General features: G+C 47.8%; 3 protein-coding genes across 5 annotated transcripts in view; 1 reads left to right on the top strand and 2 right to left on the bottom strand.

The window, feature by feature from the left end:
• Window positions 1-7523, top strand: part of Slc6a18 (solute carrier family 6 member 18) — a 13968-nt gene extending 6445 nt beyond the window's left edge. The window contains exons 6-12 of the mRNA XM_051182724.1: window positions 354-466; window positions 2073-2201; window positions 3891-4047; window positions 4980-5184; window positions 5590-5749; window positions 5929-6091; window positions 7243-7523. Of these exons, the coding sequence (XP_051038681.1) occupies window positions 354-466; window positions 2073-2201; window positions 3891-4047; window positions 4980-5184; window positions 5590-5749; window positions 5929-6091; window positions 7243-7434 (1119 nt within the window). The 3' untranslated portion in view covers window positions 7435-7523. The remainder of the gene's footprint in view (window positions 1-353; window positions 467-2072; window positions 2202-3890; window positions 4048-4979; window positions 5185-5589; window positions 5750-5928; window positions 6092-7242) is intronic.
• A 12216-nt stretch (window positions 7524-19739) lies between these two features.
• Window positions 19740-41707, bottom strand: Tert (telomerase reverse transcriptase). Of its 2 annotated transcripts, XM_051182723.1 has the most exons (16): window positions 41387-41707; window positions 39953-41291; window positions 35592-35787; window positions 34403-34583; window positions 33678-33857; window positions 32846-33004; window positions 30433-30534; window positions 29616-29701; window positions 27960-28073; window positions 27573-27644; window positions 25228-25416; window positions 22517-22643; window positions 22001-22062; window positions 20864-20988; window positions 20538-20675; window positions 19740-20214 (listed from the first exon to the last, which is right to left on the bottom strand). In XM_051182723.1, exons 1-16 carry the CDS (start codon window positions 41603-41605, stop codon window positions 20111-20113), a joined length of 3393 nt encoding a protein of 1130 aa, XP_051038680.1. In that variant the 5' UTR covers window positions 41606-41707; the 3' UTR covers window positions 19740-20110. The 2 variants fall into 2 exon arrangements, 1 of the variants encoding a protein (XP_051038680.1); XR_007834406.1 differs by lacking the exon at window positions 20864-20988.
• Window positions 41708-50814: 9107 nt separating this feature from the next.
• On the bottom strand, window positions 50815-67821 carry Clptm1l (CLPTM1 like). Of its 2 annotated transcripts, none has more exons than XM_051182722.1 (17): window positions 67442-67821; window positions 66826-66926; window positions 65315-65504; window positions 63722-63867; window positions 62323-62401; window positions 59981-60098; window positions 59668-59762; window positions 58976-59060; window positions 57549-57652; window positions 56616-56681; window positions 56102-56152; window positions 55269-55351; window positions 54499-54533; window positions 53736-53791; window positions 53605-53649; window positions 52838-52953; window positions 50815-51376 (listed from the first exon to the last, which is right to left on the bottom strand). In XM_051182722.1, the coding sequence occupies exons 1-17, from the start codon at window positions 67601-67603 to the stop codon at window positions 51292-51294; spliced, it is 1617 nt and encodes a 538-aa protein (XP_051038679.1). In that variant the 5' UTR covers window positions 67604-67821; the 3' UTR covers window positions 50815-51291. The 2 variants fall into 2 exon arrangements, with proteins under 2 accessions (XP_051038679.1, XP_051038678.1); XM_051182721.1 differs by having other exon boundaries at window positions 63722-63870; window positions 67442-67820.
• Window positions 67822-70564: the final 2743 nt, after the last annotated feature.

Genomic DNA, 70564 nt, shown 5'->3' with positions numbered 1-70564 from the left:
CAGGTGGGCTACCTGTGCTGAGCGGATGTGTGTGAGTTATTCTAGGACACCCAGCATCAGAGAAAGCGTGTATATAGATAGCTCCTACCCTCTAGAGCACCTCAAGGTACCCTAATGCCAGGCCTAGGAGGATAGAGACTCTAAGCCCTGGGTGCGCAAGTTCTTGAGCTAGGGGCATGTGAGACTCATCTCAGAACTGGGTTTCATGCTACCCACAGGCCTGCTCACTTCTGAGATGTTAGAACAAGTCACACCCTCCTGCTCATAAGTGTGCCAAATGTTCTGGAATAGCCAGGTGGACAAGCTGGTATGGTCCGCCCATTGCATAATGAGGCCACCTCTGTTCGTTCCAGATGAAGATTCTTCAGAATCCACGGGTGTGGCTGGATGCAGCCACCCAGATTTTTTTCTCTCTGTCCCTGGCCTTTGGAGGACACATTGCTTTTGCAAGCTACAACCCGCCCAGGTATGCAGCCTATTTGGGGTATGGTGTAAGCCAGCAAACCTGAGACAGACACAGCAAATTGGAATCACACTGTTGGATAAGGGAAACCTCCTGTGAACTCCAAGTGGGAATTTCATTCTGGATAGGGCCTTTTAAAGACTTCCTGAATGACTACCACTGCATCAATGAAAGACAATACAGGATGTCCTCTAAAGCTTGCCTTAGTGTCAGAGTCAGGAGTCTACCAGAGTAGTAGGCTCACCCAAGGCTGAACAGGGATGTAAATGGTATATTACAAAAGCCACTGGAGATGCTTCAAGAACATTGGCATCCATTTGGAAATGGCAGAGCAAGGCATGTACCATGTGCCACAATGGATCATGATCAGTTCCAAAAGAATATGAGGAAACCACAAGTTATTTTGACACAGTGGTCAAAAAATAGTCTGAAGATGATCAGACAGGATTAACAGTTGTCCTTGCTGGGCAGGGTGCATGCCTTTAATCCCAGCACTTGGGAGGCAGAGGCAGGTGGATCTTTGTGAGTTTGAGGTCAACCTGGTCTATAGAGAGAGTTCCAGACAGCCTCCAGAGCTATGGAGAAATCCTGTCTTGACCCCACCCGTCCTTGCGGAAGTATTCCTTAGTGGACTTCGTGTGAGGTTGTAGTCCAGGAGCATTCCTGCAGTAGTGGCAATTAGACAATCGTGCATAAGCTCCTTCTGTCATAACCTCTGGTTTTGTTTTCTGTTATGGCTGACACAAGCGGTTTCATTTTCTTTGCGACTTATTTTAAGTTACTCTTTATTTTTATTAACTTATTTTTATGTGTGTGTGGATGTTTTGTCTACTTGTGCACATGTGTGCTTTGTCCCTGAGGAGGCCAGAAGAGGTCAGATTTACTGAAATTAGAATTACAGAGGTTTGTGGGTACTGAGAACTTACCTTCAGCCTTCTGCAAGAGCATTCCTAACTTCTGCAGGAGTATTCCTAACCAGCTATCTCTCCAGCCTCAGCAACTTCACTTTTGGTGACAGCATGCACGTCTTTCATACTGGGCAGGATGCAGACCAAAATGTGCAGGACATGCCCATGAACCATAAAAGCATATATGTACTGTCAAACTTGCTGGTCTGATGCTGACACACACAGATGCTGTTGCCAGATACCTATCCTGCACACAGCACTCAGGGTGCAGTGCCACTAATCTAAGCCACTGGGCACAGTATGACAGGCTCCAACAAATCAACTTTCTGTGGTCATTACTTCTCTGTAGGGTAGAGGAGGTTGCTGAATGTTTGTGATAGCTTGCTGGCCTGAATTCATTCAAAGCACACTTGCACGAATTCTTCTTGGAAGGCAGTCTCAAAAGCCTGCATCCATGCCCAACCCACCACCCCATTAATGCCCAGATCCTTGGTGTTTCTGAGCTGAGTTGTAGTGGAGGAGAGTGGAGAAAGGCTGAAGTCATCCTGGGAGTATGAGATCACCCTCCCATATCCTCCAGAATTGGAGTGAGCACACCTCAGGCTGTAAAGGTGCTAAGGAGGGAATCATTCCCATTTCCTTCCATAGGAAGCCTGGTTCTGACCCAGAAAATCCCATGATGGCCATGTGCTTGTGTCCAGGAACAATTGTGAGAAGGACGCCGTGATCATTGCCCTGGTCAACAGCATGACCTCCCTGTATGCATCCATCACCATCTTCTCCATCATGGGGTTCAAGGCAACCAATGACTATGGGAGGTGCCTGGACAGGTGAGAAAACTCTACTGGGATTTACAGGGCAAAGCCATGAGGCAGATGCCTATGCTGTAATCCACATATGCATAGAATGAGTGGGCATGTCCTATTTCCTCAGAGTCATAAGATGAACAGTGTCCTCTGAAAGTCCCTGTCCTCTGGCAACTTCAGAATGTGGCTTGATTAGAAGGGAATCATATTGATGGAAATAAGATAGGAATTGAGATGATGTAATCCTGGAGTAGGGTGGTGGTCTTAAAGCAACAATAGATGTCCTTATGAGCCAGAATTGGACACAGAAGAGACAGCTTTGAAGAAGAGGGCAGAGGTTACAATGGTACTGAGATAAGGCCACTGGATTCTAGAAGAGGCACACATTAGTTGCTTTTTCTCATCACTGTGACAAAATACATGACAGAAATAACTTACAAGAGGGATTAATTTTGCTCATGATTTTAGATTCTAAAATTTAGAAAGTGTAGCCCACGCTTGCTTGGTCTCATATGCTTGAGTTGGAAGAACGTCAGAACAGTAAGAGTGTGTGTGAAGATTCCTCAACTCGTTTTTATAGGCATCAAAGAAATAGAAAAGGGTCCAGTGATACGTTCTCTCTAGGACACACTTCTAGTGATGTACTTCCTTCTCAAGTTTCTAGAACCTTCAGACCAGCACTGTCTGTTGTGGGACTAGGCTTTCACATATGACCTATGGGGGATATTTTCTATTTCAACCATTACATCCCACCTCTGCCCCACAAAACCCATGGCTCTCTCACAGTGAAAAATGCATTTCAGTCTATCTCCAAGTGTCCTCAAAGTCTCAACAGTTGTAGCAATCCTTGAAAACCAAAGTTCAAAGTCTCCTATGAGATAGACAAAAAAAACTCCTAGCTGTAAGCAACTGCAACATCAGAAAGAAAGATATTTCCAAGATACAATGACACAGGAAACATTCTCATTCTGAAAGGGAGGATCAGGAGAGTAGCAACAAAGGATCAAGCCCAAGAAGACCAAAAACTAGAAGAGATAAAGATGGCACCTTGCATTTCTGCACCTGGAACCCAGCACACATGGTAGTGGTATGAGCTCCAGTAGACTTTGGTAGCCCTGCTTCCATGGCCTTGCCACTTGTAGCTCATATGACCTTTCTCTTGTACTAGTTCTACTTGTCTGCAGCTTTCCTTAGCAGAAACTCCATATTCTTGGTATCTCTAACATCTTGAGATATCCACAGCAACTTAAGCTTCACCTTCACACCTTCTCATACTGTCTAGCCCAGCAGCTGTTTGCGGGAACTATTACCTCATTTCATTGCCTGGATTCCCAAACTCTCCCAAAAATTCTGGGCAGAAGTCTTAACTTCCCTATGACACCTATATTTTACATCTCAGTAAAAGCAGCATCAAGTGGATGATGACAAGAGCTGCTATCTCCTTACTGCCTCATTGATGAGGTGGGAATCTGCCTCTTCATTAATGCCCACAGAAGAGGTGCCCCTATTCTTGGCCCACAGGTGGAAACAGCCTCCCTTTTTCCAGTGCTGGCCAAACACAGGTATCCATAGGACACCAAAGGGTCTAGAAAAGATGGAGTTTTCATCTGAGGGCTGCTATTTGTTCCAGAATCTCCCTGGAATACTGGAACATTTGCTGGCCACTTTAGAGCATCCAGTCCCATCCTCACCATCCTCTTTCTGCTCCTGCAGAAACATCTTGAGCCTCATCAATGAGTTCGACTTTCCAGAGCTTAGCATCTCCAGGGATGAATACCCAGAGGTTCTCATGTACCTGAATGCCACTCAGGCTGATAGACTGGCCCAACTCCCTCTGAAGACCTGCCATCTGGAGGACTTTCTGGATAAGGTACTCACAGGGACAGGGCAGGAGGGCTGTCCTTGGAAATCAGGCCACACAGGGAGAATTCTGAGATGCGAAAGGCTGAGGACACATCCAACAGGGAGCCACAGAAAATCACCTCAGTCCATCTGGCAGATGGGACAACTTTAGGGTGACAGCATTGCTGGGACACAGAACATACAGGAAGTAGCCATGGCCTTGTCATAGAGGCCAGTGGATGCTGGGGACCCAGAGGCACCAGGCTAGGGATGACCACTCGGGAGAAGATTCTAAGGGCAGTAGTTCCTGGCCCATGATCCCAAGGCCATAGATTCCCTGCTCAGATGTTCGGCTTCCTTATGCCTTCCTTCCCTCAGAGGCATTTCTGTGGTCTGTCTTGCCAGAAAGAAAGACAGGGTAGCACTTTTGCATCACAAGGCATGTATGTATATAGGTCAAGGTGTAGAGTTTGTACACATCACAGTATGGGGCACCCATATCATGGTGGGTATGGGGGGATGCACAAATGTGAGGCTGTGGGGCATGCACATGTCACAGTGCAGGATATATGTATATCATTGTGTGAGGCATGTGCATATCATAGTGTAGAGTACACACATGTCATAGGGAAGATAGACATGTGTCATGGTGTGGGTGCATATGTTTTATAGTAGGTACACATGTATCACAAGAGGGTGTGTATGTGTTACAGTGTGGAGCACAGACATGTCATTGTATAGGGCACATGTGTCATGCTGCGGGTTGCATATTATATGTTAAGATGAGTACACACATCAATGTATATGCACATATGTGTCACTGTGTGAGATGTGTACATGTTACAGTGGATCATATTCAGGTAAAGGTATGGATGCACATGTATAATGATGTGGGCTGTACATGTTATGATACACATGTGTTATGATACACATGACCATAGCATGGCCTTTGTGTTGCAGAGTGCCTCAGGTCCAGGTCTGGCCTTCATCGTTTTCACAGAAGCTGTCCTGCACATGCCAGGCGCTTCTGTGTGGTCGGTGCTCTTCTTTGGGATGCTATTCACCCTGGGTCTGTCCTCCATGTTTGGGAACATGGAGAGTATCATCACACCACTATTTGACATGGGGATCTTACCCAGAGGTATCCCCAAAGAAGCCATGACTGGTAAGTAGATGGGTGGAGGGCCTGTCTCCACTGTCTAGCCTAGCCTTTTGCCCATTCTGCCCACTGTTCAACAACCCGTTTGGAAGCGGAGCTCTGGGGCCCATGTTCCTGGGGAAGGTGGGGCCAGGCTGACCTCTAGAAGTTTGGAAACTCCAATGGCCCAGTTGGGGAATAGTGAGGGGGAAAGGATAGAGCTAAGGAAGATAGGTAGACGTGGGGAGAAGTTCTTTGCAGACTGAGCCCCATTCCTAGCAGGTCATCCCTGCTGTCTGGCAAAGTACTGGGAGAAATGGGGTAGAAAGCAACCAAGGGATGGAGTCAAGGAAACCTGAAAAGCCCCCTGATGCCCAGAGCCTCCTGATCCTCCACCACACTGTCTCTCACCCGGCTTACCTTTGTTCCCAGGGATCGTCTGCCTTGTCTGTTTCTTCTCAGCCATCTGCTTCACACTGCAGTCTGGAAGCTATTGGCTGGAGATCTTTGACAGTTTTGCAGCTTCTCTGAATTTGATCTTTTTTGCCTTCATGGAGGTGGTTGGGGTAATTTACGTTTATGGGATGAAGAGGTAAGCTGTATCTATGCCCCATCTCAGGGCAGAGCAGGGAATGGAGTTGGTGGTACAGTTGTACCCATAGCTGTCCGGATTTTGGGGAACACTGAGATGGTACCCTAAGATTCAGGGTGGGCTCAGGGTGCCCACTGTTCTTGATTGTAAATGATGGGCTGAGCCAGTGTGTTCTGCAGGTTCTGTGATGACATTGAGTGGATGACTGGGCGGCGGCCAAGCCTCTACTGGCAGGTGACGTGGAAGGTGGTGAGCCCTATGCTGCTGTTCAGCATCTTCCTGTCTTACATCATCCTTCTGACCCAGACATCGCCCAGCTACAAGGCTTGGAACCCCCAATATGTAGGTCCTTCCCAAAAGGTTGTTGGGATCCTCAGGCTTGACCTAGCATTTATGGTGTCACCCATGGCTTCGATGATATATGTGTGGTAGTGTAGTCTGAGCATTTCTGGTAACTGGGAAATCAGGTATGTATATAGATGGTTGTCTATAAGGCCTGAGGATGCTGGCATTCCAAGGCAGGGCCTTTGATATGTGCAGTGTGGATCTCAGTGGTTCTCAACCTGTAGGTCACAACCCTATTTGTGGTCAAGTGACCTTTCACAGGGGTCACCTAAGACCACTGGAAAACTCATATGTTTATATTACTATTTATCACAGTAGCAAAGTTGCAGTTATGAAATAGCAATGAAAATAATTTTATGGTTGGGGGTCACCACAATGAGAAAGTGAAAGGGTTGGAGCATTAGATTGAGAACCAGCGCTCTAGGTACATCATAGGTCCCACTGGCCTCTTAGGGGCATGGCCTCATTTCACTGTCTCTGCTTCAGGATGAGCAGCCAGAAAACTACTCAGTTGCTACCTATGTCAGGATGAATGGTGGACAGAGGGTGTCTATGGCTATCAGTATGGCGCCAGGATTTTCACAGTCTCCTAAGGTTGGCTAGTCCCTTCCAGCTGTGACTCCTGGCCTTTACCTAACTACCTGATCCTCAGAGGCACACATACACAGTTCTTCTCCTGCATCTGTGCCTCTCATTATCATAAGAGCAATCCTCCCAAAGTCCATCCTAAAGAGAGACCCCAGCAGAGCAGCAGGGACATGTAAAGGAGGCTGCATATTTAGGAGGTTTTTATAAGAACTGTCCGGTTAGATGTACCTTCTACTTGCCCATGCAAACACGCAAGAAGCATCTGCAAGTTTGGTGAGTGGCGTTGCCATGTCACAGAGGAGTAAGACAGGGACCCAGAGTGATAGTTGCACAAAGCTGGCCCTTTGAGGGTTCCCACCCTCAGGAGGGGCTGGAGTAGAGGAAGCTCTGGCCAAAGTTCTTTCATTTTCCCGAGAATCTGTGTGCTCACTGTTGTTTTAGGAAGTGGAGTTGCTACATTTGGGTTGGTGGTGGCCAAGGATCAGCCTGGCTCCACTTAGAGATGGGTGGTGTGATCTCTGCTAGGACACATATCTGAACATGCCCTTCTGCTCCCACAGGAACATTTCCCCTCAAGACAGGAGAAGCTGTACCCGGGCTGGGTGCAGGTCATCTGTGTGCTCCTGTCCTTCCTGCCCTCACTGTGGGTCCCGTCAATTGCTCTGGCTCATCTATTGTACCAGCACAGACGGAGGTGGAAGGAGACACATCTGGAAAGTGATCTGAAGCCACAGGAGAGCAGAAGCTGCTGAAGAGGAGAGCCAGGGTAGCCCAGGGTGGGGAGGTAGATCTGTGCCACCCAGCCCCAGTCTCATTACACTCTATCTATGACTGAGACCACGTGGTTACTGCTTTCCCAGCTTTCTGTATGGTGGAAGACTCATAGGTTCAGGGCAGCTGCATGTTGTCCAGTGGGCAACTGTGTGATGCCATTTCTCCAAATCCAAGCTCCACAGGGTGCAGTCTGTGCGGACAGGGCTTCCCTCTGGAATCCATGCTGAGTGGGGAAGCCCTGAGTGTACTCAGTTGGCACTGGCAGGCAGTGGAATCCCTTTTCTATGAATGACCTCCATATTACTAATTCCAGAAATCCAGCCCCAGTGCCGGTCTTCAAGGGAGAGCTGAGCTCGGTGGGAGGAACCTGACAGGCAGGAAACCTCTTCCTCCTCTCATATCACCCTGGGCGATATCACCACATCTATGAAGAAGCCCACAAGTGCAGATTAGAGACCATTAGAGAATCCAGTATCACACGTCTGCAACCAGTACCACAGGGGTAGAGTGGGGTGGCCAAAAGCCACGAGGTACCGAATGCACCACGGACTCACCATACATTGGCATTTTTGTCTTTCAAACATCTAGCTTTTGCTTGCCAAGGAAGTATCAAAAGGCCAGTGGCCAGTCAGTGTCTACTCTTTTGTGAGAGTGATAATCATTTATTCACTCACATCTGTTCACTCACAGTTCACTCACAGACTCTTTGTTGCCCAGTCCTCTGCCGCCTTTGGGCACAGCCATGACTTTAGAATCACAAAAGGGCTCCTTTCCTCAGTTCCTGGGTGCTCAGAGATCCCCCTTTCCCCTCCCTCTTGTCCTCTTGCATTATTATTGTGAAATCAGGGTCATCTCTGAAGCCTGTAGCCCTGGACAAGGATGTACACCTCTGACTAGTCCCCATAGAGCCATCTACACCAATCAGTGGCTTTGTGATGTTGGTGACTGCCCAGGCACAACAAACCCTCCCTGGTGTCTTGAAGGAGAGGGTGCCAGATATTGCTGTCCATGGTGCTGACATTTTAGGCAAAAAGGGCTTATGTGTGCAAATATGTCTCTTACTGGAAGCGGTTCTTGCCATGGCCAGCTCAGATCAAAGTAAACCCAGAGGTTTCTGGAGCTGTCCACCTGCAGATCCTCTGAGCACCACACATGGAATGAACCCCAATGGTGCCCAATCCAAAGAGTTCAAGCCTATGAAGGGTTAAATCCTGACCTTGGTCCAGCATCCTAGACTATGACAACTGTCCATGCCCACTTGTTCTATCTTCGACAAATGTTCTTGATAAGCAGGGATGTAAGAGGCACCATTTTTATACAAGGAGCATTTTATGTTCATATCATCTTTCAAAATTACATAGAGTGTTGCAGGGGCCTAAGGTTAGGGGAATTTTTTTGGTGCAGAACACCATAAAAACATCATGGATCTGCCAGCACCTTGGAAGAATATGCTTTCTGCTAGGGGCTGAAATGAAAGCATGTGTGCCCTGGATCCTGGAGCCAGAAACATGGAGTCCTGCTTAGCTACAGAGAACAAGGGCTTGGGTGCTCATCTCTTCGGGACAGTCCATTCTGTGTGCATTCTTGATGCAGCTATGAAAATATCTGCATAGGAAGAAAGATGGCAGCAGCCATGTCCAATAGGTGGCTGACAGGTGGACATACAGACAGATGAGCAGAGGCACACCAACCTCTACCAAACAGGCTCTGTTTTGAAGCCTCTGGTGAGTGCCTTGGAAGTTGGGAGGCTGCCAAAGCACTGTCCAGGAAGAGGGAAACAAGGGCCCAAACTGCAGAGCAAAGGTGAGTGGGTTGACCATGCCTACATGTAAGGCACCCTCAGGTTGACCCTGCCCCTGAGAAAGACATAGGCTAAGCCTGCCCAGCAAAGGCTGGACCACAAGACCTGCAGCCTTCAAGGAACACATCACTTCTCAGGGCAATGGTGTCAACTTGGAAATGAAGTTGCTGTGAATGGCCTGTCAACTCTGAGATGGACACAGTGTCCGTGTCTTCCATGGTCATGGGAGCCCTCCCTTCTCCCCTCAGCAATTATTCTCCGGCCTTGCTCCTACAACTAAGGTTGGGATTATTCTTGGAGAGGTGTTCCTCTACACTCTAGGGTGAAAGGTAATTTTGTAGCTCAGGTGATCCTGAGAACACATGCTCAGACCAGCCAACTTGCTGTATGAGAAGCAGCCCCTCCTACAAAAGGTGGAGCTGGAGCTCATTGTGAAAGGGACCCACCAATGTGGCTAGGGAGTAAGTCTACAGAGGGCACAGCCTGAAGCAGATGAGATGCTAGGCCACTGGGTCTTACCCCAGAGAGCAAGTTCCATTTGAGCCCTTTCTTTCTTTGTGTGTGAAGCAAAGACCTTGCCGTGCTGTGTTTCAACTGCAGGAGAACAGACCATGGAAGTCACCTTCCTTATGACATCATGGCAGGGGATATAGCTCAGCCATGAAGGGATACATAACATAAATTCTACCAACCCTGGATGTGCCTCCAGTGTCCTGCAGCCTTGGTAAATGGAGTTTAGCCTAAAGAGGGGTATCCCACCCCTCCCTCAATTTGAGAACCCCGCCCAGCAGCCCGGGCCACCTTGGAGTTTGTGAGCTGCAATGCCTCATCACCCTATCAGCACTTACATCTGCTGAGGTTAGGGAGGCCAGCTTTCAGGAAGTGTAAGAGGGCCTGTCCAACTTTGTGGGGCACCTGCTCTGGTCAGGTTACAGAAGTGGCTTTGTTGTCAGGGAAACTGGAATTCCCTTTGGCTTCTTAGTCTCATTAGTAAAATAATTAAAAATAAACTCAGAAGGCAGCTTGAAGATATATATATATATATATTATTTTTATATATCGATCCCAGTTCCCTCTCCCTCCCATGTCCCCCATCCTCCTCCCACCCCATTCCCCACCCATTCCTTCCAGGGTGGGTGGGGTGATGCCTTCCAGGAGGGATCATCAAAATCTGTCAAGTCATGTGGAGTACGGTCTAGGCCCTCCCTCCTGCCTCTAGGCTAAGGGAATATCCCTCCATGGGGAATGTACTACCAAAGTCCTTCCATGCACCAGGGATACATCCTGGTTCCACTGTCAGAGGTCCCTTACACTGCCCAGGCCTTCTAACTGAGACCCATGTTCGGGGGGGTCTGAGTTGGTCCAATGCTGATTTCCAAGCTATCAGCCTGGGTTTTTATTTTGTTTTTTTATTTTTTTTTAATTTTTTTTATTTTATTTATTTATTTATTTATTTATTTATTTATTTATTTATTTATTTTGAGACAGGGTTTCTCTGTGGCTTTGGAAGCTGTCCTGGAACTCACTCTAGAGACCAGGCTGGCCTGGAAATCACAGAGATCCGCCTGCCTCTGCCTCCCCAGTGCTGGGATTAAAGGTGAGTGCCACCATTGCCTGGCCCCTGGGGGGGTGTCTTTTTTTTTTTAATTAAAGTTTGAAAGAAAAACAATACAAGCAAGAAGAAAATTCTAGCAGCTACTAGAGGAGGGGGAGATTGAGAAGTTATGTCTTTTAAACTAGGTATGGATGTGGAGAAATATAAAAAGCCCAGAATACCAGGGAAAGCATGTTTAGAAATGCCAAGCTGCAGATATGAGTTCAGTGGGTATTTGATTCTAGGATTGTTTCAGGAATACAGAGCTAGAAATAGAAGCAGAGACAGCTTACTAAGAAGGGAAAGCACTCCCAAGAACATGACTACGCCAGTGAGCTTGGAAAAGAGCCCCAAAACAGAGGACTGGAGCAAGAGGTCCAGGACCCTCTATTGGACATTTCTGTAACACCCAGCTCTCCTAAGTTTGTGTATCACTAATGTCTGGAACATGATCCATTCCTTAGAAAAAGTTCAAGTGAAGGCCTCCAGTCTTCTTCTGCAAAATGGCTTCTTCATTGTGTTAATCTTGATGTTTCAACCCTGTCCCTGTCCCTTGCCACAGGACCCCAAGCCTAAGTTTGTCTCTTCACTTGTTGCCATAACAAATTCCTGAATATCAGAAGCTATTTCCCAAACACATCTACTCTTACTGCTGCAGAGGCTCAGAGTGTAAATCAGGTCTCACTGGGCCAGGATTGAGGCATGCCGAGCAGTACCTGTCTGTAGCTAGTCTGGCTGACAGTGCCTTCATTATTGGGTTTGACCCTTTCCTCCAGCTCAAAGACAACAGTGGCTGGTTTAGTCTTTCTACAACCCATTCTACTCAGTATTTCCTCTTACTGACCCCTGTGATAATCTCAGATCCACCCAGATAAACAGGATCATCCATATTTTCAGATCAATGGACCAGCTATCTTAACTTGATCTTAACACTTTAGCCACGCTCCATGATCAGATAGCATAGTCATTTTCCGGGAACCATCATTCTGCTCACCATAAGTGTGCTGGCTGATTTTATGTCAACTTGACATAAAATTTGAGAGGAGGGAACCTCAATTAAGGAAGTTCATCCAGTCAGCTGGTGGTGGTGCACACCTTTAATCCCGACTACTGGGATGCAGAGGCAGGTATATTTTCGTGAATCTAAGGCCAGCATGGTGTACAGAGAGTTCTAGGACAGCCAGGGCTACACAGAGAAACCCTGTCTTGAAAAATGGGGGCGGGGGGAGGAAAATCATCCATATGCCTGGGCTGTAGGCAAGCCTGTAGGGCATTTTCTTAATTAGTGATTGATATGGGAGGGCCCAGCACTTTGTGGGTGGAGACACTCCTGGGCTGGTGGTCTTGTTTCTATAAGAAAACAGACTGAGCAAACTAGTAAGCAGCACTCTCTTCATGGCCTCTGCATCAGCTCCTGTCTCCAGGCTCCTGTCCTGTTTGAGTTCCTATCCTGACTTCCTTCAATAATGAACAGTGATGAGTGTTGCTTTGGTCATGATGTTTCATCACAGCAATAGTAAACCTAAGACAGTAAGTTCTTGGAATGGGGGTGGTACCCTGACAAGTCCATTCAGTTTGGGAAACTCCCTTTAGTTCTATGGTATCCTTCACGGGTGAACATCTAAGTACCAAGTATTGAGCCCAGAGTGTGGGTGTCCAAATAAAGGCAGGAAGGAAATCTTACCCTGCAGAGAGCTCATGACTAGTTCCACTGATACTGCCTTCTCATGATCAAATCTTTCTCACTGCTGTTCTTCCCTGATTCTGCCTGCGTGTTTGTGGAGGTCAGAAAACAGCCTTGAGTGCCCCTCCTCAGGAGCCATCCCCATTTTAAAAATCACTTTTAATTTGATTTTTAGACAGGGTCCCTCACTGGCCTAGAACTCACCAAGCAGGCTAGGTATCCAGGGAGCCCCAAGGATTTGTCTATCTGTTCCTCAACAGTTCTGGGGTTACAAGCATGCCCTGCTACACCTGACTTCTCCACACGGGCTCTACATTTGCAAGGGCACACACACCATCACCACCACACCAATAAGCTTCAGCTCAGGTCAAGGAGAACCAAACTAGATTCCCCCTTGCCTTTTTAACTTTGCTTTTGTTTCACGCTGGGCAGATCTGGCAGTCTCCACAGTAAGTGAAGAAAGAACTCAGTCACTTTATGAGTTGGGGCCCACCAGGACATGAGCCTTTAGTGGGAGCATACCAATTTGACAGTGATACAAGTGGTCTTGAGGAGAGCTGGAATGAACATGGCTAGAGATAAGATGCTGGCACCTAGTGGATTGGGTGATGACATGATGTTTTACTGGCACACCAGAGGCCTGGTTATGCCTAGCCCAGGTGGAAGACTTCTAGTCTCCTGATCAGCTGTGACCTTGGCTCCTGGGATTTCCCAACCCTATTTTGATCACATTATTGAGTGTCCTCTGCCCTGGAACTGGATTGGTTCCAGCAGGCTGGCTGCCAAGAGCCCCAAACATACACCTTCCATATGGAAGTTCCAGGAACCTGGGTGCATTTATGATCCACACTCCCTGGACTTGGCTCTGCTGTAAATGCCTTGAGCTTAGTCACTTGGATGCACTAAAAGGCAGCAGGATGAACAAGGCCCTGTCATAAGGCCATCTGAGATGGATTAGGCTGCATCAGCGCTGGGACTGAGCCCTGCCCAAGGTACACTTTCTGTGGTCCCACCAGTGATGTTCCAGAATTGCTCAAAGCTAATTGGTTGTGACTGAGACCTCGGTGAATCCTCTGGAAATGGGAGCTGTTCTTTACACCTCCATGCCCTTTATGCTGGTCTTTCGGCTTCCCTATGTTATCTTCAGGCTGTCTGTGGAATGACATTTGTCTAGCTCTACTGAGAGCTGCCTTCTCTCCGGGGAGCTGCCGTGCTGGTCTTCTGGGACAGGTGGTACCTCAGCAGAGTAGACAGGAGGGTCCTGGCTGCCTGTCTGAGGACAAACCCATCCTAGATGTTCATACACTTTATTGTAGGGGCCCATGGCACAAAAGGAGGGGTGGGGCCCAGGCCAAAGGCCCCCAGAGATTGCTACCCTTCAGCACACCCCATGTCCTTGCTCATGTCTTGGGTTACACTCCTGTATTTTCTTTACCACTTGCACATTCTAACTTGACTCTGAACAGAGCCTATGACTGTCTGCTCTACCCTGGATCCAGAGCAAGGAAGAGGCATGCACATTGGTGTTTTAGATCAGGTCTTGTTTAGGCAGCCATATGTTTAGGTATCATGGATGTAGCTTTCCTGCCATTTCTAGGAGACAAAAATCTCGGTCTTGTCCCCTTATCTGTTTCCTGAGCCTTAGGTTACAACAAGGGTTGTGCTGTAGATGAATCCATTGGGACTGGGAACTCCATGATCATTTGTTTTCAGAGTTCATCTGGTTGTGAATTTCTATAATGTTACCTACCTGTTGCAAACAAAATTTTCTTTGATGAGGAGTGAGGATGCGTATAAGGATACATAATAGCATGCATTTAGAAATTATTCTGGTTTAGCAAAATAGTAAAATCGAGTTTGTAGATCCATGACCTCACTAAGCTTGGAGAGTTGACTAAATTTCCAGTACCAGGCATGGTTTCCCTCCTGTTGAGTGGGCCTTAAGTCAAATCAGACAGCTGGGGGTTACTGCCAAGATACGAGTGCCACTGTTGTACCTTTATGGAAAGAGCCGTCTTTTCTCCAGTATATATTTTTTGTATCGTTGTTAGATATCAGATGGCTGTATTCCATGCACTCATGATTGGGTCTATTTTGTTCTGTTGGTCTACATGTCTGTTTTGTGCCATTACTATACTGCTTTTGTGCTATTTTACTATAGCTCTGTAATATATCTTAAGATCCACAATGGTAATCCCTCCAGCATTGCTTTTAGCTCAGGACTGTTTTGGCTGTCTGGGGTCTTTTGTGGTTCTATATGAACTTTGGGATTTTCCTATTTCGCTGAAGAATATTGTAGGGTTTTTATTGAACTTGTATTGGATGCATCTGTAAATTGCCTTCAGAGAATGGTTATATTTTCACAATGTTAATTTTACCAAAAGCTAACAAGGTTAGTTTTTGTTTTCTAATGTCTCCCTCAACCTATTTCTTCAGAGATTTAAAGTTTTCATTGTAGGGTCTTTTCTCCTCCTTTGTTAGGTTGTTGTGGTTTGAATGGCCCTTACGGGTTTAAATGTTTGGTCCCCAGTGAGTTGCTTTGTTGGAGAAGGTGTGTCATGGGGGGGGGGCTTTGAGATTTTAAAAGCCTGGTACTTGTGGATCAGATGTGAGCTCTCAGCTACTGCTCAGGACCATGCCTGTCTGCCAGCTCTCATGCTCCCTGCCATGATGGCCATGGACTAGCCCTCTGAAGCTATAAACAAGACCCCAAATAATTGCCTTCCCTCATAAGTTGCTTCACAGCAATAGAATAGTAATGAAGACAGAAGTTGGTACCAGGGACCAGGATATTGCTGTGACAGACCCTACCATGCTGTTGTTTGGAGAAATGTGAATGTTAAATGTAAGTGGGACTTAACAAGCTGTCCTAGTAGGAGCATGGTACTGACTTGAGGTATTATTGAGAGCAATGTGGATTATGGAGGCCTAGCCCAAGAGAGCAGCCAGGCTACAAACCATTCTTGTGATATTTTAGCTGCTTTTTGACCTTGTCCTAAAAATCTGCCTGAGGCTAAATTGAAGAGTTTCTGAACTAATGTCACTGGCAGAGAAGAGTTCAAGATAACCTAGTAATGACTGGGTCACATGGTTACTAGCGACCATTCTTACGTAGCCCTACAATGAAAAAGATCAAGAGGGGTAAAAATAAATACAAATGTAGTTTGAGGGGATAAAGAGCACCAAGAAATGCAACGTTGGAGCCGAGATTAGAAGTTAAAAGAAACGCCTGATAGTAAATGTAATAAAGGGAGTGGTATCTTCAGGGAGAAACTCCACCTAGCTAAACCTATAGTCTCTGAAAGGCAAAGGCTGAAGGCCATCTAAAAGCAAAAACCATCAACAGGCCCACACTTATGCAAATGTAAGTCACGGACGGGCCCGGGTTTCAGCCCAAGCAAACAGAAGAACTTGGCAGCACCATCCACAACACTGTGGCTTTAATGAAGAAAACACAAGTGGAAAGGGGTGGAGGGATGCTCCTCTGCAGTTAGGGAAGGGGTGGAGGGATGCTCCTCTGCAGTTAGGGAAGGGGTGGAGGGATGCTCCTCTGCAGTTAGGGAAGGGGTGGAGGGATGCTCCTCTGCAGTTAGGGAAGGGGTGGAGGGATGCTCCTCTGCAGTTAGGGAAGGGGTGGAGGGATGCTCCTCTGCAGTTAGGGAAGGGGTGGAGGGATGCTCCTCTGCAGTTAGGGAAGGGGGGGGGAGGGGTGCCCCCTGCGTTAGGGAAGGGGTGGAGGGATGCTCCTCTGCAGTTAGGGAAGGGGTGGAGGGATGCTCCTCTGCAGTTAGGGAAAGCAGCTGAGGCCAATGTGGCAGGGGAATCCCTGCATGGCGAGAAGCCATCACATGAAGCTTCATGTGAAGGGGAAATCTGGATTCTGTTGGAGATCCCAAGATGTCCGAATGCCAAGGCTAAGGGATGCCCGCCAAGGAGAGGGGCAGGGAGGGTATGGACCTAGCCCAGGGAAATAAGTGTGCTGTAATCAGTGAAGCTGGGAGAAGCGGGAGATAGAAGACATCTAATTGCCTTTTGACACTGGGTACAGAGATACAGAATCGGAGTTTACCCTGCTGGGTTTGGTTTTGCTTTGGTCCAGTATTTCCTCACTATGGTCCCTTTCCTCTATTTTTGGAATGGAAAAGTATATTTTGAGTCACTGTACGGTGAAGTACGCAATTTGCTTTTTTATTTTACATGGGGCTACAATTAAGATACTGCCTTGAGGCTCAGAAGAGACTTTGGGCTTTTAGACTGTGAAGGACTATGGGGACTTTTGAGTTTGACTGGATGCATTTTGCATTATGATGTGGCTACAAGTCTATGTGGGCAGGGAGTGGAATGTAGTGGTATTGTTATGAAGAACGGCCATCATAGGCTTATATATTTGAATATTTGGTTCCCAGTTGGTGGAACTGGATCAGGATGTGTGGCCTCACTGGAGGAGGTATGTCACTGGGAGCAGGCTTTGAGGTTTCAAAGGCTCCCATCAGTGCAAACTTGCATAGCCACTATGAAAATCAATATGGCAGTTCCTCAGAAAGTTGAGAATCAATCTACCTCAATGATAATCAAGCTCCAGTCTGAAGAACCACAGAGGTTAGATATAGAGGAAGGGACTAGGGGGGACACATGGCTCTCCCTGTGAAGGGGAAACAGAATATATTTTACAGGTGGACTGGGGACATGAGGGGAACAGGAGGGTCAGGTGAGGATGGGGAGAGGAGATAGGGTTGAGGGAGGGAATTTGAGGAGACATTTGGAGTTGAGGGGCCTTTAAGGGATGCAGTGGAAACTAGGAAGACGATCCTAGTGAAGCCTCCTAATAATGGGGAAGTTGAGTCCTGACTGGCCATCTCTTGTCACCAAATGAGGCATTCAGTGCAAGGACTAAGTTGCATTCTATCATCGTTGCCCGGGGGGGGGGGTTCCCAAACACCCAGGCTGTTGCTAAGTAAGACAATGGGTTCTCTGCAAACTGACAGCCAAGGGCAGCGCTCACAAAACTCACTGAACATGGAGAGGTTGAGTTGATGCCTACACAGAACCTTCACCCCTATGTTCTAGTGTCTTTGGTGTAGGGAGGTACTCTGCAGGTACCAAAAGAGAAGTGTTAACACCAGCTCTGCCACAAAACGTTTGACCTACAATCTGTCCTACCTGCAAGATAGGTTAGGGCAATGGTGGCACAGAACTTGTGGGAATGGCCAACCAATGTCTGATTTAAGGCACACTCCACAAGATGGCATCCATACCCAACACTGCTTAGGTGACCAAGAACCAGAGACTAGATAGTTCAGAGACCTAGGGCAAAACCAAACAATACTGGTTTTAAAAAAGTTATCAATAAAATGACTCCTAGTGATATTCGGCTATATTCAGATCAGTGCCTTGTTCAGTCATCAGCGAAACTTCCTCCTACAGCAGAAGGAACACAGCAGACACCATGCAAAAAGAAAGTCCTTGAAACACACAGCCGTAAATGGAATGTCTTCATCAAATCCCTCCCCTCAAACCTCAGGGACCCCGAGAAAGAGGCGGCAGAAAGTGTGTTAAAAGCCAGGGGGGATAGAGGACACCAGAAAAACAAGGCTCTCTGAATCAACCAAGCCAGGCTCATAGGGACTTACGAAGACCGCACAGAGCCAACATGGGCCTGCACAGGTTCTTTGCATATAAATCATAGCTTTCAGCATAGCGTTTTTTATGGACCCAAGTGTGTAAATGGGTGGGTCTCTGATTCTTGTGTCCGTTCTTGGGGCTCTTTCCCTTTTGTTGGGTTGCCTGGTCCAGTCTCCATGGGATAATTTATCTTCTATCTTATCATGTTTGGTTGTTATCTCTTAGAAGGGAAGGGAGAGCTTTGGGCAAAGTGGGAGGGAGGGAAACTGTAATCAAGATGTAGTGTTTGAAAAAGAAGCTATTTTCAATGAGAAGGAAAAAATGAAAAAAAAAATTAAAAAGGAAAGGAAAGGAGAAAAGACCTCTGCTGTGTGGGCTGAGCAAAGGGAAAGGCTCAAAGATGGAGCACAATATTTGAAGAAGGGACCAGGTTGGAGAAGAATGAAAGAGAAGTTTATGCAAAAGACATGGGCAGGTAGTTTGAAAGGGGCTTTGTGATGAAGATGCACAGTGTGCAATCAGTGGCAGAAAAGATGTAAGTAGAAGTCTTTTTGAGTGGCACCTCAAACTAGTATGATGACAAATAACAATTTCACAATTTACTCTTTGTGTGTGACGCCTGTCTGCTTCAGTACTAACATAAGGCATATACGTGTGGATCAGGATGTAAACTCTCAGCTTCCCCAGTATAAAAAACAAAACAAACAAACAAAAAACAACTTATATAAGTTGCCTTGGTCATTATCACAGCAATAGAAAAGTAACTAAGATATGCAGTGCCTGAATTTGGAATCTATTTAGGTTATAATTTAGGTTCCTGGCTATCTTAGTTAGGGCTTCTATTGCTATAAAAGGACACCATGACCATGACTGCTCTTATAAAGAAAGACATTCAATCGGGGGTCGCTTAGCCTTACATATTCAGAGGAGATTCAGTCCATTATCGTCATGGGACATGGTGGCGTCATGGGACATGGTGGCGTGCAGGCAGACATGGCGTGCTGGAGGAGCTGAGAGTTCTATGTCTTGATCCACAGCAGCTGAAGTCATCCATGTGTTGGGCACAGTTTAAGCTCATATGAGACCTCAAAGCCTGTCCTCACAGTGACATACACACTTCCTCCAACAAGGCCACGCCTCCTAATAGTGACATTCTCAATAGGCCAAGCATTTAAACGTGAGTCAATGGGGGACCATACTGATGCCAAACACCACACCAGTTCAGAGTCCTGTTTTCATCCCTGAGACATTCTGACCCCACTGGCCCTTTGGAAAAGGCTCCATGGTTAGGTGTAAAAAGACACCATGGCTGCCTCCTTGCTGCAATGCTCCCTGCCATGATGATCATGGATTCTAAACCTTTAAAACCGTAAGCCCCAAATAAACGCTTCTTTAAAAAATAAATTGTCACGGTCATGGTGTTTTATCACAGCAATTGAAAAGTAACAAGGCAACTGGGTAATGGTGACACACACCTTTAATACCAGCACTCAAGAGGCAGATGGGTCTCTATGAGTTCAAGGCCACCCTGGTTTACAGAGCTAGTTTCAGGACAAGCAAGGCTAAAAACAAACAAACAAACAACATCTGAATTTGGAGTATATTTAGGCTGTAATTTAGGTTACTGGCTTAAAATCCTGTCTTCGTCTCTAAGACACTCTGACCCCATTGGGAAAGGGTCCATGGTTAGATATGAAAAGACACAAGATCTCACATCTGTCCACACTGTCCCAGTGTTTGTTGTTAGGGGAGGGAGCTGCTTCCCTGGAGGGCATCAGGAAGGAAATGAAGCCCATCACAGGAGACACGGCGCCGGGACAAACTCCTATACTACCACCACAACACAGGTTTCGGAGGGCAAAATGGCCTCACCACAGGTCAGTCCCTCTTGTGACAAGCATCCAGGAGTGGTGAGGCTACAATGCCCATGTCCATCCAGCTGAAAGGGCAGGGTTAGTCCAAAATGGTCTGAAAGTCTGTGCTTAAAGCTGGGTCAGCTGCAGCCTCAAGGATGGCCATTGTTGCCCTCGGGAGCTTCCGGCACAGCTGCTTTTGGACTGCAACAGAGGATGCACTCACATTTCATTCCACAGAGATGAGGTAGCCCCTTAGCCTACCTGGGTCAAGTCCCGGCCACGTGTTTCTCCCCACCCAGGGACACACCACCACAGTGGACTCACGAGGACCTCACGAAAGACAACATGGAAACAGAAGCAACACAGAAAGAAACCTGAGGGTCCCTCCCTGCATCTAGGAAGCAGCAGAGCAGAGGAGGCGAAGGGACCAGACCCGAGTGGGCTCCTCAATCTGCCTTTGGGTTCACCTAGGCACTCAGTGGTCAAGGGTAGATTCGGGGGCCATTTGGAGGGAGCTCATTTACCTGTCCTGAGAGGTCCCAGGAGACACTTGTAGGTGACAGAATGACCAGCCAGCTTGAGCAGAAAGGCTTGGTAGCAGAGCCAACGTGCAGCTTCAGGAGGAAATAAGCCAGAGCCACCCTTGGCCTTCAGTGTTATTCCTGGGGGAGCAGATGGAAGCTGAAGAACCCAGTTGGCCATAGACCCTCATGCCCTCCAAAGGTACCCTCAACACCCTTTGACCTGCTAGGACCCAGGCCCCGGAGTGATTGTTGGCTACACTAGCTCCTGAATGAGTGCAGGATATCCACGCCCTGCACGAGAATGTTGGTCCTGGCCATCCACGTACCTGCATTCTTGACCTTCAGGATGGAGTAGCAACAGGATGCTATGTTGGAGATGATGCTCAGAAAGTATGCAGGGTTCTTCCTAACGTGCTGGTCAAAGGGAAGCTGAAGCACACATGCATGGAACCTGGGCAGGAGCCACAGTGGTGGGGAAGGGCCCTTGGTAAATGTGTACAGGCTCATACACAAGAGCAACCTCTTGTCTGTGCAGACATGTGAATTATGCGCACAGATCTATGTGCTCCACATTCACAGAATCATGTAACTACATGTACAAATGGACTTACAACTACATGTAAACACTCTGCATGTGTATGTGCCTATGTTTTCATACATGTATAGTGCCACATAACTAGTCTCTTCCCAAATGTCTCATGAATTGTCATCTCACATCATAGTAAGGGTAAATTGCCTGACAATGAAATTGTGCCCAGTCTTTCACAGCACAAGCTCTTCCCCATTCTCTGATCCAGTGACTGGGGAGGTTACTTAGGACAGATCCACAGTGGCTACAACTCTGGGGAGCAGCCCTCCTTTCACGAGTCTTGGGAAGCCAGTCCCATCCCTACAGTCAGAAGAAAGGACCCATGCTGTGTCCCTGTGGTCAGGTAGAGAAGTGACTGTGTAATGAATGACATCGGGTCTGGCCTCAGGAACCTGATAAGGTGGAGACATTTCACTACCTAAACCCGGGAATGGCTCCTGCTGATCAGCCACCAGCCCCAGGTCCCGGGGCCAACCAAAGACAAGAATGTTGCGGAAGCACAAGCCAATGAGGGGGGCACCATGATGGCCAGGCTGCTGGGGTGCAAGATTGGTGACACTGTCAGCAATGGACCTTATTCTCTGCTTTCTGTGGCTCTTTACCCCAGCTCCTTCTCCTGTCTCGAGACAGCCAGCACAGGCTCTGGTCAGCACGTTAGGTCACACGTGCTCCCAGCACAGAGAGAGCAAAAGAGGCTCTCATCTGACAAATATGGAGCTGTGGGGAGACCCAACAGAATGCTGCTTTTTCCTAACCCCACTCCAGCACTCCCCAACTAGGCAGCTGGTGCTTAGGCTTGGAAGCACCAGCAGATGGCATGGCTGGCATTTCTGGCCTGTGCCGCCCTCTAGTGGTGGCACAGTCCATGACTCACCTGTAGGCCTGAAGCAGGAAGATCTTGTACACATTGATGCAGACTGTCTGAAGGCTGTTCATCTGGAATCCCAATAGAAAGAGAACCATCAGTAACATTCCTCGATCACAAATGAACATTATCTGTGTTGTCACATGAGATAAGAAAGCCACTTGTGTGGGAAACCCAGGAAATACAGCCAGGCCTCCAGTGTCGTTAAAAGGGGAAGAGGAAGGTAGGAGCAGAGACCAAAGCCTACCACGGTGGCCCCTGCTAGACAAAGAACTCAGCAGCAATAGCCTGAGAGCCCAAGGCCAAGGCCAGGATCTAGGGAGCCCCTCTCTCTGTGGGGACTGATGACAGTATTGGAAGGTGATGGAGATGAGCAGGCTGGATGCTCAGGGATCCTCAGTACACATGCAGATGTCTGCATGCTCATTGCACACAGTTGGACCCATATATACGAACCCATGCACATGCCCCCCACACAAAGAACAGGACTTGCACAACAGATGAGGTGGCTGTCTACCTGCTTACCTGTAAGTCTAGAAACAGACTGTGACACTTCAACCGCAAAACAGCTAAGAGCTTGTGTCGCATGTTCCTCCCAGCCTTGAAGGCTCGCTGGAAGGTGAGGCTTGCCTTAATTGAGGTCCGGGCGTAACTGCAGCACAAAGGTACCCTATCTGTGTGATTCCACAGCAACCCTTCCTCTGAGAGACCAGCACCAATGAATGCCCTTCCACCTCCTGCCCCTCCCTGCCACACACTGAAGGCTTAGATAGGGATGGGCCTTCACACATGGAACACATCTCAGCTCTTGGTATACGCTCACAGTACCACCCAAAGCCCCGGACAACCAAACCCAAACAGATGTAGTGAACAACATCCATTTTATCCAGGCTTGGGATCACCAGACATCTTTGCTCATCAGTGGCAAGTAAGAGCTGACAAAATTCACAGTTCAGAAAGAAGTCACAGAAGGAATCACACAGGAAATCACTCTTTAAGTGGCTGAAGCCTGGCAGAGCGCCTTCCCAGAACAGGGCTGTCAATGGAGCAGAAAATTACCGCCAGCCAGACCTCGGTGGCAGCAGAAAGTAAGGAAATGGCTACAATGGTGTCAAACCACCTGCAGACTGCATGTTGGTTCTCGGTCATCTTCGGAAAAGAAATGACAAGATGGGACATGTGCAGGGCAGAAGGTAAGGGATGGTGCCTTCTTGTCACACAGTGGCCTTGCATCATCCTCAAGGGTGAATAGGGTGACAGGCACAGTTACCTCTGTTAAGTTCCTCTAAAAGGTTTTTTAAAATTATTATTATTTTTTTATGCATGTATGAGTGCATGACTGTGCATGTGGATGAAGGCCTGAGGAAGGGGTGACCTGCTCCTTCACACTGCACATTATCCCCTTGAAACAAGAGCTCTCACTGCACTAGGCTGGCAACCAGCAAGCCCCTATGACCAACTTTTCTCCGTCTCTGCCTACAGTGTTGGGTTATAAGTGCATGCAACTATCCTGGCTTTCATGTGGGTTTTGGGGTTTAGAACTCAGGTCCTCATTCTTGCACAGCAAGCACTCTTTAATCTTTTGGTTTTTTGAGACAGAGTTTGTCTGGATTGCTTTGGTGCCTGTCCTGGAACTCACTCTGTAGACCTGGCTGGCCTTGAATTCACAGAGATCTGCCTGCCTCTGCCACCCAAATGCTGGGGTTAAAGTCTTGCACCACCAACGCCCGGCTCAGCAAGCACTCTTAACCCAAGTTAGCTCCCCAGTCCCAGCCATTCCTTTTACACGTGCTTTTGATTACTCTGATGTTAAATACTGTTTGAAAATGTGATGTAAGGCTGCTTTCTGTGTTCTGTAGCATCTTCTGTGCTACTGCTTAGGTCAACAGGCAAGACAAACCAGTCTCACTATTGCGAACACGCAAGTAAAATTTTTGGTAGTCTCTGATTTTTTTTAAGGATGGACAGGAAGATGTGGAATCACTAGGAAAAAATAAACGGGTGCTCTAAGGACCATAGTACCCGTGAATGTCACTTTCTGGAGATGCCGCCCTAGCCTGATTGACTCAAAGCATATGTGAATACATGCAGAGTCTGCGCACACACTAAGCATTTTGTGAGGCTTTAAGCGGTATACACTGCTATCCATGGGGATTCTGCACCAATTCCCCACAGATCCTAAAGATCGACTGCACAATTCTGCTGCCGTGTTCTGTCACTCCTCTTCACACTCTGCATGTGACCTGTGCTTTAGGATGTTGCTAGTCCCTCTGGCTGACCTCTAGACACATTGTCCCTGGCTGAGACAGAAGGATCCTCAGCTCAGTTGAGCATACCCTTTCTGCAGCCTCAGTGGACGAGCTCACAGATGCTCTGAGCATTGACTCTGGAAGCAGGGACCTTCTGGTCTTCAATTCCCCCTGTCCAGGCCATCCTGGCTTTCCATAGGGCTGTGCTGATCGCTGGCTATAGCAGCATGTTCAGAAGGAAATGCTTCATCCTCAAAAAGCTCAGGCCCTTGTAGGGAACTGAATAAGCAAGTTGATGGGTTAGGAGCAACTAGGTGTGCTGAGCACAGAGGTGGGGGCTGGGGTGGCAAAAGTGGCTCTAGGGGGCAGAGGGTGAAGCCAAAAAATATGAGCTGAATCTCAGGGACTGGCCCAAGTCACCATACAAAGGCAGGAAGGCTGAGGGGCCCAGGCCTGTGCAGATAGAAATGGCTGCAGATAAGGTCCCTGCATGGATGGCTTATCTGCACCCACCTCTTCCCTTACAGTGTGAACTTTCAAAGAGCACTGTGGAGACAGAGTTTGGGTCCCAGCTCAGAACAGACAGTTGCCAACACGACGACAGGTTTGTCAGTCGCCTGCCACAATTGTCATACTTTTACTCACAAATGAAATGGTCCAGATATTTTCATCTATGTCCACCTCAACACTGTCCTATCTACCCTACAGCTGGACAGTGAGCTCCTGGTAGGTGGAGACCAACCTCCCTCCTCTTCTCAGACCCTTATACCTCATATAGAGAAGAGCCCTGGCTCCATGGTCTCCAGGGGACTTGGGTCAAAGCTGAAGATGTTCTCATATTGCCCATATGTCCATCTCCAGGACCTTATCTCTTCAGGCCTCATGGTTACTTGTGTCCAAAAGTAGGAAACAGAATGGAGCATCCCACAGTCCCCTCTGCCCCCAGGAACGCATGGGTCCTCAACTTGGCCAGGTGTGTTTGCTTACCCAGTGTAGTCACAGAACACCTCCAGAGTCTGAGTGTCCAGCAGTAAGCCACACCAGGGAAACAGGCAGTGAGCAGGCAGCTGGTGTGGAGCTGTGCCATCCAGGGCACCGGCGTCCACGGGGAAGTTTACCACTGTCTTCTGCAAGTTTATCATGCAGCCGTACTCAGGAATGCCATGGACGAGGGCCCTGAGTAAGAGAGGAAGCATTGGTTATGGGACCCTGGAAACACTCAGCACGTGCCACAAAGATACTCAGAGGTGTTCTGGGACCGGAGAGAGCGGGTCCTTGTGGGTACCCTGATGGAACACCAGGTAGTCTCGCTCTGGACTGTAGCCTAGTGCCTGTCTTCTGTGTAAGCAATAGGGCCAGCTCAGAACAAGATGGCCAGGTGTCCAACAAGTGGGAAGATTCACATAACTCTCTGACGGCCATACCTTAACATCCATGTAGCAAGGTACCCTCTCCCTAGTACACCAGAAGCCTGTTTTCTTGTAGCAACTTTGAGATGCCTGTAGATATGAATTGCTTCTTCCACCAGCAAATGCTAAATAGAAAGCTTGCCCGTGAGTCGAAGGCAATGTGCACCCTTCCTCAAGGTGAACTCACAGTGGCAGTCTGCAGTAGTCTAGTTCCCGTCCCATGGGTGGGGCCGCTTGATGCCATCCACCTGCCTATGACTAGTCAGTCCTTGCAGCTGCCCTGGCCAGCTCCTTATAGTAGATATTTCCTATAGGTGACCATGAACAGCCCCATCTAGTGGTCCTGTCACCCAGACATTGATCTGGAGCCATGACAAGGTCTTAGGGGCAAAACTGACTTCTGGAACTTTACTCAACAGCAGCAGTGTCCTCTGTCCCCAATGGCTACTGCCTATGTATGGGTCACGTGGATTCTGAGTGATAGAGATGTGGCAGGGACATCTTGGGGCTGTTCGCACCTCATTCTACCAATCTTGAGATGCACAACCCACTGGGCTCGAGGACACTATGCTAGAAAGTGCAGGCAACCTGTACAGAGCCCTGATGGGCAGATTTGGAACTAGACAGCATTTCCTGTTTCCCCCAGACAGGCCAGTGGATACTGGAAACACCAGTACCTCAGTGGTGACAGTTTAATTAATCACGTTCAGGGTTTCTCCTCTTGTCAATTACCCTAAAAGGAGGTCTACAAACCTCACAGTGCCTGAGGGGGCCTCCTCTATAACACGCGATCTGAAGGAACCCTCAAACTCTGTAGTGCCTGGGGAGCCTCACTTGATGGTCCCTGCTCTGAAGCAGGGCTGCAGTGCCCAATTCTAGCTTGAACCACAAAAATTAACTTTACAACCAGATATGCCAATAACCTTGACCCAACCTCTACATACTATAAACGGCCTGGAGTATACACTATAACCCACTAGTGTGAATGTTATGTAAGAAAAATGACCACTCCTGATAACAACAGCCATGTCTCAAAACACCAATGTTTAGTAAGTCCAAATTCTCTGGTCTCTTCCTAACGCAATCCATAAAGAAACGTTATCCCACAGGGTCATGGACCTGTTCATCCGGCGCCTGTTCTTCATAGCGTGGTGTGAACTCTCAAAGATGTCAGGCATGGCCCCCATAGACTCACGTGTTTGAGTGCTTGGCCCGAAGGGAGTGGCCCTTTAGGAGGCGTGGCCTTGTTGGAGTAAGAGTAGCCTTGTTGGGCAGAGCGTGTCACTGGAACCAGGCTTTGGGATCTCATACGCTCAAGCTATGCCTAGTGAGACACACAGCTCTTCCTGTTGCTGGCAGATCAAGGTGTAGAACTCTCAGCTTCCTCTCCGGCCCCGTGTCTGCCTGCACACTGCCTTGCTTCTCACCTTGGTGATGATGGGCTAAACCTCTGAAACTGTAAGCCAGCCTCAATGAAATGTTTTCCTTTGTAAGAGTTGCTGTTGTCATGGTGTCCCGTCACAGCAATAGAAGCTTTAACTATGCTCCCATCTCCCAGAAGGGCTGAGTGCCTCAGGCCCCTGCAAACAGCCCTTCTGTGGGCTTAGCTGGGAGGCATGGGAGTTACTGACTGTTGTCTCATTTGAAGACTTTCCAAATACTGGCACTGACCAGTCTCTCACCGCATTCTTGGTGAGACCACGTTGGACCAGCCATGGGTGCCATACTCCCTTCCTTGGTGCTGGAGGGGTGCCATGCCTGGCTGTACAGGTGAGGTGCCCCTGCCACTTAGCAGAGATGCCACTAGGCCTTGGTGACAACACGAGCTCCAGGCACACAAGATTACAAACCGATTAAATGTGCTGCCACAGCCATACATACATCACAATTCTATAGCAGAAACCCAGGCATGACGGTCCTTACCTGAGGAAGGCTTCTGCCTGGACCAGGTGAGGGGTCACCAACAGAAAGTCATCAACAAAACGCAAAAGCAGCCTAAAACGAGACATGTTGGCAGGTTTCACACAGAATCCACCTGCAATGGATCCAACCTGAAACGTTTTAGATGTCATGATGAAAGAGACAAAACAAAGTGATTATTTCACAAAAGGAGATAAATGACAGCTTTACTGTCTCCCTAACTGACATAGCTCTGGGACACTTCCCAGCTTTTCATGAAGTGAGGGCAATGGCCTTTACATCTTGGACATAAAGCAACAGTAACACCCACTCGGTGAGTTTGAAACCTGAAGTGTGAAGATACAGCAACTCATGACCCAGGCCCTTGGAGCAGTAAAAACAAGCATTTACCCATCCTGCTGCATCTCGGCAAACAGCTTGTTCTCCATGTCTCCAAAACACAGACTGCAGAGCAGGGTGGACAGGCTGGAGCCCTGGGGGATGCCCTGGCACTGGACATAGCACCTGGGGATGGTGGTGGTGGTTAAGGTCAGAAGCAGCAGCCATGGTGGGCATCACAGTCGCATTTGACAAACCCCTATGTATAAATATGTACACAGACATACGCGACTACCCACAGACACCATTCTGTAAACATGCTCAAAGGCCACATAAACAAACAGTAGTATCTACTATTGTCTGCCAGTTGCCAAGACCTAAAAAAGACACCAAATTAAGTACCACTCTTATCTCTCCCAGTCCCTGCTCTTACTACAACTTGGGGTGGTAGGGACTACATCCCCATTCACTGACTCCAGGTTTGGTTTTAATTTTTAAATTTTTAGATTTTAAACAAGAATGATAAGCAATCAGGCTCTTGAACTGAGTATTTATCTGGGGCAATCAGTACCAGATTATGAATGGAGCAACATTCCAGGTAACAGCCAATGTAAAAATGTCAGTGCCTTCTTCACAGAGAACATGACGGCACCCTTCAATCAAACATACATGTGGGTGCTGGCAGGGGTGGGTGCCTTCAGATGGTCAGGGCAGGAAACTTACCCATGTGTGAGGAAGAGTAGGTGTGAGCTGACCTTTGACCCCTTGCACAGACTCAGTTCCCTCTGCTGGAGTATCTGCCTGGAAGCTCTCCAGACACGGTACACACAGACCTGACTTCTCAGTGTATCGAGCTGACCCACACTAGGATTAAGTCATCACCAGACTCACAAATCTGTGCTCAGTATTACCAGGACTCAGGAGTACCCTTTGTGGTGTTTGTGAAAAAAACCACCCAGTTGTACACTTGTAACTTGTGGTCTCCCAGCATGCACACTGAACATTTCTAATGACATCCCAATACATATGTGACTTTTGATACTCAGGCATTTCTTGTCCTGCCTGACCTCATCTCTAACAAACCTGGCTGTGAGCCTGGAATTCTGTTCTGAATTGACACTCATCATGGGCTCCTATCAGTCCAGCAAAATGGTGCCAAGTGCATTCCATTCTCCAAGTGGGGACTCTGGGTGCAGAGGATGCAATCAAATGCCCAAACACTCAACCTCACATCCGATCCAGACACACAAAATATGTCTTTGCAGGCCGATGGGCTGTTAGGCAGCTCTAGTACTGAGCCAGTGGTTTTCAAAGGGTACCTGGTCTGGCTTGTAACTCATGGGAGTCTCAGGGGGACCCAGCCATAGGCACTGCTTTCTCTTTGTTGATTCTCATGCCTGGCTGCACAGGTGAGGTGCCCCTTCCCCTTTGTCAAAGTGACAACAGGAACGCGAGGTATACAAAATTATTAACTTCACTGGGGCCAAGCTTGGCCAGGAACTCCCATGGCCCTCATGGGTAGGCAGTCCTGTGGCCCAGCCAGCAGAAGGGCAAGAAAATTCTATAAAGGGGAGTGGGGAGGAAGGAATGAGGTAGAGGCAGTCGGTCTGAGTTCTAAGTGCTGTAGCCAGTTAGCTAGCAAGCACCCCGCTCGGCAGTCAGTCAGGACGGTCTCTACCTATCTGTAGCTGCCCAGCGTCTGCCCACTTGCCCCACACGCATGCCCACCTGCCACCGATCTTCACGACACTGTTACGCACAAAGTGCAGGAAGAAGTCAAACAGGCTGCTGCTGGTCTCGTTCAGAGATAAGCTCTAGAAAAGCAGACACGTGTAGACAGATGAGTATGAGGATGCCGCCAGGTGCCTCCTTAAGATCAAGTGATCATGGTAAAGTAGGAGTGGGGCCAGGGTCCATCGTCCCTGCATGGCCAGGTAGAATTTGACTCAAGGTGACAGGGTATGTAACTTACAGAGCAGCAATGTAACCTTTTATATTTCTACGGCACTAGGTATGGAAACTTGGAGCTCACACTGTCCCCTGCTGAGCCAAAGGAAAATCATCCAAAGGTCTCAGTGAGCATGCCTGCCCCAAAGGTAGAATATGTACAAAAGTTCTGTAGAGCCACTGATTTGTGGGAGGAGATCTCCTGTGTGTGGCATAGGTAAACACTGCTTCAAACTTAATGGGCCAAAATGGGGACCGCAGATTAAGTCCAACTTGCCCACTAAAAAAAGCAGGTGAATTTGTCCTATGCTCTCAAAGTCAAAACTGAGGGAGAAGATATTTTTACTAGTTCACTAATGGATCAGTGGAGTACAGAGGATGAGAGGACAAAGGGCATTTTGGAGTCTTAGCATGCCCACCTTAGTAGCTATTGGGGAGTCTTGGTCATGTCATGGGGACTGCCACCAGGAAGAGTGGCCTTGGTCATGGGAGCTTTCCACCAAGGAACATGTTGGTCACATTCCTGCACTGAAGCAAATGGCCAAGTAGAGGAGGAAGGCCCCACCAGGTGTGGCCAGTTAATGGGGAGCCTGAGGACCTGCTCGATGACAACGGAGTTCCTCAGCGCACTGGTGTCTGAGTCCTGAAGATGCTTCACGAACTGGCCCATGTGTGGCTGGAGGTCAGAGAGAGTGGAGACCTATAGCAAAAAAGAGTTGAACACTTGAGGGGAACCAGAGGGGCATACGCTTTTCTGGCCCCAACAGCCACAGCACAGTTCAACAATAGAACCATGTGCGGCCACGCTATCAGAGTTTTATAAGGAAAAGACAGAATCTAGCATCTCAGCAGGAAGAGCCACAGAAACAGCAGGTTTCACATCAGTCAGCTTTCCCCGGGTCAGACACCCCCATAATGCTGTGGTTACTGATGATCACAAGACAAGTAGCACCCCAACCTCTCCAGGGACAATGTGCAGACAGATGGGAGGAAGAGCTGACAGGATTAGAGAGGGGATGGCTCCTTCATCTCCTGCAACGAACTCTTCAGGATGACTGCTTTTTATCCAGTGGCCAACAAGATCTGTCTCCAGACAGGATGTCACCAGAAGGAATATAGCACCATCTACTGACAGCACAGGAACAATTCCAAGCATGTGAGGCTTCCAGAGATCTGAACACTGGAGTCTGAGTAAACTTGGCTATCTTCAGACTTGTAAAACTTCTGTCTCCTTCTATCATGTTGAGAATGCACACTGTTTTTGAACCGTAAAATTTCCCATGTTAGGTTGCATGTATGAATATGGTCAAAATGCATTACACACGAGTATAAAGATATCATAATAAAACCCATTATTATGTACAATTTGATGGGGGTTGTCCTTTTGTATACATGTTTCTCTTATTGGTTGATAAATAAAACCCTGTTTGGCCAACAGAGGCAGGAAGATAGGCAGGACTAGGAGGCGAGGAGAATTCTGGGAAAGGTAGGTGGCAGGGAGACCAAGAAGAGACGTCAGAGACCAGGAAGAAAGGATGTGCCAGGCATTCTCTGGTAAGACAAGGCCATATAGAAATACATAGGTTAGTAGTTATGGGTTAATAATTAAGACAGAGCTAGCCAATAGAAGGCTTAGCCATGTGCCAACAGTTCAATAATTAATATAAGTCATCATGTGCTTATTTGGGGCAAAGCAGCTGTGGGACCAGACTGGAAAGAAAAACTCCATCAACAATTAACATACAGTAGCACAAAATAAACAAAAACCCCATGTGCCAAGGGGGTTTGCTGCTGTACTAGGAGTAAAGTCACCCAGAGTAGTTTAAGTACAAGAATTAATCTAGAAAAGAACAGCAATATGACCTGAGCAAGAGAGAGCTCATGGACCCCAGTCTGACAGCTGGGAAACTAGCATAGGACCTAACCAGGACCCCTGAACGTGGGTGAGATTTGGGGTACCTGGGCAGTCTATGCTGCCTCTGGCAGTGGAACCAGTATTTATCCATAGTGCATGAATGGGCTTTGGGAGTCTGTTCCCTAATGAGGGATACTCTCTTAGCCTAGATACATGGGGGAGGGAGTAGGTCCTGACACATATGATGTGACAGACTTTGATGAACCCCCATGAGAGGCAGACTGGGGGGACATGGGAAGATGGGAGGAAGAGGGAACTGTGATTGATATGTAAAATGAGATTGTTTTTAATTTAAATAAAACTTTATGAAAGAAAAGAATAGCAATATAACTAGAAAATGCCTTGCATTTTCAAAATAAGTCAACATGCTTCTGAATCACCAAAGAGTTTATCAAAAACTGCAATAAACAAATAAAGGTTCTGAACTGAATGATAACAAATTGACAAAACACCAGAATGTGTACAGTACTATTGAGGGGTCTTAGAGAAAAATGTGTAACTTCAGGTGTTTAATTGGGATTGGTGCGATGGCTCAGCACATAAAGACACCTACCACCAAACCTAATGACTTCAGTTCAATCCCCAGATCCACAGAGTGGATGGAGAAAATAACTCCTACACTCTTAGCCTCTACAGAGGCACCATGGTAGTTGCTCTGGGCAGAGCAGGGAAGGAATCACCTGGGTGTAGTGATTATGGATATGTCCTTGGTGCAGAAGCTACATGGCCACTGTGCATATCACACATGTAGAGTTAAAGTTTGCCCTTGAGTCTTATTATGTCCTACATATAGGGAAAGGAAGTCACCTGGCACCTCTCCCAGGTCTAAACTCTGTGCAAATGTCTCTCCACCTTTAAACCTGCAGACCCCACCTGCCTACCAAAGACTATATTGGGAGTCCTGTAGAGGGAGGCAGGCTGGGGTCAGACAAATGATCACTGGCACCATGGATACCCAAGGCACAGACGTGTCCTCGTATGGACATGCCAGAAATGTGGACCTACCACAGCCTCACCTGTGTCACCGACAGAGTGCACATACTCCTGACATGAGCAGGCCTGTGCCACAAGCATGCTCGCATCACTATGGCCTTACCTGTCTCCTGAAGGACTTGTGGATTTGGCCTTGTCTATCTCTTTGGACCACTGCATATTGGCGGATACAGTATGTGTTCTCTGGGTGTCTGATCATATTGGCAATGACCTCCACAAGCTTGTCCTGGGGGATGGCATCATATGCTCCAGTCACATCTGCCTGTGGAACACATGTGAACACTAGTAAGCATGATTGGGCCCTGGCCTAGGGGTCCTGCTGGCTCTGTCCTTGGTGTCTGGGTTCCAACCTGCCCTTAGCAAACCTGCAGGAGACAGACAGGAGAAAGATACTCCATGCTCCTGTACCAGCCTAGTCATATGTGCCCATCCCACAAATTTCATTCCAGACCAAGGACCCTGGGACAATAGTGGGCCTACATTCCTCTCTCTAGCCTGTTACCCCAGATTGAAGACCCTGGATCAAGGAAAGCTTACATTCTCCTTGCAGAGCCTCGAAGCCTGCAAGGGCCACTGCCTAACCTAGATACTGGTGGTAGACAGTCAATCAATGCTACTTCTCTGAACGGGACCCAGCATCCAACAGAATTCTCCTATAGCATAGATCCTAGAGGAGTTGGAATGCACTGTCCAAGGGACCCATAGAGAACTCAAGGCTGTTCTGAGATCTGTTTATCCCAGAAGTATGGGGTCCCTCTGCTCCAGAGAGAATGGGAGGCTAGGGTATCTTTGATCTACATATGGTAGCAGGGCCAAGACTCTCAACTATCAGCTTGAGCCTACAACAGGGTCAACCAGTGTTGGCTGCTCCAAGGAGGTACCCTAGAACCCAGACCATGAGAGCTAATGTGATGGACAGGAATCCAAATGAGTACCTTAACAAAGTACATCCTAGGTGCCTGGTCCAGAGTGCGCACACGCAGTACGAAGGTCCGCCAGGTCTTGTAGATATCATTCAGGCCCAGTACAGAAGCCCCCAGAAGGTTTGTATGTTTTGTCCGTTCATAGTTGAGCACGCTGAACAGAGTCTTGAGATACTGGGTGAAAAGCTGAGCCTGGGCCAGGGCCATATTAGAAATGAAGACACATGAGAAATGAACCTGGCAGACTGTCCCAGATTACCCTGATGTCTCAGAAGAGACTCCTGTAGCCCAGAGTCTTAGGAGACCTATCCCACTAAGTCACTTGACAGCATTTGGGACGCTCACCCAACCTGCCCCAACCTGTCCTCACCCACCACCCACGGCACTGCCTTCTCATGAGACATGTCCACTGGGAGGGGTCAGAGGCTGTTTCAGACATCCAGCTATGGGGAAGGGAGGCAGCTGCCCCCTTGGTTACTTTGGCTCCTAGCACGGAGGCCATACAGTGTCTATCCTACCTGTCAGGATCCCTGAGGTATCTCCAAGGATTGAGTCCCAAGCCCTTTGGCTCTTGAGACTCCCATCTCTAGGGCCTTCCCACGTGCTTAAGTTTTGGACTTGGGAACAACCAGTTCCCCGTTCTTCCTCTTCTGTCTACCCAGGGCTCAGAACTTCACGAGGTCTTGCGTAACCAGAGCACAGGCTCAACCAGCAGTAAAGGAGCCAAGTGCAGTCACCTGCTTCCTTTTGTCAAAGGCTCTGGTGCCTATGCTGTAACTCATGTTCACAATGGGCCGAAGACCACTGGGCTTGGGGATGAATCGTAGTCTGCAGATGGGCATGGCTGGCCAGGTCTCCTGGTGCTGTCTGACTTCCTCTTGTGACAGTTCCTGCAGCCGCACTCTCTCAAGGTGTTGCCTGTTACAGAGAGCATTGTGGAGTTATGACATGAGCATGTGGGAAATTCAAGAGACACATCCCATCAGGGTGGTTAGGAACTCGGGTCATTTGACACCTGGCCATGCTACAGGGCTACATCCAGGACCATAGCAACTCACAACAACCAGACAACCCATAGAACTGTCTGGGAAGGATACATGTCATGTAACCTGTGTTTGCACCTGGGACGTCTGGTCCCATAGTCAGCCCTCAGTGTTCCTTTTTTTGGGCGATCCCATTGGCCAGGGCACTTTTGAAGCAATCTTCTGCCCTCTAGGGGTGTGAAAGCAAAAAGCATCCCTGCTTATTCCAGGTCCATGTGTGCCAAAGTACATAGGAAGTCCTGTGCTGGCAGCTAAGGATTCCACAAGCACAGTGGGTGACATGTAACACATAGCAAGGGCTGGATTCCATGAGACATGGAGCTGGGCGGTGATGGCACACACCTTTAATCGCAATGCTCAGAAGGCAGAGTCAGGGGGAATCTAGCATATCTACAATGCTAGTTTCAAGACAGCCAGGGCTACCCAGAGCAATCCTGGTTAACATGATATTCTGCTCTGTGCAGGCCTTGCCTGGCCTCTTACTCTGCCTCCTCAGCCTGGTCTGTGTACCTTCCACTAGTACAGCAAACCCCAGTTCAACAAGCAGAGAACTCAGAGCCTCTGCCAGCTCTTGGGGGTGGACCCTTGTGGTTTCCCCGAGGAGGCTCCTCACATTGTACTTCCTTCAGGAGTGAACATAAGGTAGAGCCCATCTCACCCGTGTACCAAACAGGTAGCTGCTCTGCTTCTATTTGGTGTGAATTCTTCCCACTTTAGTGATCTGATAGACGGTGCAGGCCCAACTTATGATTTTACAGGCCAGAAAGCAGGATCTCCAGTCCACGACATCATGGAGTCTATGCCCTAAATGCCCAGGGACAGGCTAGCAGGTGCCAGGCACTATTGGGAGTCAGTGTATGTAAGCAGCAGATATATGTGATACCTGACTCCAATGCTCTGCAGCCTTCTCCACACGCTCTTACGGTAGAAGAAAAGCTGGTTCTTCTGGAATGTGGTCTCTGTGACGTAAAAGAATGACCTAAGCAGCTCTACCACGTACGTGTCCATCAGCCAGAACAGGAACATAGCCAGGATCCTTTCCCTCATTCGGTGCTCTGCGGCTGGGACACAGTTGTTTCCTGAAAGCAGTAGACACTCAATACCCATGACTCACCCCACACCCATGATGTCCAGAATGGGAGCCACGAGACTCCAAAATGAGCCCACGAGGTGTTGCTCTGGACATGCTGGGTTCTAATAAAATATGTCAATAAACTAGCTTAACCTTTGTGTGTGTGTGTTTGTTGGGAGGTGGGGACTTACTTTTGGCAGGTCACAAACGAGTTCTCTGACAAAGCCATGTCGTTAATGGGATCCTGCACGCCTAGCGACTAGAGATGGAATGCAGCTGACTGAGAGTGAAATGCTCTTGGGCCATCTTTCACAGCCATTCACTTCCAACCTCTGAATCTGACCTAACACCCTCATGACCGACTACCCAGTGAATCTTTTGGGATGGACCCACTCAGCAGACCCTAGCCTCTACCAACTCCTAAAGCTAAGAGTATCTTCAGATAGGGGCTAGGGGCATGGCTCAGTTGGTAAAATGGTTGCTCTAGAGGAATGAAAACTGAGTTCTATCATCGGAACCCACGTTACAAAAGCTAGGCGTGGTGACCTGTGCCTGTAACCAAGTGCTAGGGAGGCAAAGGCAGATGGATCCTATCTGAATCAGCGACTTGATTAAAGACACCCACTGTCAATCTCGGGCCTCTACACGCATGCACAGACAAACTTTAACGGGTTTACTATTGGGTCACAGACAACATGCTCACTGCCCCTGAGCAGTGTGGTTCAGAGATGTGTAGGGACAAGCAGAGAACAGGCTGCTCTCACTGTCATACTGGACATTAGGATTCAATGCCCCATAGGCCACGCTAGCCGTCCTTCCCGAGGGCCTCTGAAGACCATTCTGTATGTCTCCAAATACCATGGGAGCCTGCATTATCCAGATAAAGCTGGTTTTCCAGCAGTGAGAAACATGAAGTAGGAAAGGAAACCCCAGGCATAGGATAGAAGGCAGAATGAACAAAGAAAGGGAGCAGGGGCGGGAGAGATAACTCAGTGGTCAAGAGCACTGGCTGCTCTTGCAGAGGTCCTCATTTGTTTCTCAGTACCCACACGGTAGCTCACAGCCTCCTAATAACTCCAATTCCAGGAGATCTGACACCCTCATCGGGTCTGCTCCAACCACTAGGCATGGCATGGTGTACATACACATACACACACACACACACACACACACACACTAATCGTTAAAAATAAGTAAGTAAGTAAGTAAATAAATGGAGAAAATGGTGTGGAAGGATAAGACTAAATAAGCAGTGACCTTAAGAAACAAGAATGATGTTTAACTTGGGAGTAGAGAGACTGAAGGCAGAGGGAAATCAGCAGAGAGATAGGAAGGCAGTTCCTATACAGACCAGAGTTCAAGCACCTTTAGGTTCAAATGTCAGGTGACCACTGGCAAAGAACACCACTGGCAAAGAACAGTGCACATAACTTCTTATCATTCGAAGGTAAAAACAAAATGACAACATGTGCAACAAGGAAATGCACTTTACGACTGCTCAGATACTAAGACTCGGGGGTGGCATGGAGTGCAGCAAGAATTAAGAGCAAACTGGCTGAAGAAATGGCTCAGCTCTTAGGGCTCTGGCTGTTTTTTTCAGACAACTGGGGTTTGAGTCCCACCATCCACATGGTGGCTCTCAACCATCTGAAACTCCAGTTCAAGGGGATCGATCCCAGCTCTCTCCTGGCTTCTGTAGGTACTTGGCATTCAAGTGGTACACAAGCAAAACACCCATATGCATGAAAAACTGAAAACCAACAAAAGTGAACTTGAAAGCAGCGCAGCCAGGCGCATTTCTTCTTAAAAGAGAGGAAGCAAGCAAACCCAGCTCTCCAGCTGAGTGACAAGTCCAGGCCAGCCAGTCTGACAGTTGACAGACTCAGCTATTGGGTGTGTTTTACACACCTGCTATCCTGCTTCTCCAGACGCTGAGGCAGGAAACAGGGTTACAAACTTGAGAGCAGCCTGAGCAAATTAGCAAAAACCTGCCTCAAAGGAAAAAAACAAAAACAAAAAACAACTTTACATTTAGAGAATGACTAGAGGCTAGATGTCAGTAGCAGCGCACACCTTTAATCTCAGTACCCAAGAGGCAGAAGCAGGCAGATCTCTGTGAGTTTGTGGCCAGCCTGGTTTATAAAACAAGTTCCAGGACAGGATCCAAAGTTACAGAGAAACCCTGTCTCGAACCACTCCCTACCAAAAAAAAAAATTAAATAAATAAATAAAAAATCACTATAGACATAATATCCAGATTCTCTAATCAGAAAGATAAAAATTCAGGCTGGGTGTGGTGCTGTACGTCTTTAATCTCAGCATTCAGGAGGTAGAGATAGGCAGATCTCTGTGAGTTCAAGATCAGCCCTGTCTGTAAACAAGTTAAAGGCCAGCTGGGACTAGATAGCAAGACCTTGTCTCAAATAAATAGAAACTTGTAACTAGTACATATACTTAATAATGTTGCCTATAAATACCACCAGTACAAGAAGAAATGACCCTAGTTGTCCAGTCAAGAGACAGAGGTATCCATCCTTCTTCCCCGCCTGGAAAGGATGTGGACATTTCCTGTGTATACCTGACCCAGTGAACACAAAAACCTCAGCATTCAGAAATACAATGAACTTAGGAAAGCTGCCTGAGCAGAAGTGCAAGTTTCCAGCACCTTCAAATAACTGTTATACAGACTACACAGGAGCTCAAAATCAATTTAAAGGGGAAATCTAAAACATTTCACACATTTGGAATTTGAAAAATTCCTAGGTAATAAGTACAGCAAAACAAAAAACAAAAACAATGGAAGGCGGAAAATGCCCCTAAACCACTGATATCAAAATTACCACACATGGAAGCACTAGGTGCAGCTAAGGCAGTATCCAAAGGAAATGTGTAGCCAAATACCCAACCTATGATGACAGAAAAGAACACCAAAAAAAAAAAAAAAAAAAAAAAAAAACTGAAGAGGAAGGAATAAAAAGAGAAAAGTCCACAGAGAACCTGAAAGTCAAAGGGTTCTTGGCGCAGGAGAGGCATGCTCAAACAAATCTGGAAGCGTAATCGTAAAGCTGGGATTTGGGCAGAGTCCAATCTAAGCAAGCAGCAGCTTGTGTCCAGAACAAGGAGAGCTGCCATCTGCCTGAGGAGACAGGAGGTGCGAGTACTTCTTTTCCTCTAGAGCTGTCTCTGTAACCCTGGGCAACAGATACAGACAGCTGTGGGTAAGGGAGCCCTGGGCTGTGAAGGAGTGGGATGACAATGGGTGGCAGGTGAGGTGACTTAAGGGCCACAGAGCCAGCCTCTGGGCTGCAGCTGGGAGAGCCAGGGGTGTACTGTTAAAGGCTCACTTTGAAGCTCCCAAAGATTGTCCACGGTGGGTAAACGTGGCTCTGCCACCTTCCCCCCTTAAGCTGTAAATATCCTAGGAGCTTGGGAGAGGGGAGAGCAGGACAGAGACAGTGTGATCCCTTCACAGATGCACAGGTTGGGGACAGCAGGGCTGGCTGAAAGGAAGGAGGCAATTGGTGGGTAGCTATGACCAGCCAATGTCAACATTAATAGGCAAGGGAGGGCACAGGACTGCCTCTACAACCTCCCAAGGACAAACAGTCCCCCTTTATGCAGCAGGCTCTGTTCTCCTTTCTGGGGTCCCTTCAAAACTAAGATGGGACAGGGATCTTCACTGCAGAAAAGTCTTTTGTTCTACCCTTTGTGGCCTAAGCAGCTGTACCACTACAGCTCAAGCGAAAAACGTCTGCACACTGGGTGAATCAGAAGAACCCTTAAACCTCAGGGGCCTCACTTCCCCCCCAGGACAGACTGCCCCTGTGCTGACCTGCCTTTGTTAGCATAGAGGCACTGTTCCACAAGGAGGTCAAGGATAGCCTGTAGGAGCTTTCACTAAAGCGTCTCAGTGGGTGCTGGTATTTCTACCCACTATGCACCCCACCAGCTTATCTGCTCACCTGCGTCCTCGGCTCTGAGAACCTGCCCCAGAGTTTGAACAAGAATCTTGGTTAGCACAAACTGGGCTGGAGTCAGAGATCATCAGATGGAACTCACCCAACCATTGACTGCACAAAGCCGCAGCGCCACTGAGGCCTTGGGCTCCTGCCACTCACTGTCTCCCTTTTCTGGGCCCCTACTGCATTCAGCTGGAGACCAGCCCTGCTCACCTGGGCTGCTGCGAAGCCAGGGGCAGTCTTCCACTTTCATCTTCCACATGAGCTCCTGCAGCGAGAGCTTGCCATACTTTCCCAAGGAGATGAACTGCTTCACGTTTTTAAAGAAGCGTCGCTGGTTGTGCTCGGAACCCCAGAGACCTGGAGGCACCAGCTTCAGGATACAGGCCCGCAGAAAGCTGTATACCTGCCAGGGACTGCTGTGAAGGCGGAGCAAATTCATGAGGTGCAGCTGGCTGGTGGTGTTCAAGGCACCTGCCACCTGGTGGGTTGCTGTCCGAAACCTGCAATGTGACCTGAGGAGTCTGGCATACGGGCACCGCGCATGGTTCACAAGCAGCTGCTGGAATAGGGGTCGCATCTGCCAGTAGCGCCTCGAAAGGCGGCGTGTCCCACAGAGTGGTCCTGATGTCCTAGGCCTCATGCCTAGAAAGATTATCTCCACCAGTCTCCTGGCCCCATTCAAGCTGGGCTGGAGGTTGTTGAGAAGGAAGGAGGGGTTCAGCCTCTCTCGGCCACCTCCTCTAGAGTAGAGGAAGCGTTTGGTCTCAGTATATGGTCTGAGCTGAAAGGTATCTTGGCATATTGGTGACTGCTGCGGGGATGTGCAACTGGGCTTGTGCTTATAGTACACTGCTCCAGAGCGACTCAGGCCAGGTGCCTTCCTTCCGGAAGACAAATCTTCCTTGGTAGCTCTACTAGTAGTCACTGGGGGGCACTCGGCAGGACTTGGCACCCATGTTCTGTCTGATGGGGTTGGAACCGCCTGCCTGTTGGGTCCCTTCTCCAGTCTCGGGCCCAGATCGCACCTGGCCTTCTTAGATGAAGGCACATTTCTATTGGCGATTCTTAGGCTCCGCTTTGCGCCTCGAGATGGCAAGGGCAGGGGTTTCCACCTTTCCTGGTGATTGCTATTCTTGACCGGGTGTGTAGATCCAAGATGAGTAAAATTTCTGCCCATGGGTCGTGTGGGCCTGTAGCTCGGGGACACAGAGGGCCAGGTATCCGCGGTGGCACAGATTTGGTACAGGGGTGAGCCGCACACCTGGTAGGCACAGCTCGGGGGCACCAGCAGGTAGAGCGCACAGCGGGCCAGCAGGTAGACCAGCAAGTCGTCGCCCACTCGGTTCAGCAAAAGCATCCATGCACCACTGACGCGCAAAGACTCAGTCACTGAGTTGGGCAAGTAGCTGCGCACGCTGGTTGTGAAGGTCATGGGAGGTCCGCCTTGGGCTCCGTTAAGCAGCGCGAAGCCAAAAGCCAGCACGTTCCTTTCTCCGCGATCACAGAGTCTCTGCACGACCCTGGCCACCAGCTCCTTCAGGGATGACACCTGGTAAGGAGAAGAGGGTTTTGAGCTAGAGGCGCTGTCCCGCGTCCTCCCGGCTCTCCGCCCCCGACCCACGGGGATCCCAGCCAGAGGCCCACCTGTTGGAAGGAAAGGTCAGCAGGTGGAGGTTGTGAGCCCCAGGGCACACACACTAGGCACTGGGCCACCAATGTGCGGAAGACCTTTGGGTCCCCGGGTTGTACAAGTCGCCTGCCCTCAGGTCCCAGGCGCCGCACGAAGGTTGCCAGCGGCCACACCTCGCGGTATCGACTGCGCAGCAAAGCGCGCACTGCCGGGCAACGGGGCGCGCGGGGCATCGCGCTCAAGGTCCGACCGGGCCTCTCACGTGCGGGAAACTTCGATGTGGGGCTGAGCTCAGAAAAGCGTCAGGAGCCGGGACACTGGGAGCCCCCGGCGGGAAAAGGCGGGGTCGGGACGGAGGAAGGGGAGGGATCGAAGCGGACCAAGCGCTGTAGCGGAAGAGGCGGAGTTGCACCAGTGGCACTTTGCTGTCGGTGGTCCCACAGTTGGCGTTTAGGGACTACCGCCCAGATGAGTTCAGTGGTTGCGGGAAATGTAATAATAACAGAGGGAGGTGTGGTCACAAAGTGTTTTCCTCCACAGAGAGCTTCTCGGCCCTCCTTTCGCTCCGAGCTGGGGGTCCCAGGTGGTGTAGACTGTGGCGGGGCCGCAAACAAAGACACCTGTCCTTGTTTTTGAAGGTTCTGTAGACGGAGGAACCTAAGGCCCATCCTGCTCCAGAGCCGGCCGCTGCTGCCTGTGAGTTCGGTGCAGACAGTGGGTAATGGCAGTCCCGATTCTTTCCAGTAAGGCATCATGATTGGGGCCGGGATTCTATTGTACAGGTTCTTAAAGCTTTATTGTGGTTCTACCATCAGCTCCCACAAAGGTTCCATTAACATCCTCCACCAAAGGACGGGGACCAGGTGAAGCTGTGCGTCCGCTTTTCTCACTGTCACAACAGCCTTCACCCCAGGGTCCAGAGCTACTGGTCATCGCCCACTCATGCGCGGTGGCGAGACCGGAGACACTAACTAAGGGCACTGAGTGTGCGCACACGGCCAAAGCAAGAGACCTCGACCTCAGGACAGCAGCACCTCTTAACTGGAAGCTGGTGGCTTTAACAGTGCTTGCAAGCAGGGCGGGGGTGGGGTGGGGTGGTTAGGGACAGAGCAGTGCACTAGGGATAAGGGACATCAGTAGTGACACTACCCAGCACCATAGCTAGGAGCTTGTGAAGTTGAAGCGCTGGGAAATAGGGAGTCTGTGCTGAATTTGGCAAACACTGAAATGCTAACAAATGTAACCTTTGGTGCCTTCAGCTTTTTGAGGAAATTGCTTCTATCCACCGACCTAGCATTTGAACAGACCTCGAACCCTCCCAACAGGCGCTTTTTCATATTTACTCCCTTGTAGGAGGTCGGCCGCCTTGTAAATGCTCAGGATTACAGATGCTATTTTAGAAGTCCATTTAGTGGGTGTTAGCCTCTTTGAAGGGTGTTTTTGAGGTTGGCTGAGTATTGCTACTTTGGAGATTTGGGAATGAACTGAGAAATCTGTGCCAATAACCAAGTTACCTTAGTGTGGTTTCTCAGAGAAACCAGCATTGAAAACAGTTTCAAAAATTAGAATATAGCTAGGTATGGTGGTGCACTATTGTAATAATAGCTCTTGGGAGATAGAGGCAGGGGGATGAGGAGGCATTCAAAACCAGGCCAGCTACACAGTTTAAAAATCCACTTGTGCCAAGTAAGACCCTGCCTCAAAAGGCAAAGAGGAGGAAGGGAGAGGGTAGCATGAGCTGACTATACAATGAGGCCCTGGGTTCAAGGCCAGACTCAATAAAATAAAAATAGACTAGAAAAAAGTCAAAGCAGAAAATGCATGTGGAAGCTGTCTATAAGCTATGATATCTATGATAGAGAACCATCGCGGGGGGGGGGAAGAGAGAGAGAGAGAGAGAGAGAGAGAGAGAGAGAGAGAGAGAGAGAGAGAGAGAGAGAGAACAAGCATACTTCTAACAGCCTACTTTAGAAAGATGTTCTTATAGACACTAGGCCAGGGAGGGCTGCACCTCAGGAGCTATCCCAGACTCTGAGGAAAGGAGGTAACAAAGAGGACCCCTAGTGTCCCTACCCATATAGGGAGATGTGTCTGAGGAAATCCCTGGGGACCTGTCATGCTCTGGTCTGTCAGCCCAACCTGTTGGCAGCAAGTGACTCCCACTGGGTTCTCCCCATCCAGAATCTGGGCAAGGCGCTGGATGTGATGCTGTTCTGTTGTAGTTTGTCATATGTTCAGAGATAACTGGAACACCGATTTACTTCTCAGTGGTCAAGATGGGGATATGAGAACAATAAATTCCATTTACATAGCTTGTCACTGACACGACAATTTCATACCCATTATTTATTTCATCAACATCACACGGCTCAAGAAGTATGCAAATGAATGCCACCATGCCCTTTTACAGGCCCAGAGGCTGGTGACTCCCTGACATCACAGATAGCGCCTCAAGGCAGTATGTACTAGTTCTGGTCTTGGGATTGCAGGACTGACCGATTCCGCCTCTTCTTGGGACAGGTTACCTTGTACTGTTTTCTCAAAGCCACTCCTTCACCTTAAGCCACACCGACACCACTCCCATCTCCGTTTGCCTCATCTCACACGTTAAACTGCCTACGAAAACCAATAAAAAGTACTTAGGGCACAAAAATCCCTTTGAATGTCATTATTTAATCCTCATGGCTTGGCAAACAGAGCTCAGTTCCTTTTTTACATCTTTGGATTTTCGAGACCTTGGAAGTTATTTGATGAAATTTAAGAAGACAGTAAGATAAACTCATCCACTTGGCCTTGGAAAGGTTGTATTTGCTTATGGAATTAAGTTTCTTAATTGTGCCTCTTGAAAGCACAAGCTGGCTAGCCTATGTGGTCCTTTCTCAGGGGCTGGGATGTTTGTGAAGCCCTTCAGAAGAGAGGTTTCTTCCAGGCTGGGCACATCATCAGATACAAAGGGAGCTGTTTGCAATGATGAATAGCAAGCGGGGGAGGTGCATGATTAAGCCACTGGTTTCTGACTTGAGAAAACGAGTGTTCAGGTGTTCAGTATTTAAAGAAGGTGCTTAACCCCTCCCTTCCTTAAAGAGTCAACTCTGCTAATGCTCAAGAGCAGAGGAAAGCCTAAGCCACCGTGAGATGGCCTGAGTGCATCTAGCCATTGCCACCTCATCTTCTGTTACTGCAATAGGTTCTCCGATGCTCTCATTCTTTCATGCCAGCAGGGCAGCAGGAAAGATTCATGGGAGTACTGACCATCCTGCTCAATACACCCACCACAGTGCTTGCCTTACCTCCCTGCCTTTTACTCTGGATTTCTGATCCCCCCCCCCCCCCCCGCCTCTGTGTGTGTGTGTGTGTGTGTGTGTGTGTGTGTGTGTGTGTGTGTGTGTGAGATTCTTAAAGCAATGCTGGTCCCTGCAGAGTCCTCAAGTCCTTCCTGGAATATAACAACAAACATTTCACATTTTAGGTCTTAGGATTCATACAGTTCAACAAAATACAAACACTGAAGCAAGCAAGCAAGCCAGCAAACAAGCAAACAAACAAACCCCCATCAAACACACAGCACTCAGGAGCCCAAACAGGACTGACATGAGTTCAAAGTGATCCTGAGCTACCAAGTAGAACTTGTTAAAAAACAAAAATTTAAAAGTCCAAGCACAGAAAGCACAAGAATGAGTGTAAGAAAGCTGGGCGTTGGTGGCGCATGCCTTTAATCCCGGCACTCGGAAGGCAGAGGCAGGGGGATCTCTGTGAGTTCAAGGCCAGCCTGGTCTACAAAGCTAGTTCCAGGGCAGGGCAGGCTCCAAAACAATACAGAGAAACCCTGTCTCAAAAAACCAAAAAAAAAAAAAAAAAAAAAAAAAAAAGTGTAAGAAAGAAAGAAAAAAATGTACCCACCACAACCCCCACAGTATTGTTAGATGTAAAAAATCCCAGTAACTGAAATTGATTCATAATATGACATAAGTTTATATTTAACATGCAAAATCAGGAAGGTAAAATATAACTAAAGAGATAAAATGAACATGTAAGTTAAAGGAACAAAAATTTCAATAAATGAACCATGTATCAAGTAAAGTTATCTTTACTCTGGCTGTCCTGGAACTTGCTTTGCAGACCAGGCTGGCCTTAAACTCACTGAGATCCCTTCTGAGTTCTGGGAATAAATGCATGTGCCACCACCATGCACAGCCAAGTGAAGTTACTTAAAAGAAAGCAGGTAATATGGAAACAGATGAAAAGGTAAGGTCATCCAGGAAAGCGCTGGTGTGGGAAACAGGCTACAATTTTTCCATTATTGAAGACTGACATGTATGTATGCGTTAACGTATTACTAGCCAGAAGAAACAAAAAGGACTTACACAGTGAAAATGGGAAATCCTGAACTCAGACAAGAAGAAGACAGACTTCTTACCAAGGAAGTCCCCCAGTCTTGAGGAACTCGAGATGATGGGCCCACTGGAGGAAGACACACCCAGAGGAAAGCCATGGCCAGCCAGTCACCCTCTTACCATGTGCCCAGGAAAGCCAGGCTTTCAAAAGTGGAGTGAGGGAATACGACATCTACTGTAGACAGGCCTAAGAGTTAAGCTGTGCTGTATTTCTGACATTGGGGAACTTCTGAAGTGAGAGCCATCTCTGAGCTTTTATTCCTTGTGAGGTTTTTTTTTTTTTTTTTTTTTTTTTAATGACAGATCTAATGGTTCGAAGGGAAAGATGGTCAAAGTCACCTGACTCAGTCTGAGGTAAAGGATTTGTCTGTTTTGCCTGAACTGTCAGACTGGCACAAGGCTACCCACAATACTCTACGGTTACTTTCAACTGTGCAGAACCTGGTGACCCAGCCTTTCTGTTTCACCCGCTGAGCTGGAATGGCAGCCAGTTCTTTGCTCTTCTTTAAGAACCAGCTTTGGGGGGCCTGGGCTTCTGTGTAGGTTTATTCTACTTATTTCAGAGTTCACTTCCTTGTCCCTTTTTAGTTCAAGAGAGATGCCTTGGACATTTAATCATTTTCAGTTTTTGGCAGAAGTGTACAGAGTCTTCATATTACTGGACTGCTATACATTCAGCTTAACACACAAGTATTATAAATTTTGGTATTTTGTTTTCAACTCAGGTGATAATATTTTCTAACTTCCCCCCTATGGCCTCAAATTCACAGTGATCCTCCTGTCTCAAGAGTGGGATAACAGGCATACGTCAATAAGCTTTTTATTTTGATTCATGGGTTATTTCAAAGTGTGATATTTAATCACCTTACTGCTAGGAATATGGTCTTTTCTGGTAAACATTCCAAGTGTTCTTCAAAAATGTATTTTTACTAATGTTGTTGGGGTAGGATCTGTGAATGTTTACTGGATGCTATGGTATGTTTTGCATCCCTCCTACATCCTTACAGCCATGCATGCTCACACTGTCATTGCTGTGAGATTTTGTCATTTGAGGGACATAAATTTGATTTTCCCTCAATAGGTCAATCACTGCTTATTAGTTTGAAGCTCTGAGGTTAGCCATACAAATATGACACTATGCCTCTATGACAAACTTATCTATGAGAGACATACTTTGCTCTCTGGTCATATTTTCTCCTAAAAACCTATTTTCATTGACAATAATGAGGCCAGTCTTGTTTTGCAGAGTATTGATGTGTTTTTTTTTCCACTTATTTGTCTTATTTTTGTTTGTTTTTGAGACAGGGTTTCTCTGTAGCTTTGGAGCCTGTCCTGGAACTTGCTTTGTAGACCAGGCTAGCCTCCAACTCATAATCTACCTGTCTCTGCCCCCCAGAGTGCTAGGATTAAAGGTGTGAGCCACCACCAGGTTTAAAAGCAGCACACAATTGTGTCTTTATTCAATCTGGCAATCCTTGCCTTTTATTTGGGGATGTGCAAGCTACTTATATTAAATGTAATTATTAGGATGTCTTGTATTAAATTTATTATGCTGTTATCTACTTGACCCATCTGCTTCTCCTTCTTCATTCTACAACTGTCTTCTCTTTTTTTAAAATTTATTTTTGAGACAAGGCCTCATGTAGCCCAAGCAGGCCTTGAATTCACATGTAGATGAGGCTAGCCTTGAACTCCTGATCCTCCTGCTTTCTAAGGCCTAAGATTATAGGTATGTATGCCTTGGTTTGAAAACTTAAGAGGCTTTATTTTATCTCAATAACAGCTTAATGGAAAGTCTTGTTTGGTTTAGAAGCTTTAGGGTTTATAACATGCATCTTTAAACTATACCAGTGTGCCTTTGATGTGTACTGTATTAGTTTAGTCACAGGGACCTGTGTGTCTGATAGTTTGAATGTAATTGGCTCCCATAATCTTGTAGGGAGTAGCACTGTTAGTATTGCTTTGTTGGAGGAAGTGTCACTGTAGCGGTGGATTTTGAGGTTTCCTTATGCTCAGGATACTGCCTACTGTCTCAGCCTGTTGCTTGCAAGATGTAGGACTCTTGGCTACTCTTCCAGAACTACATCTCCCTACATGCTACCCACCATGATGATGGGCTGAATCTCTGAAACTATAAGCAGCCACCTCAATTAAATGTTTTATAAGAGTTGCTGTGGTCATGGTGTTCCTTCATGGCAAGAGAAACCCTAAGACAGTTTCATTTGCAAAATGTGAAAAGGTGATTTGGTCATCACTGGGCCACTTATATGACAGTAGTAGTCTTACAGGATGGCACTGCCTAGTGATACTGCAGTACCTCAGTTTGTACAGCACTGTGTTAGCACAAGGACACATTCCTCAGAACCTGTCTCTGCCATTGATTCATGACTATGATAATCTAGCAACTGGGATGCCATTGCTGCCCTCCCTGTTAGTGTAGACAATTAATTTCTACCCGTTACAAAATCCAAAACACATTGTTATAGAGCTTGATGTGGCTGCCAATTAAAATGACTTAAGAAACATGAAAACAGATTTCTTTTTTTTGAATGGCCCCTTGTGATCACTTCAGGCAGATCTGGATTCCTATCAGTGTGTTTCCCTTATTTCTCCTGCTGCTGTTTTGCATTAATGAAATTTGTGAAATACCTTTAGGATTTGAACTGTATTTGCGGTGGGCAGCAAATTCTAAGTTAGCAGAGCTTATTCATTTTAGTGGCTTAGGTCTTCTCAAATTGTCCCTGTGACAATTTCAGCATTGTTTTATTTTTTAATTATTTATGTATACAGTATTCTGACTGCATGTATCCCACTGGCCAAACAAAGCACCAGATCTCATCACAGAAGGTTGTGAGTCACCATGTGGTTGCTGGGAATTGAACTCAGGACCTCTGGAGAAGCAGCTAGTGAGTGCTCTTTATATTAAGAGTGATCTCTCCATCCCCCAGATTGGTTTTCTTTGTGCTTTATGTCACACATATTGTTTTAGACTCTTTAAGGCTACTTGTTAACTTTTTTCTTCTGTGGCCAAATCTCAGCAGCTTAATGGGTACTGTGATAATGTGTCTGTTTTGTTTTTCTAGAGTTCTCTTGATCTATTCTGTTCTAGCTTTTGTCATGTTTGAGGTTTTCTTAAAAATTATTTGTTCAGTACTCTGTCTTTTCTTCAAAGCTTCCACCGAGCTCTAACACGTTTGCTGGAAGTTCCGCTCCATTGACTGGTGCTTCATTTGTTTCAGATGAGGTTCTGTTTCATAGGTTGGCCTAAGAACTCTGGGCTCATGCAATCTTCCTGCCTCAATCCTGAGTGCTGTGATTATAGGTGTGTGCTGTGCCCAACAATAATACACTCATGTGGAAAACAAGCATCTTGGAGGCCATCCAAATTATCCAGGGTACAAAAAGGAATCCACAGTCAGCCACAGGAAATCCAAACTAGATCTTACTTCACCATAGCCCCCATTCTATGCAAATGTGAACATATACTCCTTTTAGAAAACTTGCAATGCTGAGCTGAGCATTCATCTACCATGAGTCTGTTGCTCTACAGTCCCTGAATGAGATGTGAACACATTCATTCTCTTACCATAGTCCAAGCAAGAAACTTCAAGGGTCTGTTCAGCTTATTTGGCTTGCCCATGTGGTAGACAGAAATAATTCACAAAGTTTTTATCAAGGGGAGTAGAAGGGCAAAAGAAGAAAACGAAGGTGGGCCAAAGTTATAGCTTGAGAAATTAAAAAGGTAGTGTGTTTGCATGTAATTGCTCCCCATAAGCTCATAGGGAAGTGTGGTTTTGGAGGAAATGTCACTGTGAAAGCTTTGAGATCTCATATATGCTCAAGCCATGCCCAGTATCTCAGTTCACATCCTGTTGCCTGCAGATCAAGATGTAGGACTCAGCTCCAGCACCATATCTGGCTGCACACCATCATGTCCCACCATGATAATGGACTGAATCTCTAAATGTTTTCCATTATAAATTACATGGTCATGGTATCTCTTCACAGCAATAGAAACTCGAAGACAGTAAGGAACAGTTCCCCAGAGACCCCCTGCACAGACCCCTCCTCAGAGTTGACCAATGGAGACCCACCTTACATCTGTTCTGAGCCATGGCTTTCTCTCCCAGGAGGTGACATTGCTGAAGCAGCTGCTGGAGCCAGGCTGCCTCTCATGCTCCTCAGGGAAGGAGAATGCACTGGTACTCGTGTGTGGAGACCTGTTTCCTCAATGCTCACCAAACTAGAAATGCTATCACAGCCACAGATGCCAGGACTGCAACCCTCCATGCCTGGGGCTACCCATTCTCATATGCCTCAAACAAAGCCCCCTGCTTTTGACTTGTGTGTTGACTGGTGGGCCTACTTCCTGCCCTAGGACTCAGGTGTAACGAACCTATGAATGCACAGCTGTGTTGGGAGTACCTTTAAAGAGCCCTGGGGATCTGGCACCCACTATACACCCAGGACTGAATATGTGCATTAACATTTTAACTGATAATACTAAAGGTACTATTTGAAGCCAATGTCTTTGAATCATGGAGTCAGGTTGACATTGAGACTTGGATTCCCCTTTACTTCCCCAGAATCGTATCTCATCCACAAAGGCACAGATAAGGATTACTGTATCCCACTTAAGAGTTGTGTTCCAGGTGACCAACTCTTAGACAAGAGCCTGGTACTGTAGAGGACCACAAGAAAATGTTTTCAGTTACCCACAAACCTGCAGAGACAGCCAAGCTGCATGTCACCAGAGCACACTTCAACCTTTCCCAATTCCACTTGCTTTGGGAAAAACTTCTTTGCAGCCTACTCCTCTCCAAGGCATCTCTACTAAAGATATGACCTACCCCAACACTGGCAACTGTGACCAGTCAGTAAATGACAACATGAGCTCCTAAGACATCTGTGGCTCCATAGCTGGGAAACACCCTGGGCATTTGTTCCTTTCAAGGCAGAAACAAATCTGTCTTTTATATTGATTTCTGAGAGAGGTTTAACGTATAACATCTGCAGTACTTTCTATGCTGTTATAGGTTAAAAAAATGTCACAGTCAAAGAAATTTATTTTAAAATAGAAACATACATACATTAAGCTTTAAACAATCAAATTTTAAACAAAAGGGGGGAAAGAGCCATTTGATCCCAGAGTCCGTACAGAACGACTTTGCACGTGTGTGAAATCCACATAAGGAGCACTTGGACAAGTAGACGAGGAAATCCATCACTCTGGCTACCCATGCGTGCTCACTGGCTGCCATGGTACACTCATGCATTGAGAGCTACCCTTGGGTGACTACCGGCTGGCACCATCACCAAGACCCAAGTTCATGTAGGGTGTGTGGTTAAGTGCTACAGTTCCTTCCAAACACAAGAAGAGAGGGTGCTCAAGGATACTGAGAAATGCTCAGAGGGATTTGGCAACGCAGATGTGGTGTCTAGGAATTCCCCTAAAGTCCCCAGGAATACTCATGGCCCAACTGTGCTGTGCAGTGCCTGCCGCCTGGGGACCTGGGTCGAGATGCTCAGTCTGGGTGGGGCTTCCGCTTGGGCTGCTCCTCATAAGACTCCCCAAATTCATTGACCCTGCTCTTATCCACAGGGTAAAGCCTGCAATGGTAGGGATAGATGACTATTAGCAAGGCATGCCCCTACGGTCCTTGAGAGGAGGACATGGCTCCTCTGCAAACATCCTGCAGTAATCTCAGCCACCTCCATGTTAGGGATCTTCTTAGGTCTGGGGGCTGCTTCCCATCTCTCATGTGCCGCACTCTGCAGGGTTGGGCAATGAGAGCTTGGATAATCAGAGAAGGAAGACAGAAGCCCTGAAGTAGGGTGGGACCTGGAGGGGCCTCGATATGAAAAGTTATCCAGGCAGTCACAAAACTAATTCTAGACGATTCCTGGCTTTGAGCACTCTGCCTGTAGTGGCTATGCTCTTCAACCCTGCAACCTCCCACTCTAATAACACAGTCCTGCTTTTATGAAAACACCAAGGCAGGGAGAGATGCAGTGTCCACTGTTTGAATTTCTTCTTGGTGCCCCATAATGAGACAACCAGACCTTAGCATGAAACAATCCACCTCCCACCAAAAGCCCTGGGACTGGGACTCTGCATAAAGACTTGGAACCACTTCAAGGGAGCCCTGCTAGCTTGAGATGGAACTCTTGTGAACACCTCTACACCAGGTGATTCAGTAGCTAAGTTTCCCACAAGCTCACTTCTATCTTCAAATGTGCCAGGGAACCAATTACAGACGTGAAAACCTAAGAACCAGACCTTATTCAGTATGTGGGTATGGTATTATGTTCCTATGACAGAAGTTCTTCTCAGCCACAAAAGTGCACTGACAAATAACCCTAATCCAGGAACAGCTGAGGGCAGCTGAAATAGCTTTGGAAAGATAGGCTCACCCTCTATTGGATGGCCACAGCTTGGAAAGCTACAGGAAGCACTGTCATCATGTGGAGATTGGGGGTGGGGGGGAATGCAACCTCCAGTGGCAGCTACTGGGGGATGGCAGGTGAGTTGGTAACACTATAAAGAAGCCCTTTCCTCAACATGGACTCAGGCTCTGGGGTCAGAGGAGATTGGCAGTCTAAGCCTCTACTGGTTTAAAGGCTTACTCCAGGAAATCTCCAAACCTGGCCCTACCTCATGCACAGTCTACAGGCAGTGGTTGCATATGTGCAATGCAAAGGCCAGATGCCAGCCCAGAGTGGGCAAGAGAGGTTAGGCAGGCATTTGTGTTTTAATATATCTCCTGGAGGCTGGGCTGGTAGCTTGAATGTGCTGTTTTGGTTTGAGGTCCTGGTGGCTACTAGCTGCCAGCTGCCACTGCTGGGTATAGTCCAGGCATCTACAGGGCATGTAGCATGAAAGAAGACCAGCAACCCCAACCCTGACCCATGCTGGAGACCTGTGCTTGAGGACTATTTGCTAGACACTCATAATCACAGCTGGAACCTATTTTGGGCAATAGAGAAAAGCCACCACCTGCTAAGTCTGCCTGAAACAACCGACAGGTGCAGGGCTCTCCAGCCAAGGAGGTGCAGCAAGTACACACTCACCACCTCTGGTAAAGGTAGACCAGGAACACCACGTCATCTCTGAAACAGGCCAGCCGGTGGGATGTGGGCATGGTGATGATGAAGGCAAAGACATCATCAATGAAGGTGTTAAAAGCCTGCAAAACCAGATGAACAGTGAAACCAATACAAAGTGGGAGTCCTATATTTTATAACCCAAGTCATCGAGCTGCTCCTCAGCAGGTGGCAGGACCCCATAACTTCGACAGTGAGTGAAGACCTACTGCAGCACCAAAGCAGCCCAGAAGGAAAGCGGGTTCCCAGACCAACACACATCAGCCCCACCCTAAGGATCTGCAGCTTTCTGTGCTGGGAACCAAGGAGACAGCTGGGAAAGATGAGCAGAGCAGCACCAGGGCTGGCTTCTTGGAGAACTGAAGCTGCTTCCTATAAGCTCAGCCTATACAGTCCATCTGTACAGTCAACCCTGTATGAGGGGTTCCAGGCTCTATTGTGAAGACATAGGGCTCTGGTCTCAAACACTGAAATTACTGGGCCAAAATATATTTGTGTTTTGACAATTTTGCCAAAAAGGAAAGTGTTCTTTCACTCAAAACTCTCCCTTACCATAACTAAGAGAACCTTCATTCTGCAGTTGGTGGTTTTTCTGAGTTTGAAAAGATGTATTAGTTTTTGCAACAAAATGGATCGGGTCAAAAGTACCGTGTGTCTGTGTGTGTTCGTGAGCTCATGTGCATGGACCCCACAAAGGATCTTCTAGCCATTCTTGGCATGGACCTGGTGCTTACCTTGTAGGTAAAGGCCTTCCAGGGCAGGTGGGCCACTGACTTCATCTGAAACATGAACGATACCACAGGTCAGCCACAGGCAACACAAAGAACATAGGGATAATGCCTTAGCAGAGACACCTTGGCCTTACCTTGTAATTGACAAAGAGCTGAGGCAGCATGAAGAGAAAGCCAAAGGCATAGACACCTGTGGGAACAGAAAACATCCATTCTGCTGGGCTATATCGAGACACCCAGTTTCCAAAAGACCTCATCTGGCCTTGTCACAGTTCAGCTTCCTGGCTAATAAACTCAACAAGAATCAAGGACAAATCACAATAGCAGAGCACTTTTTATTGATCACTGTTAATTTTGTTTGCAAGGATTAAGCTAGTGCTGGACACCAGGGTCATCATAGGGGGTATTAAGTCTGGGACTCATACCTGGAAAAATGGCCACCCAGAGCTACCTGTTTATTGAGAGGCTGCCTGACCTTACTGCTGCTCACTGGTACACCCCAAAGCATGACAATCCAACGCTTTGACACTCAGCCATGGGACACACATAGTATACAGAGGCCACGTGCTCTGAACAACACATAGGGCAGCCTCCCTGTGTGTTCACAAAAGGCAGCCTGCCTTGTCCTGGGTCTGGTGTTCTGGGAAATTCTATGGAGTGAGATTTCACATGGGATCTGAATGCTAGTGTTGCCTATTTTTAGGGAAGGAAACAGACTAGCCACCGGAGGATCCACGCTCAGGAACAGATTTGTTTGATGTTTTGGCACCACAATGCTGGCCACTGTATTGAGTGCTAAAGGTAAGGGACTAGCTTTCCAGCCTAGAAACAAGTGATAGAGAGGAACAGGCAAAGTAGCACTATAGACACCATCACCAAGGAGACACACAGACTCACCATTCACAAAGCTGTTGATGAGCCAAGAATACCAACTGAAACAGAAGTTAAAAAAAAAAAATAAGTTGTGACCTGGGCCAGGGGCATGTTGCTGAATGTTAAAATGAAGAAAAAGCACCCTCCTGAAAAACCATTTTGACACCTAAGCACTCGGGGTAGCTGGGGCAGCTCTCTATGGAAGCAAGCTCATGTGGGGAGACACCACTTTGAATGGACAGATTTCATTCCCAGGACTTCCAGGAAGATACGAACCCATGTATAGCATTCAACCCTGAAACCCTATCTAGCGAGGGCTAAGCTGCCATCCCATCCTAATATCAGCCTGACACCAGAAACACACTGCCCACATCTCTCCACCAGACACAGGGTTCCGAGCCATCTTCTAGTCCTTCTGACTCTTCTTGTCCAGCTGAAACCAATGATCAAAGAAGCATCATGGTGTTAGATTTTTTTCTCTTTCAAACTCTGTCCAAACTCTGTATTCAAAGTCAGTAATATCGGAGGGAAAGCCTGCCCTTCCCAGGTTGAAGGCATGCATGCCTGTCTTCTGTATGTGGTGGTCCCTCTCCTTTTCACAACTAAGAGGAGGTGAAGACCTAAGACTGACTTCCAGAACAGCAAAAGCAGATCCTGGACTGTATCTGAGAAGGGTCCCCAGTTCCTGGCAGCCCAAATGGGAGCAGGTCTATGAGGGGCATGTGCCCTGTGCTCAGAAATCAAGCTAGGGTTTTCAGCTGGGAAGATGAGTGTGTGAACTCTGCAGTACCCACCTCTTATACTTGATATTCAGGAGTGAGTAGACAGCGCCCCCAACACAGAGAGGGTAGAGCAGGTAAGACAAGTACTTCATGGCCTGTGAGGGACAGAGGCAGCTTCTAGTTAAATCACCCAACCACCAAACACCTCAGCAGATGCATCATCTAACTCATGACAACAAGAGCAAACAAAAAAGCCAGAACCCCAATAACATTTCATGTGATAGCACAACTGTGTGTAATGGCCATGATGATTCTGCCAAGAACTCCAAAGCAAGAACCTGCATGCATGGCATGGGCAGTAATGATTGTAATGCATCACCCTTGATTCATCAGAAATGCTGCCTGCATCAGAGTGGCAAATTCAGCCAGGAGAAACCAACTGCACCACAGGCTCTGTATTTACTCTGGTTTATTCTTTGTTATCATCTCACTAAAATCTAAAATGCAAAGAACTGAGCTTTGAACTACAACACCACAACTATCCTGTACAGAGACATCCTGTTAAACATGACATGCCCCACTCCTAAGCGGCAATGGGGAGGCTAGGGTCTGGATGCCAGAGGGCTTCCAGTGGCCACTGTATGAATGAACAGAGAAGTCAGCTGTCTGGAAGAAATAACTTCCTAGACAGCAGGAGCTGTCCAGGTAACAAACTGGGAACCAGTGGCCTGAGAGCTTGTTCATTCCCTGGGAAGAGGGTATATTCACATGTCTACTCTCGCGACTCCTATTCAGGCTGGTTCCGTCACATTCTCAGGACAGGTTACCACCCAAACCCCCACCCCAACCCCAATTATAGCAAGAGCCCAGTCTTCTATGGTATCACAGGCTCCCCAACTGCTTACCTGGGCATCGTACTTCTCAGTCTTCCTCTCAGATTCACTGTGGGTGCCAAACTGTTGTAAGAATAATATAATGTCAGCTGACTCAGACTATCAGCACAGCAAACCCAGGACTGTAGCAATAAATAGTGTAGGGCCCTCAGTGCTAACACTGGCTGCACCCAGCCTCGGATTAGGCACTGGCTACTCCTGCCCATTTCACCATCATAAAAGTTCCAGACCCTTTGCTTCTGAGTCAGCCCAGTCTCCTAATTAATCAGGTGAAAAAAGAATTAGCAACTGATTAGAAAGCTGGCATTAGCTCTATCAGTGAGGTCCCACAGCCAAGAACTGCAAAGTCAGCATATGTGAGGAGCCTCCCCGCTCTGTGGGGCACTTTTGCATGCATCTGCTTGTGTGCTAGGCAGGAAGACAGGACAGAGTCCCTCCAGAAGGTTCAGCTCTAACTTGGAGGCAACTAAGAAATGTGTGTCTGCTTAGGAAAAGCTATGTCTGGAGCAGTCACTGCAGGTCTCACCTGAAACACAGGCCTCAGGCCTCTCCAGGTCACTGTCATTTTCAATGCCTTCTTCACTTTCCAAAGCTGAAGGGAGAAAAGGAAATAGACATTTAATTCTGAGATGCTGGATAAGAGCTAAACTGTGAAGGACAAGACCTGGCACCCATCAGCCCTGGGTCCCAGTAGTCACTGTTTCTGTTCCCTCTACCTCTCATGGTCATTGTGGACTGGGAAGGCTCTGCACCACACTCTTGGCTGTCCACTAGGTGGACTGTGCGGTCACTGGTAAAACACAAGGAAACCAGTACTCACACCTACTCCAAACCAAGCCAGTCTTCGTCCTGAGTCGCAGGCTTCTTCCTGAACTCACTAAGGATCCATGCCTTCCTCAACATCTTTAATGCAACCTTGTGCCAGGAGTATTTACTAAGGTCAGGTCTAGCATGTTGCCTCTGAGTTGGACTTTCATGCTGCCACTCAGACAGTCATGGCATTCCAGTGTCAATGAAGCCCATCTCTCAACAAAGCACCCACAGCCACAATGGCCAGTACGCAACAGAACCAACTCTGAGAACTAGACCCCTGGGTCTGCCCCCTTGGTGCATTCCTTCCAGAATGGGCTCCTATGGCTCCTTTCCACAAGTACCTAGTAGCAGCACTAGGTTACAAGGTGTTTCGTGCCATTATCTACTGTCCATATGATTGTTCCACCCCAGTCAAACCCAGGAGCTTCTCCAAAGCCACATCATCTGTCTGTGTTATTCAGAGCAGCTCATCACATTTGTTAACACAGAATTTATCCAGCTGCCTCCCAGAACCTGCTTTCCCTGCTTCTAGAGGTGGACAGGTCCTCAGAGGGCCTCCCATTTCAGCACTCAGAACAGCTGAGCAAGTGCTGAAGAAACCCCCACAGAAATTCCATCCTGACCCAGCATGGTGCCCATGGCTCACCTCAATGGCAGCCCCAATACCAGCAGGGATCAACACCAGCAAACTTGTCTGTTCATCCAGCAGGAAGAGGAAGATGACTACAGTGCTGAAGCAACGCCAGAGCACTGGAAACACGAGCACACCAGGTGGTGAGATCTTACTGCATCCACCCTCGGCACATGCCTCCACCCACCTTTGAGCCCATCACCTCTTCCCCTTCAGCTCTCCTGGTTAGCCACCCCAGTGCAGCTAGGTGGGCTTAGCAGTAGAGCCTATACTTAAGATTGCACAAGACCCTGGATCTTACACCCCACACCAGGGATAGCAGATAATGATGCAATCCCCCTGTCCCCCAAGACAGGGTTTCTCTGTATAGCTCTGGCTGTCCTGGAACTCACTCTGTAGATCAGGCTGGTCTTGAACTCAGAGATCTGTCTGCCTCTGCTTTCCATGTGCTGGGATTAAAGGTGTGCACCATGGGAATAAAGGTGTGCACACCACCACCCAGACAATGATGCAACTAGTGAAAGCATTTTAAATAAATCACCAGAGGTGACTGAATGGAGCAGAAGGCAGAGGGCATGGTCTAAGCAGGTATCAGATCTGGGTGACAGTCACAGACAAAGAGAAAAACAGACATTGGGTTGGCTGCCCTTACTCTACACTCTCCTATTTTGTACCATTCTATGGTTTGTTCCTTTTACAAAGCTATGCTTTTGTTCATTAGCTGGACTTTGAAGATACAGTCTAGTTAGGGCCACAGTTACCACAGTCAGCAAGAGACCTCTCTTCCATAGGAGCCTGGTAACAGACACTGAGGGGCTGTCCTAGCAGCCTGTGTTTTACATGTATTGGGGCTGATCCTGGCAGTCAAATCCAGCTCCCCTGGACCAGCCTCCCCATTCTATCCCTTATACCTGCACCTACACTTAACCCAAAACCCTGTCACCATCACAATTCTTCCATACCAGCCACTGGTATTTTTGTTACATGGCAAAACCATTTTGTACAGTGAAACAACTATTCTGCAAAGTCAGGTTTCACTAATGAGGACACGGCTCCAAGTACTGAGGAATTTACGATGGAATTACTGACTCTAAAGCCAGCAGCCAGAGCCCCTGAGGTTATGGACAACACCCTGGGGCATTCTTTTTGGAGCTAGAAGGGAGATGATAGACAGGTCTGGTGCTATATTGAAATCTATGAGTCACCAAGCTGCCCAACAGGCCCCTTGTGCCTCTACTGGTAGGCCAACTCCACACCCTTACACAGAAGGCCTGTGCCATGTAGCCTGCTGAGACTGCTGAGACAGAGCCTGGGGTTATGTTGCTTGACTTAAGAGACATCTCTATAGCCAAGCACAGATCCAGGACCATTGATGAACAACAAGCAGGAGCTCCAGGCCTCACAAGGGGCCCTTGGGCAGGTGGACTATTCCTGGGCCCTACCTGCCTTAGTAGACATTCCAATCATGCTCTTCTTTTTCTTCCAGAAACTGATGTCATTTTTGAATGCCAGAAAATCAAAAAGGAGCTGTAAAGAACAGACAGGACAGCAGCTTACACTCTGGGCACTCTCATCTCTTTCACAGACCAGGTAATCTCCAAGTACACCAGACACAAACCTCAGGTTCAGCAAGACATGCACACTATCTAGCAAACCTACCCCTACACATATTCCACAGGCCAGAATTGTGGAGCTTGGAGGGAGACTTTAATGGGGCATTTCTCAAGCATACATCTTTGAGTCAAATCCCGGGGAGAGTACCTTGGGGTATGGCTAACCAGTTAGCTCAACTTAGGTCTCAGCCCATTACTTAGGACAGTCCAATCTCTCAATGTATGACCTCCTACAGGCATCCTTATAAAGTTACATTTGCTTTGGGGTGACTGGTACCCAGAAGCTCCACTCTACTCCATGTTTTGCTACCTTGCACCCCGACTGCACCCAGTACACTTGTACTCTGCATATGACACACGATACACACAGACAGGACTGCTCACTTTTCTAGCTAAAGTCAACACATAGGGGCTGGAGGATGTGCAGAACCCATGATCTAGGTCAACTGACCCCATCCATACACAACAGTGCCCTCAGAACCACCCCAATGACTGCAACAAGAACCCAGGGAACAGCTCACGTGAAATGCTGCAACAAAGAAGGTCAACGCTAAGAGATATAAGTTGGTGTCTACAAAAATTCCCTTCACTTCATCTGCATCTTTTTCTGAAAACCCTGCAAGGAAAACACATTATAATTCAAGAAGAGCCATTTCAGTCTTACCCAACATCACAAATACCCTTCTGAGCAAAAGTCAAATGACCCCATTAGTGAACCCTAGCAGGAAGTATAGCAGTGTGGGTCTGTGTCAGCTGTTGGGCAAACAGCCACAGCATGGCTTGGATTCAACAAACACCCCATCCCACCTTGGCCCAGGGCCCAGGGCCACCCACCGAACTGCTGCAGGGAGTACACAGCATCCTGCATGTGGATCCAGAAGCGCAGCCGCCCCAGTGAGATCTTGTCGTAGGACACAGTGAGTGGCAGCTCAGTGGTGGAACGGTTTATCACCTGCCACCAAGAGATTCACAGGTGACAGAGGGCCATCAAACATGCCAGGATTCAGCATACCTTTGGAAAACAACCTGTGCCCATGTACCATATCCCAACAGACCTTGATACCCTAGCAGATCCCTGCACAACTTTCTGCAACGCCATGCCAGCCCCAGTGGGCCCTGCAGGGGTCAGGGTCTGATGTAAGGCTCATTCCTCATCCTAGGCCCTTTCAGACTAAACTTTTCCCACAGGATGGGAGCCTTACCAGACACTGTCTCAGATATGAGCAGGACAGGTGTTCTATTGACTCACTGTCTGACAGCTCTGAGACCCCATCTTCCTTTTCACCAACTCGATTCTATGTATTACTTCTAACCATACCTGCTATGAGCTCATCATTTTAAGTAGTGCACTGTTCCATGTGTATCCAGCATTTTTCCAAGCTGTACAAATCCTGACAACTGGGAGATAGGCTGACAACTAGCAGTGAACTGGTCAGTTCACTAGCTGAGCCAAGGAACAGGTATGAGTGCCTGGCTGAGGTGCCATGGACCTATCCTTGAAGAATGGGAGATTGCACACAAGGGCTTGCAGGACTAAATGGTCTCAGGTGAACTGTGAAGAAACAACACTTGAACCCACATCCTAGTGTCATACTTCATGAGTTGTAACACATCATCTAACTTCCTGCCCCAATTTCCTGCCATGGACACTGCTGGTGTCAAAGGCATGATGGTCACACACAATGGAGCTGGCAACCTGAAAAGTGTTAAGTAGTCACTAGGCCTAGGACTTGGCAGCTAAGTGCTGGGGCTCTTCACAGCATGGATGAGCCTCTCAACAACCCTTAAATGGCCAGACTTGTCCCAGGGATGCCAATGTAAGGTCCATCAGACAGCCTGCTGACTGGACTATCCAAGCAGACTAGGCTGGCCTCTAAGGATGACATTCCTTTGAGAAATGGGTCATATGAGATAAGGCAAAAGATACACAAATAGGTATCACAGCAAAGCTAGTTGCGTACATGTTCAGTACAACTTACAAGCACCTCACTGCAAGCTCATAAGATACTGTAGCTTGTTAGGGCTCCAACAAGAAGGACCACCAGAAAATACACAACCTGCAGATGCTGGCCTATAGCCTCTATCTACACTAGCTTATAGACAAACACTGGATATCCAGCCACAAAAATACAGTCACTGAATACAACTTCCCAAAAGCTGGCAAGAAATCAGCACTATTAAGTCTTGAGGCATGTTTACAGACAGCCCCAGGCTTACAGAGTACAGCCTGTACATTTCACAGAACCCAGTATCCTGAGGTTCAAACAAGGGAAAACCAAGTCAGAGAAGGAGATCAGAAGTCAGTCAGGCCTCCTTACTAGAGAGTGCTCTGGCCCTAACACACAGGTCGTCTAGGTGCAGATGACACCCAAGGAGAGTACAAGACAGTGGGAGCCTGTCATCCTGAGCCAACATCAAGGCCTAGGCACAGGTCTGAGGGGGTCCTGAGGCAAGCTCCCTGTTCTCTAAGCCTTGACTTTTGCTCAAGAAACCCAGGTTGGTTAGTAGGGAGCACTCACAAACAACAGCGGGAGAGGCACACAGATGTTCACCTATAATCTCTGCTCACCTGTGGCCCCAGTCAAAGTTCCCCTTTCTTGCCCCAAATTACTTCCACTGTGAAAGAACACCGACACAGTTCCTGGCAGCAACGATCGCAACAAATAGGAAATCTTTAAATATTAACCACTATTATTATCCTTATAATGCAAAGTCAAAGTTCAGCCACGTTTCTTCTCTCAAAATACCCTTGTTCTCTCCAGAAAAATAGTACCTTTATTGCTTTAACAAGGGCACCAGAGTGGCCATTTCATCTCCACAGGACCTTGGCATTGCCCATAGCTATCTAAAGAGTTGTGTTCCCTCCCAGGCTGGGTTCAGATATGAATCTCTAGTTTTGTAGCAGGACTAGCCCCAAGAAAAAGAAGCTATGAAGCATCACAATTCTCACATACCAGGAGCAGGCATGCAGGCCTTTCGGCTGGAGCTCAATAGGATAACCACCTAAGATCCTGATGAATGACCTAAGAGTCTGTCATCAAAATTGGGTCCTACACACAGCCACCATAAAAGCCAGAGCCCAGCCAGGTACTGAGACTTCCATGTGGCCCAAACATGGGCAACACTCCCCACTCTGAGGAAAAGCTCTGTGCTGTGTCCAAGAGAATGTGGCTCACCATCAGGTCTTTCACCCGGTTGCTCAGTTGGTCGATGAACAGGATGGGGAGGTAGTGCACTGTTTTCCCAAGCTGAATCCTGGGGGTTGGAAGTATAAAAGCCTAAAGTCAGTGTCAAATTTATCCCCTGGGGTACTAAATACTTGGAGAAACTAGATCACCCTAGGAGTATCACACCCAGAATCACTGTTGGCTCCATCTTAGGCCATTGGGTCTCACAAGATGGCCTTTCCAAACAGAAGCAGGAGAGGGCTAACACAGAATGACAACAGTTATAGCCACCAGCAGGGAGATCCACACACCTGCCCTCTAAGTGGGTGGTGGGGCACTGATGGGAGATGTCATTCTGTAAATATGTTTCTCTTATTGGTTAATGAATAAAGCACTGTTGGCCAATAGGAAAGCAAGATAGGCTGGACTAGGAGACAAGGAGGATTCTGGGAGATGTGGGAGGAGGGTCAAGATATAGAGACTTGAGAGAAGAGGTCCAGACCCTCCCTCCAGTAAAATAAGACCACATGGAAACACTTAGATTAATATAAATGGGTTAATATTTAAGGCAGAGCTAGCCAATAAGAAATGCTAGTAACAGGCCAACAGCTTTATATCTAATACAGCATCTCTGTGTGTTATTTGGGATTGACTCAGCTGTGGGACCAGGCTGCTGGGAAAACTCCTCGTAACAGGGTGCTAACTGGGACACAACCTCTGGAAGGTTGGAGAAAGAGCTGGCCCTTTCTGCACCAAATGTCTACGATCTGGAGCATGCACACAAATCAGATTTTATAAGAAGATCTAGGGTTGGAGATTTAGCTCAGCTGTACAGTTCTTGCTTAACATGTACAATGTCTTGATTCAAACCTTACAAAAGAAAATATGAAACCTTTGACACTATCAGAGAAACTATTTGCTATGAACAGATGTGATTCTCAGCCACATGCCACATGATGGCACAGTAATGGATCTCAACACAGGGCTTCCTGAACACGATCACAGTCACACTGTGGAGGATAAGCAATATTTGTGTCACAACCTAGACATTAAATCTTAAACTTAAGTGCCTTGAGTCCAGCTACAAAACCCACATTCCATGTCCAGGTAGCATGAGAACAGCACAAAGCAAGAGGGTGCATAGCAGTCAGTTAACCTATGCTTTTTGTTTTAGCCCAGGGGATTCTCTTCCTGAACTAAAGAACAAGATGCACCTGTTGGAAATTCACTCTTTCAATCTTGTCAGCCAGTGGTAAGCAAGGAGATGGATGGCGTCTGCAGCAGCTCACAACACAGACAGGGTCCAGAATACAGGTATGGTATACTTTACTTGGGCTCACCCACTACCAATGCCTGCTCTGCCATCAGTTGTAGTCCCTTCCCTCCCAGGGTTCCACTGGAGACTTACATCTTCATGTACCGATGCACATCTGCGGGCAGGGAGGACCCATCAAAGACAAAGTCATCCACCATCACATTCAGGGTCAACCTGGGTCGCCAGTGAGAGACAGGTTCGTCCAGGGCATTAGATGGCTTCTTCTCTGCTTCAATCTGCTGCTATGAAGAACAGAAAAGGAAGCAACGCTACCTGGGACCAGCCTGGAGGTCAGGGCCTCCGACTGAGAACCCACAGGCTCCCTAGACTGGAAAAAAAGTGGGAAAGGAGGTCTAGCTGAGGGGTTCTAGTGACCCTGAGCTGTCAGTCCCAGACCACATTCTCCTTCCTCCCAACTGGTTCTGAGGCAGAGCTGAGGAATCAGGGATTGGGGAACTAACACAGCAGGCCTGCATCCCTGTGAGCTGAGGAAAGGCTACCAAGACACAACACTAAACCACATGTAAGTGACCAAAGAATGGTCTGAAAGGAGATGCACAGGATCAGGTATTGATTCTAAACAAAACTAAACCCAGCTGATTCTCAGGAAGCAGCACCACCCTATTTCCTCCCAAATAGCTGTCACAGGGCATTTCACGTCCCAGGCAATAACAGCAACAGAATTAATAGTTTCAGACGCTCCATACCCATCACATACAAGACACCAGCCTGCTCCCCATACTACCATCATGAAGCCTCCCCTCACCACCCCTCCCCCACAGAGACACAGTGAGGGACAACAAACAGGAAGAATTTTTTTTTTTTTTTTTTTTTTTTGAGACAAGGTTTCCTAGTGTAGCTTTGGCTGTTCTGGAACTTACTCTGTAGACCAGGTTGGCCTCGAAGAAGAGACCCACCTGCCTCTGCCTCCTCGGTGCTAGGAAGAATATTTTAAATTCTGCTCCTGACCTGTAGACTATGGCTGCTTCTTGCAAAGTTGTCATACTTCTTGTTTTGTAATTTGTCTTACCTTCTTCCCAATACAGACACAGACACTGAATATTTCTTACTTTATGCCACAGGCCTATGAATGATTCCCTTGCCCCTAACAGTCTTAGTTTACAATCCAGACTGGAACTCATGGCAACCCTCCTACCTCAGTCTCAAGTACTAGAATATTGGGAATGAGCCGTTGTGCTCGGTTGAATAACCACTTTTGTGAGTAACTTTTTCTTTACACACAGTGTTCTACAGGTGAACAAAATATAAATAGTACCCATACCCTTCTTATAATTTTGAATTATGAGGATAAAAAGAAATACCTAGTCATGTAGTCCTACACAGTGTGTGTGCTCTGTGTGTAACACACACAATTTCACACCCACATACATGATGACTCTCACCAGAGAGCACAGATGAGCTGGGAAGTGTAGCTGTGCTACCAGGAGGGCATACAGGGCATACACACTTGCCCAAAGATGCAGCAGGCCTAGAGCCAAAGAGTCTGCTAGAGTGCCATGAACCACTGTCCAACACTAACCCGTTGTAGTTTATCTGTCAATCCGTGGGCTATTATTTAACAAAAGATAATTAAGTATTACAGTAGGGTTCAAATTCCTTTAAGGTGCACACAAACTCTGAACAAGAAACAACAACTTGCTACAGTAATCTGTTAAAAACCCCTACCTGTGCGGCAGACTCCCCAGTGAGCAGGTTAATTTCTTCTGGTTTGGGGATCATGTAGGTAGTCAGAGGACTGATCAGGTGTACCTGTTTCCCATCGTGCCAGGGCAGAATCCCAGCATGATGTAGGAAAATATATGCGTAGAGCGTCCCATTGTTTCTTGTTTTCTTTGGTACAGAAACATTAACTGTCCTAAAACAGAACAGTCATTTTAAACATGTACAGGGTAAGTTCCATGTTTATTATGTAGTCTAGACAGTCCTCAAACTCAGGTTCTTCCTGCTACAGCTTTCCAAGTAGCTGGGATTAAAGAAAGGTGTGCACCAGCATGACACTGTTTATACACACATGGTAGCTAATCATCGCTATAGACCACACAATCTAATTTTAGCTCAGATATACAAAAAGTGAAACCCACCTGCCTACGACTCTTCAGGGCATAAGTGTGCTCATACACACATGGTAGCTAATCATTGCTATAGACCACACAATCTAATTTTAGCTCAGATATACAAAAAGTGAAACCCACCTGCCTACGACTCTTCAGGGCACAAGTGTGCTCCAAGCACTATGAAAAGTATAGCACTCCTGCCTCTGTTTCAAGAGACTCAAAGGGACTTGCTTTCAAAGCCACAGCTGGAACTGCTACAAGGAGAAGCACACAGGGCATGCACCCCTCCAGTGCTCCGAAGCAGAGGCGTCTCTACCAGGGAACTAAGAACAACTCCAAATACACAGGTGCTGACTCCACAGTGCTCTGCTGTGGTGTTCCTGGCAGATGCACACCAAGCTGGAGTGCAAAAGGGGCTATTTCCAGGAGTTCTCGAGTTTCCACAATGTCCTCCTTGGTCCAAAATGAAAGTTTCACTACCTGCCCCGGACAAATGGCAGGGTGTGATGAACAGGAGGAAATATTTACCTCTATAAAATTAGACCTAACTGAAAAATGGGTCCCAAACCCCCATTTCAAGAGGACAGCAGTTGGCAGTAACTGTCCTAAGATCACAGGCTAATAGGCCTGGACCATGATGCACTGTGCCTGTTGGGCAATTTAGAACCTTGATTTGATGAGCAAGTCATTTAAAATTTTTATTTGAACTCTTACAAGTTAGAATCACTGTAGAATGCTAAACCATGTTAATTCTCAAAAGTTATTGTACATGGTTGAGTACAGATGATCTATTCTAACGTCAAAGGTCACTTAATTATGACTTTCTGCACAATGCTTTCCACCACCCCACTTTTCCCTCTCATATGTAACAGGTGAATGACTTCTACTAGGTCCATCAATACATTACTCTTGGGAGACTACAGGGGCTATGGCAAACCATGGGGCCATCAGTCAGACAGCAGTAAAAGTCACTTTCTAAGTGACAGATGCATCACCTGTGACTTTGAGCTCAAATGCTTACACATATCCTATCAAGTGTGCTTCTCTAGGGTGTCCTCACTCTACGCAACGTTATCAAGACATCGTGGAACCCATCTCTGGCCATCTGCCCCACATCCACACCTTTCAAATTTGGACTCCACATCAAAGTCTTCCACGTTCAAGACCAGGTCCACATTGTTCTCTGCACCAAGGCTGGACCGTGTGGTGGTGTAAACACTTAGCTGGAAAGAGTGAACAAGAGCTTAGGGCCAAAGGTCGGGACACAAAGCACATCACTACTGGGGACAGAAGGCAATCTGAGGTCTACCTTCAAGGGGGAGAGCTTGTGCTTGGTCAAAGCGGCCTCGTGTGACTCTTTTGTGAAGAAAGAACCTATGGAGCTGGCCTGTCGCGAATCCCCACTAGAACCAGGAAGTGACACGTAACGTAGGGTCAGGGCTTAGCAGGCTGAAGCATATGGCTGGAGTTCTCCCGGTTACTTCCATTGGGATCGCATTAGGAAACTCGACCTCAGTGATAATCAGGGCAGAACAGGGCACCGAGGGGTAACCAGAGGGCAGCAGAGAACAGAGAAGCCCCAACTGCAGCCCTCGCTGCCACCTCACCAGAACACTGGGCGGTGACATTGGTGACAGGAGCAACGCTGGGGACCCGCATCCCGTCTCTGACCAGTGTCACTAAGGTATGGGGTAGCACCCGGCCTGGAGGCGCCCTCTTAGGCCTCCCCGACCCTCACCTGCAGCTTGGGCCGCCGGGCCAGATAGGGCTGGATGCAGTTGGAGTCGCCCGAGCACGGCCGGGTGTAGACGATACCGTACATGACCCAGCAGGTGTGCACCACATACACCACAAACACGCCCACCACCAAGCTGGTGAAGGAGCTGCGGCCGCTCCACATGGCGCCGCCGCCGCCGCCTGCGGGCCAAGCGCCGCCGCTCGCCCGCAGCAGCCGGCCGCCGCTCACGGAAGAGCCGCCGCGCGCCGCCGCCGCCGCCGCGGGGAAACCAACGCGCCTCGCGCGGGCCGCCGGCCGCCCCGCATGCTCCCTCCGCCCACACCTGGAGCCGCGGGATTCGCCGGAGTCGCCGGCCGCCGCTTCCGGGACCCGAGCCGCCGGCGGAAGTGGCCGCGCGCGGCCTTCTGGGAACCGGGCGCTGTCACGCACGCCGGGCGCGTCCGTGACGTCAGCCTCCGGTGCCGTCCTCCCGGCGTGCCCCGCGGGGAGGCGCCGGCACTTAGGATACGTTTGTCCTTCTGTGCGTTGCTCACCTTGTTCCCGGCGCTGTGCAGCCGGGATTGAAGGTTGTCGGCGAGGTCCCAGGATGATGGCGGGCCTCTCAGCTCTTCTAAGCCTAGGGTAGCGTCCAAAAGTTAGGAAAAAAGAGAGAGAGAGATAGAGGAGACTCAGGAAACTCCTAATTCTCGGGTGTGGACTTACCATATTGATAACATGCAATTGAAGATGGCCAGAACAGGTCATGAAGACTTTTACAGGTCACTTGCCCCTTTTGTCAGAAGAATGAGTCCTTTGGGTAACATAATGTGGGTCCCGCCTAACCTCTGCAGAGGTAGGATCTGTCTGGAGCAGACTTATGTTTTTCCCAACTGGCACATCCATTAAACATCCAGATAAAAGCGACTGCATATCCATTAAACACCCAGATAAAAGAGACTGGGCGTCATTTTTAATCTTTAATAGTTCTTGGTTTACAGTATACACAGTTTCTAGAGGGAAGAGGCGAGTGCCGTGATATCCCAGAACACCCAGAACAGTGGCGAATAGAGAGAAGGAGGAAACAAAACTACTGGGAAGCTTGTTGGCCGTTGGTGTTTTCCTTACTCCCTGGTGGGCTCCACAAGCTCGTTCCTGCCCAGAACGTTTATGGAGGCAAGCCCCTTGGAGTTTTTGGAGCCCATGCTCTGCTGGCTATTCTCATGTTTCTCACACATATAATTAGAAGCATTGCTGGGCATTTTGTAAAAATTGTGCTATTAAAATAAAGGTTTCAGAGACAGAACACCCATTTCAGCATAAGGGTATCTTAGGGTTTCATTTGCTGCGATAAACACCATGACCAAAGTAACTTGGAGAAGACGATTTGTTTTTGCTTACACTTCCACATCACAGTGTATCACTGAAAGATGTAGAAGAAGGAACCCCAGCGGTGGTGGCACATTACTTTAATCCCAGCACTCAGGAGGCAGAGGCAAGCAGATCTCCTCTGAGTTCGAGGCCAGCCTGGTCTACAGAGCAAGTTCCAGGGCAGCTAGGGCGCTTACATGAGAAAACCCTGTCTGGGGGAGGGTGGAAAGAGAGAGAGAGAGAGAGAGAGAGAGAGAGAGAGAGAGAGAGAGAGAGAGAGAGAGAGAGAGAGAGAGAGAAGCAAGCAGAAACTATGGAGGAATACTGCTTTCTAGCTTGCTCTGCTTGCTTTCTTATAGTGTCCAGGAAGGAGCACCCGCTCAGGGGTGACACTGTTCACCATGAACTGGGCCCTCCCACATAAATCATCAATCAAGAAAATGCACCACAAGCCAAGCCAGTCTGGTGGGGCATTCCCTCAAATAAAACTAGCCAGCACAATTGATCCCTATGCAGCTAGTCAGACAAGCACATCACTGTTAAATCAGAGCCTTTCTTCCTCATCCCCAAGATATGTAATATCACAGTATCAAACACTTCCACTTTTAAAAATTCCCTGGCTTTAAAATTTCACACTTTGAAACTTCAATGTCTTTAAATTATCCAAAGTCTCTCTAAAATTCCAAGGTCTCTCTAAAATCTCTGTAAAATTCTAAAATTTCTTAACTGTGGGGTCCTCTAAAATAAAAACAAGTTATATATGGTCCTACTTTACAAAGGAAGAACCAGGCACAGTTACAATCGGATCAAAACAACCCCCAAATTCAATGATGTAAAAAGTTCAGTGCTTGACATCTGGGACTCACGATGTTTTAGATGCTAAAGGGTTTGCCATAGCCTGCAATGTGTCTCCAAGGCCCAGGCCAGCTCAACCCCATGGGTGCTGCTATCTTTGACGGTTGTTCCATGGTATTAGCATCACCAAAATTTTGGATCTGCACTGCAACTGGGCTGTACTTCCACTGATAACCTCTCCTGGGATGTCTTCAGGGACTCCTGTGCTGACACATAGAGCTAGCTGCTCTCTGGGATCCTTTCATGCCTTCAAAACCAGAACCACCTTCCAAAGCATTAGATATTACCAAGTCTGGCTGTCAGCAGGAGGTGCAACCTTGGCCACCTCTGAAATGCTTTCTATGCGCTGACTGAGGAAGCACTTCTCAGATTGTCCCTCAATGATGCTGACTGCAGTTTCCCCTCTCTCCTCCCACTCCCTACCCCACTCCCCTCTATGCCCTCCATCCACTCCTCCTGTTTCTGTTCAGAAGGGACAGGCCTCCGTGGGTGTCAACAAAGCACGGCACATCAAGTTGAGGTAGGACTAGGGATCCTGCATGGCCAGGCCCTCTACATATGTGTGACAGTTGTGTAGCTTGGTCTACTTGTTCGGCTCCTAGCAGTGGGAGTGGAACTGGCCCTGACCCTTTGGCTGGATTTTGAGACCTATTTGTCATACCAGGTTGCCTTACCTAGCCTTAATATGAGGGGAGGAGCTTAGTCCTACCTCAACTTCATATGCTGGTTTCTTCTTAATCACAGCCGATTCTCAGTCCCAGATGACCAGTATGGATTATGCAACCAGAACACAGTTTTTATTTTGAGTAATTCCCTAAAAGAGTTTTGGCTTTGATCTAGAACTTCGCAAGTCAGGCTTCCATTGTCTACATTCTTACCTGTTCTGGAATATTTAACTATGCAAAGATGTGTTGTTTTACC

This window comes from Phodopus roborovskii, unplaced genomic scaffold, assembly GCF_943737965.1.
Source record: "Phodopus roborovskii unplaced genomic scaffold, PHOROB, whole genome shotgun sequence".
In the NCBI taxonomy this organism is placed as follows: Eukaryota; Metazoa; Chordata; class Mammalia; order Rodentia; family Cricetidae; genus Phodopus; species Phodopus roborovskii.
The sequence above is the reverse complement of the archived record's forward strand: the minus strand, read 5'-3'. Positions and strand labels throughout refer to the sequence as shown.

Bases quoted from the DNA above. Each gene is read 5' to 3' on its own strand.
- Tert (XM_051182723.1), bottom strand. From the start codon at position 41,605: ATGCCCCGCGCGCCCCGTTGCCCGGCAGTGCGCGCTTTGCTGCGCAGT. The intron at 41,292-41,386 runs GTGGGCCTCTGG...TCTCCTTACCAG, and splicing joins CTGACCTTTCCTTCCAACAG to GTGTCATCCCTGAAGGAGCT. The intron at 20,676-20,863 runs GTACGTGGATGG...CTGCTCCCCCAG, and splicing joins CCTGAAGGTCAAGAATGCAG to GAATAACACTGAAGGCCAAG.
- Clptm1l (XM_051182721.1), bottom strand. From the start codon at position 67,603: ATGTGGAGCGGCCGCAGCTCCTTCACCAGCTTGGTGGTGGGCGTGTTT. The intron at 55,352-56,101 runs GTAAGCAGTTGG...TGTCCCTCACAG, and splicing joins CTGAGAAGTACGATGCCCAG to GCCATGAAGTACTTGTCTTA. The intron at 52,954-53,604 runs GTAAGCACCAGG...CTGGTTTTGCAG, and splicing joins GGAAGGCCTTTACCTACAAG to GCTTTTAACACCTTCATTGA.